The sequence below is a fragment of the Ranitomeya imitator genome, chromosome 2 (genome assembly GCF_032444005.1).
Source record: "Ranitomeya imitator isolate aRanImi1 chromosome 2, aRanImi1.pri, whole genome shotgun sequence".
NCBI lineage: Eukaryota > Metazoa > Chordata > Amphibia > Anura > Dendrobatidae > Ranitomeya > Ranitomeya imitator.
In genome coordinates, this window is record NC_091283.1 from 630,219,529 (window position 1) to 630,291,617 (window position 72,089).

Sequence of the window (72,089 nt, forward strand, 5' to 3'; positions counted from 1 at the left end):
CCGCCCTAGGCACGTGCCCTCGCGTGCCTAGTGGCAAAAACGGCCCTGATCATTCCTTACCGCCATGATTTTCTAATCATGACTCCCATTGCATCTTTGCTTAGAGAACACCTACAAATAACTCTGCAAATCCTGACATCTCTAGGATAGGTGATAAATTTTAAGAAATCTGACATGATCCCTCCCCCCAGGAAAATCTTTCTGGGGTTCTTTTAGATTCTGAGAAGCACATATATTTTTTTTTATCAGATCACAACCAAATACTACAGATAAGATCTAGAATCGCCTCCTTAATAAATGTGGTTTTTCTGTTTTTATTTGAGTAAATCATTGGCATTTCCTTTAATAAAGCCATATTTTTAATAGTTCTTTGCCGTGTATGTTTTTCTTCTTTTTTGGTCCCTGTTATATTGCTTTGCTTTTACCTCCTTAATAAATCAGAGGATTCCACCCACGGCTGTTAGTGGCGCATGTCAGCTGATGTAAAGTTGCTGGCTCATTGCCGGAGCCCGCATGAAACAGGGCGAAGAGACCTATGAGGTACATATAGGTAGGTCATAAAGAGGTTAATCATTGTGGCCCAAGTGATCTATTTTAACCTCATCGGTCCACAGGACTTGTTTCCAAAAAACAGCAAGCTTGTTTAGATGTTCTTTTGCATACTTCTGACACTGAATTTAGGCCATGTTCAGTATGTGGTCAGTATTTTACATCGGTATTTGTAAGCCAAAACCAGGAGTGGAACAATCAGAGGAAAAGTATAATAGAGAAAACGTCACCACTTTTGTATTTATCACCCACTCCTGAATTTGGCTTACAAATACTAGTGTCAAAAACTGACAAAATACTGAACAAGTGAGCTGTGGCCTTAGGCCGGCGTCACACTCGGCGTATAAAAATACGGTCCGTAATTTACGGCCGTAATACGCAGAAAAGTCCCCAAAATAGTGGTCCATATCTCATCCGTAGGCAGGGTGTGTCAGCGTATTTTGCGCATGGCATCCTCCGTATGTAATCCGTATGGCATCCGTACTGTGAGATTTTCTCGCAGGCTTGCAAAACCGACATAAAGACATACAATGGATCCATGTGCTCCCAAAAACATAAAAACATATGTACTGTGTATGTATATTTTAATATTTCATCCAGTGCGAGATAGCTTAAAGGGACACTGTCACCTGAATTTGGAGGGAACAATCATCAGCCATAGGGGTGGGGTTTTGGGGTGTTTGATTCACCCTTTCCTTACCCGCTGGCTGCATGCTGGCTGCAATATTGGATTGAAGTTCAGTCTCTGTCCTCCGTAGTACATGCCTGCACATGGCAATCTTGCCTTGCACAGGCGTGTACTATGGAGGACAGAGAATGAACTTCAATCCAATATTGCAGCCAGCATGCAGCCAGCGGGTAAGTAAAGGGTGAATCAAACACCCAAAAACCCCGCCTCCATGGCTAAAGATTGTTCCCTCCAAATTCAGGTGATAGTGTCCCTTTAAAAGCCGGTAATTCAATCTCATACTATGTGAGGCTGGGCAATATACTATGTGAGGCTGGGCAATATACTATGTGGCTGGGCAATATAGTACGTGACTGGGCAATATACTACATGACTCTGCTATATACTATGTGGCTGGGCAATATACTACATGGCTGGGCAATATACCGTACTACGTGGCTCTGCTATATACTTTGTGGCTGGGCAATATACTCCGTCACTGGGCAATATACTACGTGGACATGCATATTCTAGAATACCCAATGCGTTAGAATCGGGCCACCATCTAGTAATGAAATAAACACACACACAGGTTGTTGTAATATTTTATTCCACTCTCAATCCAATGACACCTATCCATTATTAATCCAATAGCATGAAATGGTTAAAAAAACACACACACACAATATTGCAAAGTATTTTAATGAAATAAACACACAGGTTGTTGTAATATTTTATTCCACTCTCAATCCACCTGAAGACCCTCGACCTGTAACAAATTAAAAATAATAAACCAACAATATCTCATACCTTCCGTCGATATGTCTGTCTGTCTGTCTGTCCTGGAAATCCCGCGTCTCTGATTGGTCGAGGCCGCCAGGCACAGCATGGCGACAGGCACAGCATGGCGACGATGATGTCATAAAGGTTGCCTCGACCAATCAGCGACGGGCACAGTCTGTCGTGAATTCTGGAATCATCATTGTCCATATACTACGGGGACAAGCATATTCTAGAATACCCGATCGGGTCACAATCTAGTGTGTATGTATGTATGTATGTATGTATATATATATATATATATATATATATATATATATATATATATATATATATATTATACTCAAAAAAAAGGAAAAGCAGCACAAAATAATTGAAAAAAATTGGACTTTAAGGGCTTGTTTCCACATGCGAGAAACACGTCCGTGTCTCGCATGTGGAAACGAAGTTCTGGCGCCGGCACTCCGGAGCGGCGCGTGCGGCTCCATGTGTTGCTATGCGGCCGCACGCTTCGCTCCGGAGTGCCGGCACCAGAGCTTCGTTTCCACATGCGAGACACGGACGTGTTCCTCGCAAGTGAAAACAAGCCCTAATGCCTAAACGGCGTGGCAACGTTTCGGATGTGTAAGGGTATGTGTCCACGTTCAGGATTGCATCAGGATTTGGTCAGGATTTTATGTCAGTATTTGTAGGCCAAAACCAGGAGTGGGTGATAAATACAGAAGTGGTGCATATGTTTCTATTATACTTTTCCTCTAATTGTTCCACTCCTGGTTTTGGCTTACAAATACTGACATAAAATCCTGACCAAATCCTGATGCAATCCTGAACGTGGACACATACCCTTATCCTTTGTCAAGCAATGAATGCAAGACTGGGACCACATTTTATATCCAACACATACATATCATTAGAAAATCATTAAATATAATAAAGTCAATAGTATTAAACAGTGTTATTGTGCATCATCAGTGTAACAGTGCAATTGTGCAAGTTACTCAGCCCATCAAACCACAGCTATTGACGGGTATTATGAATAACATACTGCGTGAAAATAATTAAAAATAGCTTAATGGCCAATTGTTATTAAAAGCAAATCAGGTGTCCTTACTAACGATATTATAATCCAAGTACACTTACATACACAGCTCAGTAATGGCAGCCATGATCACGGTGTTCCCAAGCGCCTACTGCACATGTCCGTGACATCACAGTCAGGGACCCACAATGCTCTGCCCTGCAGCTGTACAGAGCCTTCCGAGGACCATGGCGCCATGTTAGCTAGGGGCGGCTTTGCCCACACGGAGGACGGAGCCACATAACTATTGCAATAGCAATATAAAAGATACAGTAGCGATCCTAGTGATCCCGAACTCTGCATTACTCAGGAATTACTGTACAGAATGTGAAAAAAAAAAAAAAATTATGTACAAAATTAAACTGCTCCATACGCGGTCATATGTATAAGAATAGTCTTCTCTACTCGGGAACATACTCGATGTGCCGCCGTATTTAAAGGGACCCAGACATAAGTCTGTAATACGTCACCAAGGTCCAGGAAGCCCCCCTTATTAAAGTGGGGCATCCTGACCCTGAGTAAGGAAACGGAGACCTTTGGGGGCGGATACCCCCGCGTTTCTCCAAACCCCTACAGTATGACACACATTACCCAATCTTTGGCTACATCTTCAACATCCCTAGAGAAACATAAAAAACCAAATGACCAAAGCAGGGGAGCTTCCTATGTTTATAAATTCAAGCTTTTATTCTCTGTAATTATATATCCAAAATAATCAAAATATCAAGAGAGATGCAGAGATCAAGGAAAAAGGAAAGCGAAATAATTCACATTATAGAGTAAATCAGTACGGATCCATCGTCCATTGTTCAAAGTCGTAGCCACCATATAGTATCTCGGTATGTAAGATAGGACACCTGAAATAGGACAAAAAACTCCATAAGTTTCTTTTAAAACACAAAAAATATATAAAATATACACTTAGGAGAGAATATATCACATTTACATAATTGAATTAAGTTTGAAATCCACATTAAGACCATCAGGTTTTAACCCCTTAGCGACCGCCGATACGCCTTTTAACGGCGGCCGCTAAGGGTACTTAAACCACAGCGCCGTTAATTAACGGCGCTGTGGAAAAAGTAAATAGCGCCCCCCAGAGTCGGATTTTCTCCGGGGTCTCGGCTGCCGAGGGTAGCCGAGACCCCAGAGAACATAATTCGGTTTTTTTTTTACCCACCCCGCTTTTGTGATCGCCGGTAATTAACCGTTTACCGGCGATCGCAAAAAAAAAAAAAAAAAAACGCGATTTCTTTTTAATTTCTCTGTCCTCCGATGTGATCGCACATCAGAGGACAGAGAAAAGGGGAGAAAAGGGGTCCCAGATAGCCCCCCGATACTCACCTGTCTCCCCCGATGCTCCTCGTGGCTCCCGGTGGGCGCCGCCATCTTCAAAATGGCAGGCGCATGCGCAGTGCGCCCGCCGGCCGGCCCCGGGAGAATCTTTGGGGTCTCGGCTACCGGGGGTAGCCGAGACCCCAAAGAGCATGATCGGGGTCGGTTTTACCGACCCCTGTTTTGCGATTGCCGGTAATTAACTGTTTACCGGCGATCGCAAAAAAAAAAAAAAAAAAAAGCTAAGTGTAATTCTCTGTCCTCTGATGTGATCGCACATCAGAGGACAGAGAAATATGGGGATTCGGGGACCCTATCATACTTACCGGTGTCCCTGGGTCCTCCTGCTGCTCCTCCTGGCCGCCGGCGTCTTCTGGGGAAAAGAAAATGGCGGGCGCATGCGCAGTGCGCCCGCCATCTGTCTCCATCTGCCGGCCGGCAGGAGAAGAGCAGTTGGGGCTAAAATTAGGGTTAGGGGTAGGGGTAGGGTTAGGGCTAGGGGTAGGGTTAGGGGTAGGGCTAGGGTTAGGGCTAGGGGTAGGGTTAGGGCTAGGATTAGGGTTAGGGCTAAATTTAGGGTTAGGGTTGGGGCTAAATTTAGGGTTAGGGTTGGGGCTAAATTTAGAGTTCGGGTTGGCGCTAAATTTAGGGTTAGGCTCCTTTCACACTTACGTCGGTACGGGGCCGTCGCAATGCATCGGCCCGACATACCGACGCACGTTGTGAAAATTGTGCACAACGTGGGCAGCGGATGTAGTTTTTCAACGCATCCGCTGCCCAATCTATGTCCTGGGGAGGAGGGGGCGGAGTTACGGCCACGCATGCGCGGTCAGAAATAGCGGATGCGACGTACAAAAAAATGTTACATTGAACTTTTTTTGTGCTGACGGTCCGCCAAAACACTGATCCAGTGCACGACGGACGCGACGTGTGGCCATCCGTCACGATCTGTCGGCGGGTACATTTGCAGGATCCGTTTCTTGTCCAAAACGACAGATTGCGACGGATGCCAAACGACGCTAGTGTGAAAGTAGCCTTAGGGCTAGGGTTAGGGTTGGGGCTAAAGTTAGGGCTAGGGTTGGGGCTAAAGTTAGGGTTTGGATTAGGGTTGGTATTAGGGTTAGGGTTGGCATTAGGGTTACGCTTGGGATTAGGGTTAGGTTTGGATTAGGGTTGGTATTAGGGTTAGGGTTGGCATTAGGGTTACGCTTGGGATTAGGGTTAGGTTTGGGATTAGGGTTAAGGTTAGGGTTGTGATTAGGGGTGTATTGGGATTAGGGTTAGGTTTGAGGTTAGGGTTGAGATTAGGATTAGGGGTGTGTTGGATTTAGGGTTTTGATTAGGGTTATGGTTAGGGTTGACATTAGGGTTGTTTTGGGGTAAGGGTTGTGATTATGGTTAGGGTTAGTGATTAGGATTATGGATCAGGTTGGGATTAAGGTTAGGGGTGTGTTGGGGTTAGGGTTGGAGCTAGAATTGGGGGGTTTCCACTGTTTAGGTACATCAGGGGGTCTCCAAACACGACAGCCAATTTTGCGCTCAAAAAGTCAAATGGTGCTCCCTCCCTTCTGAGCTCTGCCGTGCGCCCAAACAGTGGGTTACCCCCACATATGGGGCATCAGCATACTCAGGATAAATTGGACAACAACTTTAGTGGTCCAATTTCTCCTGTTACCCTTGTGAAAATAGAAACTTGGGGGCTACAATATCTTTTTTGTGAAAAAAAAAATATTTTTTATTTTCACGACTCTGCATTCTAAACTTCTGTGAAGCACTTGGGAATTCAAAGTTCTCACCACACATCTAGATAAGTTCCTTGGGGGGTCTAGTTTCCAAAATGGGGTCACTTGTGGGGGGTTACTACAGTTTAGGTACATCAGGGGCTCTGCAATCGCAACATAATGCCCACAGACCATTCTATCAAAGTCTGCATTCCAAAAAGGCGCTCCTTCCCTTCCGAGCTCTGCCGTGCGCCCAAACAGTGGTTTACCCCCACATATGGGGTACCAGCATACTCAGGACAAATTGGACAACAACTTTTGGGGTCCAATTTCTCTTGTTACCCTTGTGAAAATAAAAACTTGGGGGCTAAAAAATCTTTTTTGTGGAAAAAAAAATATTTTTTATTTTCACGACTCTGCATTATAAACTTCTGTGAAGCACTTGGGCATTCAAAGTTCTCACCACACATCTAGATAAGTTCCATGGGGGGTCTAGTTTTCAAAATGGGGTCACTTGTGGGGGATCTCTACTGTTTAGGCACATCAGGGGCTCTGCAAACGCGACATGGCGTCCGATCTCAATTCCAGACAATTCTACATTGAAAAAGTAAAACGGCACTCCTTCTCTTCCAAGCTCTGCGGTGCGCCCAAACAGTGGTTTACCCCCATATATTGGGTATCGACGTACTCAGGAGAAATCGCACAACAACTTTTGTGGTCTAATTTCTCCTGTTACCCTTGTGAAAATAAGAATTTGTGGGCGAAAAGATCATTTTTGTGTAAACAAAAGCGATTTTTTATTTTCACGGCTCTACGTTATAAACTTCTGTGAAGCACTTGGGGGTTCAAAGTGTTCACCACACATCTAGATAAGTTCCTTAAGGGGTCTAGTTTCCAAAATGGTGTCACTTGTGGGGAGTTTCCACTGTTTAGGCACATCAGGGGCTCTCTAAATGTGACATGGCGTCCGATCTCAATTCCAGCCAATTCTGCATTGAAAAAGTCAAACGGCGCTCCTTCACTTCTAAGTTCTGCGGTGCGCCCAAAAAGTGGTTTACCCCCACATATGGGGTATTGGCGTATTCAGGAGAAATTGCATAACAAAATTTATGGTTACATTTCTGTTTTTACACTTGTGAAAATAAAAAAAAATGGTTCTGAATTAAGATGTTTGAAAAAAAAAGTTAAATGTTCATTTTTTCCTTCCACATTGTTTCAGTTCCTGTGAAGCACGTAAAGGGTTAATAAACTTCTTGAATATGGTTTTGAGAACTTTCAGGGGTGTAGTTTTTAGAATGGTGTCACACTTCATTATTTTCTATCATATAGACCCCTCAAAATGACTTCAAATGTGATGTGGTCCCTAAAAAAAAAATGGTGTTGTAAAAATGAGAAATTGCTGGTCAACTTTTAACCCTTATAACTCCCTAACAAAAAAAAATTTTGTTTCCAAAATTGTGCTGATGTAAAGTAGACATGTGGGAAATGTTATTTATTAACTATTTTTCGTGACATATCTCTCTGATTTAAGGGCATAAAAATACAAAGTTTGAAAATTGCTAAATTTTAAAAATTTTCCCATATTTCCGTTTTTGTCATAAATAATCGCAAGTAATATCGAAGAAATGTTACCACTAACATGAAGTACAGTATGTCACGAAAAAACAGCGTGGATCAGAATCAGCGGGATCCGTTGAAGCGTTCCAGAGTTATAACCTCATAAAGTGACAGTGGTCAGAATTGCAAAAATTGGCTCGGTCATTAAGTACCAAATTGGCTCTGTCACTAAGGGGTTAAAGTATTGAGTTTTTTTATCCATTCCAAAGCTTTCTTTTTAAGTAACCGTATACGGTCACCTCCCTTTCTCTGAGCCGGTACCATATCAATAATACGGAAGCGCAGTTGTTTTTCAGTATAACATTTCTCCGTGAAATGTTTAGACACTGGTAGATCCAAACGTTTCTTCCTTATGGTGTGTCGGTGTTGATTGATTCTAGTCTTAAAATCACACATAGTTTCACCGACATACCATAAGGAACAAGGACACTGAAGTAAATATACAACAAACTTTGAGTCGCATGTCAAATAATGCTGTATCCTATATTCCTCATTCGTGATGGGATGAAAAAAGTTAGACCCCTTGAGCATCAAATTACAGTTAAAAGCATGGAAAACAACCTTTCCTACTGTTGCCAGTAAATGTGGCCTGACCCTGTTTTTTGAATGACCCTATATCGGACTTCACCAGAGTAGACGCAATAGTTCGGCTACGTTTATATGAGAAAATTGGTGGTTTAGAGAACTCCTTCACTTCGGGAGAACATTTATATAGCATTCCCCAATGTTTGCATATAATGTCAGCAATTTTGCCACTCTCCTCACAATACGATGTTACAAAAGGAATACGATCAAATTCTTTCAATTAAGGTTTTTTCTGTAGTACCGTATATACTCGAGTATAAGCCGAAGCGAGTATAAGCCGACCCCCCTAATTTTGCCACAAAAAACTGGGAAAACTTATTGACTTGAGTATAAGCCTAGGGTGGAAATGCAGCATTTACCGGTGAATTTCAAAAATAAAAATAGATCATTATTTCCCCATAGCTGTGCCATATAGTGCTCTGCACCGTTCATATTTCCCCATAGCTGTGCCCCATACAGTGCTCTGCACCGTTCATTTTGTCCCATAGCTGTGCCCCATATACAATGCTCTGCACCGTTCATTTTGTCCCATAGCTCTGCCCCATACAGTGCTCTGCACCGTTCATTATTGTCCCATATCTGTGCCCCATATATGCTCTGCACCGTTCATTATTGCCCCATATCTGTGCCCCATATACAATGCTCTACACCGTTCATACTGCCCCATAGCTGTGCCCCATACTGTGCTCGGCACCGTTCATTATTGTCCCATATCTGTGCCCCATATCTGCTCTGCACCGTTCATTTTGTCCCATAGATGCTCCACATAAATCTGTGCCATGGCTGCTGCTGCTGCAATAAAAAAAAACCAAAACACATACTCACCTTTCTTGCTTGCACCTCCCGGAGTCCGGTCCCGGTGCCTCCATCTTCCCGGCGTCTCTCTCCGCTCTGACTGATCAGGCAGAGGGCGCCGCGCACACTATATGCGTCATCGCGCCCTCTGACCTGAACAGTCAGAGCGCAGATGCCGGGAAGATGGAGCGACGCCCTGCGGCTGGAACGCGGACAGGTGAATATAAAATACTTACCTAGTCCCAGCGATCCTGACGCTCACTCTGCCTGTCACAGCTGTCTTCGGTGCCGCAGCCTCTTTCTCTATCTCTTTCTCCGTGGGCAGCACGGTGGCGCAGTGGTTAGCACAGCAGCCTTGCAGCGCTGGAGTCCTGGGTTCAAACCCCACTAAGGACATCATCTGCAAAGAGTTTGTATGTTCTCTCCGTGTTTGCGTGGGTTTCCTCCGGGTACTCCGGTTTCCTCCCACATTCCAAAGACATACTGATAAGGAATTTAGATTGTGAGCCCCAACAGGGACAGCGATGATAATGTGTGCAACCTGTAAAGCGCTGCGGAATATGTTAGCGCTATATAAAAATAAAGATTATTATTATTATTATTATCAGCGGTCACCGGCACCGCTGATTAGAGAAATGAATACGCGGCTCCACCCCTATGGGAGGTGGAGCCGCCTATTCATTTTTCTAATGAGCGGTCCCACGTGACCGCTGAAGAGGGGAAGAACTGCAGCACCGAAGACCGTGGGACGGCAGGGACAGCGCCAGGATCGCTGGGACTAGGTAAGTATACCTCAGCGCCCTCTCCCCCTCACCCGCCGCCCCTGCCGCCCACCTTGACTCGAGTATAAGCCGAGAGGGGCACTTTCAGCCCAAAAATTTGGGCTGAAAATCTCGGCTTATACTCGAGTATATACGGTAATTCTTTTCTCGGTAATAAATCAACCTTATTCTTCTGTATTTGCAACAATTTTTTTGGATAACCTCTTTCAGAGAATATCCTACATGTCCCTTCCATAGATTTTTTCAAAGAATCTTCATTACTTTCAATTCTTTTGACCCGCAAAAGCTGACTGTACGGGATTGACTCTTTAGTTTTTCTGGGGTGTTGACTATTGAAAAGCAATAAATCATTTTTATCTGTGGCTTTAGTAAACAATTGAGTAGTAAATTTACCATTCTCAATTTGAACATTAACATCCAAAAATTGTATGTTAGTACATGAGTGTACAAGGGTGAATTTAATTGTTTCATCAATTGTATTCAGGTAGTCATGAAATTTAAGTAAGGACTCTACTGTACCCGTCCATACGAGGAAGACATCGTCTATGTATCTCCACCACGCGGCCACTTGGCCGAAGTGGTGGGACACATAGACGAAGTCCTCCTCGATGACACTCATAACTATATTTGCATACGCGGGCGCCATGTTCGCGCCCATGGCGTTCCCGCGTAATTGCAAATAAAAAGTGTCTCCAAATAAAAAATAGTTTCTAGTCAACACCAGTTCCAAAAGCTGTATTACAAAACCCCTGGCCTTGCTAGAATGGTGGGTAGCTAGTAACTTTTTATTCACTGCGGCGAGCCCCCGAGCGTGGTCAATCGAGGTATATAGCGAAGTGACATCGAACGGTGTCAAAACCACTTCGCCAAACACCTCAATCCCACTTATTTTTTCTAAAAAATCAGTGGTGTCTCTAACAAACGATTCCGCGCAACCAGCAATTGGGTTAAGGATTTTATCCAGAAAAATCCCAATATTTGAAAAAAAATAGAGCCGCATCCTGACACTATTGGTCTACCCGGGGGGTGCACGAGAGATTTGTGGATCTTTGGTAGCGTGTATATTACCGGTGTCACTGGAAATTTAATGGTCAGAAAATCATATAAATCCTGGTCAATAATTTGTTTATGTACAGGATTCTCTCAGATTGTCTTGATTTCTCTTGCTATATCAAACTTAGGATCATGAGACAATCTCTCGTACACCCCCGGGTCCTCCAATTGTCTCTTAATTTCCTCAATATATTCAGTTCTATCTAAGACAACCACTGCACCTCCCTTATCCGCCTTTTTTTTGTAATTATTTCTTCATTTTGTGCTAGCTCACGTAAGGCTTCCATTTCCCCCACTGTCATATTAGGATGCTCGAATATTTTTGGACACCCATTTTTCAACTTCTCAATATCATCGCTCACAGCAGATATAAATGCTTCTATAACTGGAAAATATTCAGAAAAGTTCCCACGCTCGAGGTCATATGAGGACATCCAGCAGAGGGCGCATCACCGCGAATGAAGGTAACTACAGGTCATTGACCTACATTCCATTCATTCGCTGGGGTTTTACTGGTGTGAGCACAGCTGCATTAGCAGAGCTCCTGCCTGTAAAATAATTTAACCCCTTCAGATGGATTTACATCGTGGGACATATCGACGGAAGGTATGAGATATTGTTGGTTTATTATTTTTAATTTGTTACAGGTCGATGGTCTTCAGGTGGATTGAGAGTGGAGTAAAATATTACAACATCCTGTGTGTTTATTTCATTAAAATACTTTGCAATATTGTGTGTGTTTTTTTTTAACCATTTCATGCTATTGGATTAATAATGGATAGGTGTTATAATTGACGCCTCTCCATTATTAATCTGGCTTAATGTCACCTTACAATAGCAAGGTGACATTAACCCTTCATTACCCCATATCCCACCGCTACACGGGAATGGGAAGAGAGTGGCCAAGTCCAAGTGCCAGAATAGGCGCAGCTTCCAGATATGCCTTTTCTGGGGTGGCTGGGGGCAGATGTTTTTAGCCGGGGGGGGGGGGGGGGGGGGGGCAATAACCATGGACCCTCTCCAGGTTATTAATATCTGCCCTCAGTCACTGGCTTTACTACTCTGGCGGAGAAAATTGCGCGGGAGCCCACGCCAATTTTTTCCGCCATTTAACCCTTTAATTTAATAGCTAGACAGCCCAAATTTTGCACATACACACTACTAACATTAGTAGTGTGGATTATGCAAAAAAAATGGGGATATGAGACGGTTTACTGTATGTAAACCATGTCTCATATCATGTTGGGTTTAGGAAGGAGATAGCAAAGCCGGCAATTGAATTACCGGATTTTAAGCGATCGCGCGCTGGATGAAAAAAAAAAAAAAAAAAATATATATATATATATACATATACCTATTCTATGTGTACACATTTATTCTACCTATTCTATTGTAAGCTGTCAGTGTGATTTTACTGTACACCGCACTGAATTGCCGGCTTTTCTCTCTAACACCGCTGCATATTTCTCGCAAGTCACATGCATGGTCCGTGTGTAATCCGTATTTTTCTTGCCCCCATAGACTTTCATTGGCGTATATTTTGCGCAATACGGTGACAAACGCAGCATGCTGCGATTTTCTACGGCCGTAGAAGACCGTATAATACGTATCAGTAAAATACGGCTGATAGGAGCTGGGGCATAGAGAAGCATTGTACCGTATGCAATCCGTATTTTCAGCACCTCTCTTACGTCCGTAAAACACGGTAGTGTGGTAGTGTAGCTGGCCTTATGGTGAGGATGCAAGAGACGTTTTCTTCTGATGACTCTTCCATCAAGGTCATATTTGTGCAGGTGTCTCTGAACTGTACAAAAATGTACTACAACACCTGAGTCTGCTAGATCTTTTTAAGGCTGTGTGCACACGTAGCAGTTTTTTCGCGTTTTTTTTCGCGTTTTTTCGCTATAAAAACGCTCACATTAAGCATCCTATTTAATAGAATGCAATTCGCATTTTTTGTGCACATGCTGAATTTTTTTCCTGTGCGGATTCGCATTCCAGAAAAAAACGCAGCATGTTCATTAAATTTGCGGAATTGCGGGGATTCCGAACACCTAGGAATGCATTGATCTGCTTACTTCCCGCATGGGGCTATGCCCACCATGCGGGAAGTAAGCAAATCATGTGCGGTTGGTACCCAGGGTGGAGGAGAGGAGACTCTCCTCCACGGACTGGGCACCATATAATTGTTAAAAAAAAAAGAAAAAAGAAAATAAAAAAATCGTGATATACTCACCGTCGATGGCCCCCCGGAGTCTTCCTGCCTCTCAGCGCTGCACGCGGCCGCTTCCGTTCCTGTAGATGGTGTGTGTGAAGGACCTGCGATGACTTCGCGGTCATGTGACCGCGATGACGTCGCGGTCACGTGACCGTGACGTCATCGTAGGTCCTGCACACACACCATCTATAGGAACGGAAGCCGCTGAGATCGGCTGTTTGCGGTAGGTGAGTATAACAATTTTTTTTATTTTTTAAAAAATTATTTTTAACATTCTATCTTTTACTATTGATGCGGCATAGGCTGCATCAATAGTAAAAAGTTGGTCACACTTGTCAAACACTGTTTGACAAGTGTGACCAACCTGTCAATCAGTTTTCCAAGCGATGCTACAGATTGCTTGGAAAACGCTAGCATTCTGCAAGCTAATTATGCTTGCAAAACGCTAGTTTTCTGCGGGAATATGCATGCCAATTCCGCATGCGATATACCTGCGGCAGGAGGCGCAGAATTGCCGTGGAAATTTCCGCGGCAATTCTGCAACGTGTGCGCTTAGCCTTAGGGTATGTGTCCACGTTCAGGATTGCATCAGGATTTGGCCAGGATTTTATGCAGGTCAAATCCTGACCAAATCTGCACCTGAGGTCACTGGCAGGTCACCTGCGCTGTCCTTGCATTGTTTCTGCAATGTAAGGACATGCTGCATTCTTAAAAGACGCACCGCATGTCCTTTTCCGTGGGTATGCCACATGCGTCTTTTAATGCATAGTGGAGACGGGATTTCATGAAATCCCCTCCACTATGCTGTAACATCTAGACGCTGCCTTTTTGACGCTGCGGCTCAACGCAGCATCAAAAACGCAGCGTTTCCTGAACGTGGAAACATACCCTTAAAGGGCCACTGTCACCCCCTCCAGCCGTTATAAACTAAAAGAGCCACCTTGTGCAGCAGTAATGCTGCATTCTAACAAGGTGGCTCTTTTAGTTTTTGGTGCATGTATTCCCAAAATAAAGTGTTTTATAACTTCTCCAAAATACCGGTCTTTCGTCAGGGAGGCAGGTCCTCACCCCCCTGCTTGAACTGCCACACAGCCATCACTCAAATCTTCAGGGGCTCCAGGCGCCGCCCCCTCCGCGCTGTTTTCGCATGAAATCCGGCGCCTGCGCTGTGTAGTACTGTCTCGTGCAGGCGCAGTAAGCTCTGGCCATCTGACGTCCCAGCCAGGCTTGCAGACTGCGCCTGTGCGGCCACCCACCTTGGTAATCCCAACCCCGCAGTGTGTTATGCATTATGCACAGTGCGGGGCTGGGATTCTTGGGCATGCGCACTGCGTGTGTCAGCGGGGGACCTGGGTGAGTGGCTGACACGCAGTGCGCATGCCCAGATATCCCAGCCCCGTATTGTACATAATGCATAACACACAGCGGGGCTGGGATTACCAAGGTGAGTACACAGAACTGCAGAGGTGTGCTTCACCTGTATAACCTTACACAGAACTGCAGAGGGTCCGCTCCAGCTGTATAACCTTCACACTCACAAATCCTCGCCCACCCCAGCACACTCCTACCTACTGCACATTCAGAAATCTACATGCCATTAACCCTCATACACTTTCAGACTCCCTACACTCATCATTGTCCCCAATCTCTTCTTTTTCCTGTCCTGATCTCGCTGTACATCACTTCAATGACACTCTCAGAAGCACCCTGGACCAAGTAGCGCCCCTCACCCTCAGAACCTCCAAGCACAGAGTGAAACAGCCCTGGCTCACATCGCAAACCCGATTTCTCCAGCGATGCTCTAGGTGTGCTGAACGCTTATGAAGGAAAACACGCACACCAGAGGACTTCATAAACTTCAAATTTATGATTAGGACCTATAACTCTGCCCTTCACCTCGTCAAACAGACCTACTTCACCACCCTGATCTCCTCACTAGCCAACAACTCCAAGAAACTTTTTGACACCTTTCACTCCCTCCTCAGGCCAAAAGCACAAGCCCCTATCACAGACATCTGTGCTGATGACCTGGCCTCCCACTTTATAGAGAAAATAGACAATATCCGTCAGGAAATCCGCTCCCAATCACCAAGTTCAGTGACTCCCATCCCTCCCTGCATTTCCCCTGGCTCACTCTCTACATTTGATCCCATCACAGAAGAAGTCGTCTCCAGGCTCCTCTCTTCTTCTCGTCCGACTACATGCACCACCGACCCCATTCCCTCACACCTCCTCCAGTCTCTCTCCAGCCATCACAACTCACCTAACTACAATCTTTAATCTCTTCCTCTCCTCTGGCATTTTCCCCTCCTCCTTCAAACACTATCATTACTCCATTACTAAAGACCCATCCTGCCCAAATAACTACAGACCAGTCTCCAATCTCCCCTTCATCTCTAAACTCTTGGAGCACCTGATATACTCCTGCCTTACCCGTTACCTCTCCATTCACCCCTCCTAGACCCTTCAGGGTATGTGCACACATCAGGATTTTTTCCTGACAAAATCCTGAGATTTCTGCCAGAAATCCGCGTTTTTTTTGCGCTGATTTTTTGCGGAATTTTTGCGGAATTTTTTTTCTTTTCGGAATGTTATTTTGGCTTAGAAATCCGCAATAATTCCGGAAAAAGATAGAGCATGTCCGGATTTTTAGCGGTGTTTTTTTTTTGCGGAAAAAAACGCTTACATCTGCACAAAAAATCCGGAATGCATTCTAAATGATAGGATGCATAATTTTAGCGTTTTTAATGCGGAATTATAGCGTTTTTATAGCGAAATTCCGCAAAAAAAACGCTAAAAATCCTGACACACATCAGGATTTTTAGCATTTTTTTTGCGGAATTTCACTATAAAATCGCTATAAACCCGCATAAAAAACGCTAAAATTATGCATCCTATCATTTAGAATGCATTCCGCATTTTTTGTGCAGATGTATGCGTTTTTTCCCGCAAAAAAAACGCATACCGCAAAAAATCCGGACATGCTCTATCTTTTTGTGGATTTTTTGCGGATTTCTAAGCAAAAAGGACATTCTGGAAAAAAAAAAATCTGCAAAAATTCCGCGCAAAAAACGCGCAAATTCCGCGAGAAATCTGTGCAAAAAAAACCGCGGATTTCTGGCAGAATTCTCAGGATTTGGTCAGGAAAAAATCCTGACGTGTGCACATACCCTTACAGTCCGGTTTCCGCCCCCTCATTCGACAGAAACTGCATTCCTCGAAGTGACCATTGGCCTTCTGACAGCAAAACGTAACGGTGAGGGCTGGCTGGATCCTGTCTGACTGCTCCTCCATTACACGCAGGCACCGCACACACACGACCTTCCTCGGGCTTCTGTCTTCTCTGCATTGACGGATTAAACCAGCGCCGCTGACCCGGTTCTCGCCCGTGCCTCCATTCGGGCTTATGGCAAGAGTCGCCAGTTGGATTTCTACCTTGTGTTCCCACACCAATCTTTAAAAATTCCGCCTAAAAAAAGAAGACGATTTCCCAAATCCTTCGGGCCGTTACATCACGGCGGATTTTCAGTCCAAGCATACAACTATCCAGAGGGACTAGGAAAAGCGCTCTATAGAGAGCCGTTCGACTTCAACGCAGAGCCGCCTTGGCAGCCTAGCTGATGATAGGAGGTTCCATCTCCTAACTTGTCCATTTTGTTGCATATATTCAGGACCCAAAAAGACTTGCAGACCCCTTTTTTTAACGTTTCTTGGTTTATGATTATCGGCTTTGCGGAATACGGCTGAGATGAAAGGATTTAATGAAGATGCAAATTACTCTGTTGGCCTACTGGATGACGCAGCAACTCCTACAGATGTCATTAATAACTATATCTATGAGCATACCCCGACAGGAAAAAATGCTTTCTTTGTTGCTGACCTGGGGAAGATTGTCAAGAAGCACATTGAATGGCAAAATACCATGGGGCACATAAAGCCATTTTACACTGTGAAGTGTAACTCCTCCCCAGCTGTTCTGGAGATATTATTATCAGCCCTTGGGATTGGATTTATTTGTGCCAATAAACATGAAATGACAATGGTCTATGACTTGGGCATCTCTATGGAAAATGTAATATATACTAATCCATGCAAACAAATTGCTCAAATCAAACATGCAGCCAAGCTTGGAGTAAATATCATGACTTGTGACAACGAAGCAGAATTGAAGAAAATAGCACGCAGCCATCCTGATGCCAGGCTCTTGCTTCATGTTGCAACAGAGGGCATCAGTGGAGATGAAGAGATGAACATAGTGTTTGGCAGCACGCTGAAGAACTGCAGACACCTCCTGGAATGTGCTAAGGAAAACGGTGTCCAAGTAATTGGTGTAAAGTTCCATGTGTCCAGCTCTTCCAGAGACCCACAAGCATATAGTCATGCTTTATCTGATGCCCGCTGTGTATGCGATATGGGAGGGGAGCTTGGTTTTGGGATGAGTATACTGGATATTGGTGGAGGCTTTTCGAGTGTATTTCAGTTAGAAGAGGTTTGTCGTGCGGTCAGCCCTCTGCTGGACGCTTATTTTCCTGAGGAATCTGGCGTTAGAGTCATAGCAGAGCCTGGAAGCTATTACGTTTCATCTGCATTTACTCTCGCAGTGAATATCATTGCAAAGAAAGTTGTTGAATACGATCAACATCTTCCTGGAGGAAAGCAAACAAGTAACGGACCAGCTTTTATTTATTGCATGAATGATGGAGTTTATGGTTCTTTTGCAAGTAAACTATCTGAAAGCTTGAATACTGCCCCCAGAGTACATAAGACATGTAAGGAAGACGAGCCTGTGTTTGCCTGCAGCCTCCTGGGTCCATCTTACGATGAACTTGACATAATTGTGGACCATTGTCTCCTGCCAGAGCTGCATGTCGGAGACTGGATTGTGTTTGAGAACATGGGATCTGGTACAATGAATGAACAGTCAGCGTTTTCAGATGTTGAAAGGCCGTCCTTGTACAACTTCATGTCATTCAGTGACTGGTATGAAATCCAAGACGCTGGGATAACATCAGACACCTTGCTGAGGAGCCTGTGTGTGCCTTGTTTTCAGTATGGTGATGACCACTTCTCCACAGCAGCTTAGTAATAAATGGACTAGAAATCTACAGGTACAAGTCTTCAGCTTTGCCAGGTCAACATTCCAGACTGGAAAAGACAACTCGTCGCGAATTAACCTCAATTCAAAACTTGAAGTTCAAGAACATGAAAAAAATGGGACCAGGCAAAAGCAGCTTAAATGATGACACTGGGGCGAGCATTAGTTATGTCTTCATATACATGTGCCAGCTTTCTCCATCCCCTGCACAGTCTAAATAAAATATGCAACAAGATGGATGACTTAGTTGAGATGGAAGCCATGACCTTGGGTTCCTTGGAAGTTTACATAAGTACACAGTTTTTATACTAAGGATTCCTGTTAGTCTTGTAAATTTATTGTCTCCTCCAGTGAAACCTGTCGGTGAAAGACCAGTGTGTGACATAGATCCTGTCTAGTGTGTAGAATGTGTAAATTTGTGCTTTGACCATTAGTTTAATAAATGTAAATCACATCGTATTTTTATTTCATTTTTTTGTTTTTCAACGTTGACCGTAACATGATCGCAATAAACTTTTGTGTAGAACTAAAAAAAAAAAAAACGTAACGGTGACCACTCTCTGCTCATTCTTCTCGACCTTTCTGCAGCTTTTGATACTGTTGACCATCCTCTCCTACTTTCTAGGCTCCAGTCACTAGGCATTAAGGACACTGCTCTCTCCTGGTTCTCTTCCTATCTTTCTGACCGCTCCTTCAGTGTTCTGTTCTCTGGCTCCACTTCCTCTCCTCTTCCTCTCACTGTCGGGTACCCCAGGGCTCAGTCCTTGGCCCCCTTCTCTTCTCCCTCTACACAGCCCCAATTGGACAGACCATCAGCAGATTTGGCTTTCAGTATCATGTTTATGCTGATGACACACAACTATACACCAGGGGTGTCAAACTGCATTCCTCGAGGGCTACAAACAGGTCATGTTTTCAGGATTTCCTTGTACTGCACAGGTGATAATTTAATCACCTACACAAATAATGAGTTGGTGATTAAATTATCACCTGTGCAGTACAAGGAAATCCTGAAAACATGACCTGTTTGCAGCCCTCAAGGAATGCAGTTTGACACCCCTGCTATACACGTCATCCCCTGGCCTTACCCCAGCTGTACTATAGAACACCACTGACTGTCTGTCTGCAGTCTCCAACATCATGTCCGCTCTCTATTTGAAACTCAACCTCTCCAAAACTGAACTTTTTCTGCTCCCGCCATCTACTAACCTCCCTAAATCTGACATTTCCCTCTCTGTGGGTGGCACTGTAATAACACCCCGGCAGCAGGTGCGCTGTCTGGGCTGGGTGTTATGTTTGACTCCGATCTCTCCTTCATGTCCCATATACAATCTCTTGCCCACTCGTGCCGCTTACACCTAAAGAACATCTCTAGAATACGCCCTTTTCTCACCATGGAAACAACAAAAACCCTCACTGTCGCCCTGATCCGCTCCCGTCTGGACTACTGTAACGCTCTATTAATTGGCCTCCCCCTCACTCGACTTTCCCCTCTCCAGTCCATCCTTAATGCAGCAGCCAGGGTCGTCCATCTGGCTAATCGTTACTCGGACGCGTCCGCTCTTCGCCAGTCATTACACTGGCTGCCCATTCATTACAGGATACAATTCAAAGTACTTGTTCTCACCCACAAAGCTCTCCACAGTGCGGCACCCCCTTACATCTCCTCCCTCATTTCTGTCTATCGGCCTTACCGACCGCTGCACTCTGCAAATGATATTCGACTAACCTCTGCGTTAATCCGTACCTCCCACTCCCAACTCCAAGACTTCTCCCGTGCTGCACCAATCCTCTGGAATGCTCTACCCCAAGATATTAGGACCATCCACAATTTGCATAGTTTTAGGCGCTCGCTTAAAACACATTTGTTCAGAGCGGTCTATGACGGTCACTAATCAACCTCATTTTATGTCTGTCTGTGTGTGTGTGTAGCCCATTCACTATCCCCCACCCTCTGAAGATGGCTGGACCATCATTGTAAATACATCATTGTAAATACACACCTGTGCTTTTTATCTCCCCCTCCTAATTGTAGATTGTAAGCTCTCACGAGCAGGGTCGTTTTATTTTGCTTTAATTATTGTATTGTTAACGTTGTTACTTATGTCTGTTGTGTTTGATACTGTTAAACTGTAAAGCGCTGCAGACTATGTTGGCGCTAGATAAAGATTATTATTATAACCGTACACAGAACCGCAGAGGTCCGCACCACCTGTATAACCGTACACAGAACCGCAGAGGTCCGCTCCACCTGTATAACCGTACACAGAACCGCAGAGGTCTGCTCCACCTGTATAACCGTACACAGAACCGCAGAGGTCCGCTCCTCCTGTATAACCGTACACAGAACCGCAGAGGTCTGCTCCACCTGTATAACCGTACACAGAACCGCAGAGGTCCGCTCCTCCTGTATAACCGTACACAGAACCGCAGAGGTCTGCTCCACCTGTATAACCGTACACAGAACCGCAGAGGTCCACTCCACCTGTATAACCGTACACAGAACCGCAGAGGTCCGCTCCTCCTGTATAACCGTACACAGAACCGCAGAGGTCCGCTCCTCCTGTATAACCGTACACAGAACCGCAGAGGTCCGCTCCACCTGTATAACCGTACACAGAACCGCAGAGGTCCACTCCACCTGTATAACCGTACACAGAACCGCAGAGGTCCGCTCCTCCTGTATAACCGTACACAGAACCGCAGAAGTCCGCTCCACCTGCATTAGATAACACTACAACGCCATATCAGCAGTGTCGAGCCCTCCTCACACAGGACCCCCACCAATATCTGCCCTTTCAGCCACGCACATAAACTCTGACTGACACGCAATTAGCTCCACCCCCTTTCCCCAGGAAGCTTGAGCTTCTTCTCATCTCCGCCGGTTTCTGCGTTCCAAACCTCTTTTATCCCATTCCTCGACTACAGAGCCTCTATCTGCAGTTTATTACTGCGTCCATTTTCTTGTAGTCCACAAAGCTGCCATTTCTTATTCAATATTCAACACTGCTTTTCCCTATTTTTTCCCTGGTAAACATTAAGGGTCGCGTTGTTCACCGTTATATTTCTATATAGGCTTATAAACTGAAGAGAACGCCCAGAACCGGAGTACGGCGGCCATTTTGTTGTGGTCCTTTGTTGATTGGCTACAGACACATAGGTCTGTTCTGGGTTATATCCTCCGTTTTGCTTCCAGTTCCGTTCTGAGAGCCCGGTGCCTGCAGCTAGAGGTAATTCACTAATGATGTTGCTGCTGTTTTACATAGAGGCTGCATTAGCCACAGACTAGTATAGAAGAAGCAGCTGCTGCCTGCAACACTGCACCGCATCCCCTGCTGTCTCCTGCCTACTGTTTTGCAGGCACGGGACATAATGGAGCAGACTATATCAAGTGGGAGTCTTGCTGGACAGAGCCGGCGTCCCCAGCTGTTGTCAAACGTTCCTGGCAATGCTTTTTATGACTTGTTGTTTGCAACATGTTTTTGTTATAAAGTTAATTTTCATAGTGTATTTTAAAGGGAATGTCAGCAGGATCTCACCCCACCAAATTATTTATATGCACATGCGGATCTTTCAAAGGCAAGTCCAGCAATTCCTTTACGTGGCCAGTCCATTACTGGGAAATCGTATATGCAAATGAGGCTTATGTGCTTTCGGTACGTGGGAGCACTTGACATGCGTCTGTCACTCTATTCTTCACCTTGCACCGCCTCCTCTTGCTTGATTGACAGCGCCTTTACCTGAAGACACGCAGTTTCACAGTCAAGCAGGAGGAGGCAGAGAAGAGAGCCGGAGTGACAGGCGCGTGGGAAGTGCTTCCACACACAGAAAGCACTTCGGCCTCAATTGTGCATCGATACAGATCTCTCCGTAATGGAATGTGCCGTCTTTCTAAAGATATTGCTGGATTTGACTTCTCTACAGCTACATGTGGATAGAAATAGTGCCACCACTCCAAGACCCAAAATGCTGGAGTAGCCCTCTACAATGGCTGCATATTAACCCTCTGTGCACTGCAGAGAGGCCAATAGCTGAAGCTTTTTTGCCTGATTGCCATTTCTGTTGGCTGCTCTAATATGTTATCACCTGATACTGTATTTGTATGACTGCATGCTTATTTTGCAGGGTGAGCTTCAGTTTTTATCAGTATTTGTTTCGGTCACATACATCCGTTTGGTTGCATTTTTTTTTTTTACTGGAAGGTAAGATGACCGCAAAACAGCAATTCCGCTCTTTCTATATCTTTTTTTGTGGCGCTTACCATATTGGTTTGCTAATTTTATATTTTGATCTGCATGTTCCCCATGCTATTGGCTGCCGCACAACCCCAAAGCATGATTAATCCACCCCCATTCTTAATGGTTGTCAAGATGTTCTTTTCCTGAAATCCTGCACCCTTTTTTTCTCCACACATTCCTTTGATCATTGTGACCAAAAAGTTCTATTTTAACCTCATCGGTCCACCAGAACTTGTTTCCAAAATGCATCTGGCTTGTTTAGATGTTCTTTTGCATACTTCTAAACTGAATTTTATGGTGAGGACGCAGGAGAGGTTTTCTTCTGATGACTGCTCCTTACAGTCAAGTGAGGGTTCTGATCTGCCTCTCTAGCAATCCTACGAGCAGCTCTCACTGAAATTTTGCTTGGTCTTCCAGACCTTATCTTGACCTCCACTGTTCTTGTTAACTGCTATTCCTTAATTACATTTTGAACTGAAGAGAGGGCAACTTGTAAACACTTTGCTATCTTCTAAGGGTATGTTTCCACGTGCAGGAAACGCTGCGTGTCTGACGCTGCATAGAGCCGCAGCGTCAGACACGCAGCGTCCAGATGTTACAGCATAGTGGAGGGGATTGAATGAAATCACGTCTCCACTATGCGTGGTAACACGCACGCGGCGGCCCTGCGACTCCGGACATGCTGCGCGTCTTTTCAGATCGCAGCATGTCCGTATATCTTGCGGCGCCGCTAGATATAGCACAGGGCCCTATGGTGGGGAGCGATGATCCCGGATGTGTGCAATGAACACATCCGGCATCATCGCGTCCCAGAAAGGCGGCGGGGCTTACCGCAGAGTGGGTTTGCCGCTCCGACGATACCGCCGGCCATCCTGAACGTGGACACGCAGCCTTATACCCTTCTCCTGCTTTGTGGGACGCCACCATTTTCATTTTCAGTAGGCAGCTGCTTAGAAAAACCCATGGCATTTTTTTTTTTTTTTTGGCACAAGGAGGAGGCTGGGTTTTTATAAAGCTGGGAAATTTGCATCAACTAGCCAGTGAAAAAGACATAACCCTACCAGGCTAATTAAGTTCTGAAACATTTACATAGTAACATAGTAACATAGTTAGTAAGGCCGAAAAAAGACATTTGTCCATCCAGTTCAGCCTATATTCCATCATAATAAATCCCCAGATCTATGTCCTTCTACAGAACCTAATAATTGTATGATACAATATTGTTCTGCTCCAGGAAGACATCCAGGCCTCTCTTGAACCCCTCGACTGAGTTCGCCATCACCACCTCCTCAGGCAAGCAATTCCAGATTCTCACTGCCCTAACAGTAAAGAATCCTCTTCTATGTTGGTGGAAAAACCTTCTCTCCTCCAGACGCAAAGAATGCCCCCTTGTGCCCGTCACCTTCCTTGGTATAAACAGATCCTCAGCGAGATATTTGTATTGTCCCCTTATATACTTATACATGGTTATTAGATCGCCCCTCAGTCGTCTTTTTTCTAGACTAAATAATCCTAATTTCGCTAATCTATCTGGGTATTGTAGTTCTCCCATCCCCTTTATTAATTTTGTTGCCCTCCCTTGTACTCTCTCTAGTTCCATTATATCCTTCCTGAGCACCGGTGCCCAAAACTGGACACAGTACTCCATGTGCGGTCTAACTAGGGATTTGTACAGAGGCAGTATAATGCTCTCATCATGTGTATCCAGACCTCTTTTAATGCACCCCATGATCCTGTTTGCCTTGGCAGCTGCTGCCTGGCACTGGCTGCTCCAGGTAAGTTTATCATTAACTAGGATCCCCAAGTCCTTCTCCCTGTCAGATTTACCCAGTGGTTTCCCGTTCAGTGTGTAATGGTGACATTGATTCCTTCTTCCCATGTGTATAACCTTACATTTATCATTGTTAAACCTCATCTGCCACCTTTCAGCCCAAGTTTCCAACTTATCCAGATCCATCTGTAGCAGAATACTATCTTCTCTTGTATTAACTGCTTTACATAGTTTTGTATCATCTGCAAATATCGATATTTTACTGTGTAAACCTTCTACCAGATCATTAATGAATATGTTGAAGAGAACAGGTCCCAATACTGACCCCTGCGGTACCCCACTGGTCACAGCGACCCAGTTAGAGACTATACCATTTATAACCACCCTCTGCTTTCTATCACTAAGCCAGTTACTAACCCATTTACACACATTTTCCCCCAGACCAAGCATTCTCATTTTGTGTACCAACCTCTTGTGTGGCACGGTATCAAACGCTTTGGAAAAATCGAGAAATACCACGTCCAATGACTCACCGTGGTCCAGCCTATAGCTTACCTCTTCATAAAAACTGATTAGATTGGTTTGACAGGAGCGATTTCTCATAAACCCATGCTGATATGGAGTTAAACAGTTATTCTCATTGAGATAATCCAGAATAACATCCCTCAGAAACCCTTCAAATATTTTACCAACAATAGAGGTTAGACTTACTGGCCTATAATTTCCAGGTTCACTTTTAGAGCCCTTTTTGAATATTGGCACCACATTTGCTATGCGCCAATCCTGCGGAACAGACCCTGTCGCTATAGAGTCACTAAAAATAAGAAATAATGGTTTATCTATTACATTACTTAGTTCTCTTAGTACTCGTGGGTGTATGCCATCCGGACCCGGAGATTTATCTATTTTAATCTTATTTAGCCGGTTTCGCACCTCTTCTTGGGTTAGATTGGTGACCCTTAATATAGGGTTTTCATTGTTTCTTGGGATTTCACCTAGCATTTTATTTTCCACCGTGAATACCGTGGAGAAGAAGGTGTTTAATATGTTAGCCTTTTCCTCGTCATCTACAACCATTCTTTCCTCACTATTTTTTAAGGGGCCTACATTTTCAGTTTTTATTCTTTTACTATTGATATAGTTGAAGAACAGTTTGGGATTAGTTTTACTCTCCTTAGCAATGTGCTTCTCTGTTTCCTTTTTGGCAGCTTTAATTAGTTTTTTAGATAAAGTATTTTTCTCCCTATAGTTTTTTAGAGCTTCAATGGTGCCATCCTGCTTTAGTAGTGCAAATGCTTTCTTTTTACTGTTAATTGCCTGTCTTACTTCTTTGTTTAGCCACATTGGGTTTTTCCTATTTCTAGTCCTTTTATTCCCACAAGGTATAAACCGCTTACACTGCCTATTTAGGATGTTCTTAAACATTTCCCATTTATTATCTGTATTCTTATTTCTGAGGCTATTGTCCCAGTCTACCAGATTAAGGGCATCTCTAAGCTGGTCAAACTTTGCCTTCCTAAAGTTCAATGTTTTTGTGACTCCCTGACAAGTCCCCCTAGTGAAAGACAGGTGAAACTGTACAATATTGTGGTCGCTATTTCCTAGATGCCCAACCACCTGCAGATTTGTTATTCTGTCAGGTCTATTAGATAGTATTAGGTCTAAAAGTGCTGCTCCTCTGGTTGGATTCTGCACCAATTGTGAAAGATAATTTTTCTTGGTTATTAGCAGAAACCTGTTGCCTTTATGGGTTTCACAGGTTTCTGTTTCCCAGTTAATATCCGGGTAGTTAAAGTCCCCCATAACCAGGACCTCATTATGGGTTGCAGCTTCATCTATCTGCTTTAGAAGTAGACTTTCCATGGTTTCTGTTATATTTGGGGGTTTGTAACAGACCCCAATGAGAATTTTGTTACCATTTTTCCCTCCATGAATTTCGACCCATATGGACTCGACATCCTCATTTCCTTCGCTAATATCCTCCCTTAAAGTGGACTTTAGACAAGACTTTACATAGAGACAAACCCCTCCTCCTCTCCGATTTTTACGATCCTTTCTAAACAGACTGTAACCCTGTAAGTTAACTGCCCAGTCATAGCTTTCATCTAACCATGTCTCGGTTATTCCCACTATGTCAAAGTTACCTGTAGATATTTCTGCTTCTAGTTCTTCCATCTTGTTTGTCAGGCTTCTGGCGTTTGCGAGCATGCAGTTTAGAGGATTTTGTTTTGTTCCAATCTCCTCGCTGTGGATTGTTTTAGAAATGTTCTTACCTCCCTTCTGAGTATGTTTTCCTGTCAAAGATCTATATATATCTCTGTAAAAAGGTGTGGGGAAAATAAGTATTTGATACACTGCCGATTTTCAAAGTTTTGTCACGTGCAAAAAATGGAGAGGTCTGTAATTTTTATCATAGGTACACTTTTACTGTGAGAGACAGAATCTAAAAATAAAAACCAGAAAATTACATTGTTTGATTTTTACATAACTAATTTGCATTTTATTGCATGAAATAAGTATTTGGTACAATAGAAAAACAGAACTTAATATTTGAAATAGAAACATTTGATTGCAATTACAGAGGTCAGACGTTTCCTGTAGTTCTTGACCAAGTTTGTACACACTGCAGCAGGGATTTTGGCCCACTCCTCCATACAGATCTTCTCCAGATCTTTCAGGTTTCGGGACTTTTCTATTGGATTCAGGTCTGGGGACTGGCTAGGCCACTCCAGTACCTTGAAATGCTTCTTACGGAGCCATTGATTAGTTGTCCTTGCTGTGTGTGTGTTTTTTTTTTTTTGTTTTTTTTTTAGTCGTCATGCTGGAAGACCCAGACACGACCCATCTTCAATGCTTTTACTGAGGGAAGAAGGTTCTTGGCCAAAGTCTTTTGGTACATGACCCCATCCATTCTCCCTTCAATGCAGTGCAGCCGTCCAGTCCCCTTGGCAGAAAGGAACCACCAAAGTATAATGTTTCCCCACCATGCTTTACAGTTGGGATGGTTTTCTTGGGGTTGTACTCATCCTTTTTCTTCATCTAAACACGGTGAATGGCGTTGATACCAAAAAATTCAATTTTAGTCCCACCTGACTACATGACCTTCTCCCATACCCCCTCTGGATCATCCAGATGGTCAGTGGCTTCCTTCAAATGGGCTTGGACATGTGCTGGCGTAAGCTGGGGGACCTTGCGTGCCCTGCAGGATTGTAATCCATGATAGCATAGGGTGTTACTAATGACAATGTTTGAGACTGTGGTGCCAGCTCTCTTCAAGTCATTGACTAGATCCTCCCATGCAATTTTGGGCTGATTCTTGACCTTTCTCACAAACTTCCTTAGTCAACGAGGCAAGATCTTGCATGACGCCCCAGACCGAGGAAGATTGACAGTCATCTTATGTTTCTTCCATTTTCTAATTGTGCCAACAGTTGTTGCCTTCTCACCAACCTGCTTTCCTATTGTCCTGTAGCCCATCCCAGCCTTGTGCAGGTCTACAATTTTGTCCCTGATGTCCTTAGACAGCTCTTTGGTCTTGACCATGGTGGGGAGGTTGGAGTGTGATTGATTGTGTGTGGACAGGTGTCTTTTATACAAGTAACAAGTTCAAGCAGGTGCAATTAATACAGTTAATAAGTGCAGAGTGGGAGGGCTTCTTAAAAAAAAAAAAAAAGATTAACAAGTCTGCGAAAGCCAGAATTCTTGCTGGTTGGTAGGTGATCACATACTTATTTCATGCAGTAAAATGAAATTTAACCCCTTTCTGACATGGGACGTACTATCCCGTCGAGGTGGGGTGGGCCCCCATGACCACGGACGGGATAGTACGTCCAGCGCGATCGGCGGCGCTCACGGGGGGAGCGCCGCCGATCACGGCCGGGTGTCAGCTGTTTATCGCAGCTGACATCCGGAACTATGTGCCAGGAGCGGTCACGGACCGCCCCCGGCACATTAACCCCTGGCACACCGCGATCAAAGATGATCGCGATGTGCCGGCGGTATAGGGAAGCTTCCCGCAGGGAGGGGGCTCCCTGCGGGCTTCCCTGAGCCCCCCGCAGCAACGCGATGTGATCGCGTTGCTGCGAGGGTCTCACCTCCCTCCCTGCTTCCTCCAGCCCCGGATCCAAGATGGCCACGGATCCGGGTCCTGCAGGGAGGGAGGTGGCTTCACAGAGCCTGCTCAGAGCAGGCACTGTGAAGGCTGCAGCGCTGCATGTCAGATCAGTGATCTGACAGAGTGCTGTGCACACTGTCAGATCACTGATCTGTGATGTCCCCCCCTGGGACAATGTAAAAAAGTAAAAAAAAATTTTTCAAAATGTGTAAAAATAAAAAATAAAAAAAAATATTCCTAAATAATGAAAAAAAAAAAAAAATTATTCCCCTAAATACATTTCTTTATCTAAATAAAAAAAAACAATAAAAGTACACATATTTAGTATCGCCGCATCCGTAACGACCCGACCTATAAAACTGGCCCACTAGTTAACCCCTTCAGTAAACACCGTAAGAAAAAAAAAAAAAAAACGAGGCAAAAAACAACGCTTTATTATCATACCGCCGAACAAAAAGTGGAATAACACGCGATCAAAAAGACAGATATAAATAACCATGATACCGCTGAAAGCATCATCTTGTCCCGCAAAAAACGAGCCGCCATACAGTATCATCAGCAAAAAAAAAAAAAGTTATAGTCCTGAGAATAAAGCGATGCAAAAATAATTATTTTTTCTATAAAAGTTTTTATCGTATAAAAGCGCCATAACATAAAAAAATGATATAAATGAGGTGTCGCTGTAATCGTACTGACCGGAAGAATAAAACTGCTTTATCAATTTTACCAAACGCGGAACGGTATAAACGCCTCCCCCAAAAGAAATTCATGAATAGCTGGTTTTTGGTCATTCTGCCTCGCAAAAATCGGAATAAAAAGCGATCAAAAAATGTAACGTGCCCGAAAATGTTACCAATAAAAACGTCAACTCGTCCCGCAAAAAACAAGACCTCACATGACTCTGTGAACCAAAATATGGAAAAATTATAGCTCTCAAAATGTGGTAACGCAAAAAATATTTTTTGCAATAAAAAGCGTCTTTCAGTGTGTGACGGCTGCCAATCATAAAAATCCGCTAAAAAACCCGCTATAAAAGTAAATCAAACCCCCCTTCATCACCCCCTTAGTTAGAGAAAAATTAAAAAAATGTATTTATTTCCATTTTTCCATTAGGGTTAGGGCTAGGGTTAGGGTTAGGGTTTGGGCTAGGGTTAGGGCTAGGATTAGGGTTTGGGCTAGGGCTAGGGTTAGGGCTAGGGTTAGGGCTAGGGTTAAGGCTACAGTTAGGGTTGGGGCTAAAGTTAGGGTTAGGGCTATGGTTAGGGTTAGGGCTACAGTTTGGGTTGGGGCTAAAGTTAGGGTTGGGGCTAGGGTTAAGGCTACAGTTAGGGTTGGGGCTAAAGTTACGGTTAGGGTTTAGATTACATTTACAGTTGGGAATAGGGTTGGGATTAGGGTTAGGTGTGTGTCAGGGTTAGAGGTGTGGTTAGGGTTACTGTTGGGATTAGGGTTAGGGGTGTGTTTGGATTAGGGTTTCAGTTATAATTGGGGGGTTTCCACTGTTTAGGCAAATCAGGGGCTCTCCAAACGCGACATGGCGTCCGATCTCAATTCCAGCCAATTCTGCGTTGAAAAAGTAAAACAGTGCTCCTTCCCTTCCGAGCTCTCCCGTGTGCCCAAACAGGGGTTTACCCCAACATATGGGGTATCAGCGTACTCAGGACAAATAGGACAACAACTTTTGGGGTCCAATTTCTCCTGTTACCCTTGGGAAAATACAAAACTGGGGGCTAAAAAATATTTTTTGTGGGAAAAAAAAAGATTTATTTTTTTTCACGGCTCTGCGTTATAAACTGTAGTGAAACACTTGGGGGTTCAAAGTTCTCACAACACATCTAGATAAGTTCCATGGGGGTCTAGTTTCCAATATGGGGTCACTTGTGGGGGATTTCTACTGTTTAGGTACATTAGGGGTTCTGCAAACGCAATGTGACGCCTGCAGACCATTCCATCTAAGTCTGCATTCCAAATGGCACTCCTTCCCTTCCGAGCCCTCCCATGCGCCCAAACGGTGGTTCCCCCCAACATATGGGGTATCAGCGTACTCAGGACAAATTGGACAACAACTTTTGGGGTCAAATTTCTCCTCTTACCCTCGGGAAAATACAAAACTGGGGGCTAAAAAATAATTTTTGGGGGAAAGATTTTTTTTTCAATTTTCACGGCTCTGCGTTACAAACTGTAGTGAAACACTTGGGGGTTCAAAGCTCTCACAACACATCTAGATGAGTTCCTTAGGGGGTCTAGTTTCCAAAATGATGTCACTTGTGGGGGGTTTCTACTGTTTCGGTACATTAGGGGCTCTGCAAATGCAATGTGACACCTGCAGACCATTCCATCTAAGCCTGCATTCCAAATGGAGCTCCTTCCCTTCCGAGCCCTCCCATGCGCCCAAATAGTGGTTCCCCCCCACATATGGGGTATCAGCGCACTCAGAACAAATTGGACAACAAATTTTGGGGTCCAATTTCTCCTGTTACCCTCGGGAAAATACAAAACTGGGGGCTAAAAAATAATTTTTGTGGGAAAAAATTTTTGTTTTATTTTTTACGGCTCTCCATTATAAACTTCTGTGAAGCCCTTGGTGGGTCAAAGTGCTCACCACACATGTAGATAAGTTCCTTAGGGGGTCTACTTTCCAAAATGGTGTCACTTGTGGGGGGTTTCTACTGTTTAGGTACATTAGGGGCTCTGCAAACGCAATGTGACACCTGCAGACCATTCCATCTAAGTCTGCATTCAAATGGCACTCCTTCCCTTCCGAACCCTCCCATGCGTCCAAACAGTGGTTCCCCCCACATATGGTGTATCATCGCACTCAGGACAAATTGGGCAACAAATTTTGGGGTCCACTTTCTCCTGTTACCCTCGGGAAAATACAAAACTGGGGGTTAAAAAAATAATTTTTGTGGGAAAAATGTTTTGTTTTATTTTTACGGCTCTGCATTATAAACTTCTGTGAAGCACTTGGTGGGTCAAAGTGCTCACCACACATCTAGATAAGTTCCTTAAGGGGTCTGCTTTCCAAAATGGTGTCACTTGTGGGGGGTTTCAATGTTTAGGCACATCAGGGGCTCTCCAAACGCAACATGGCATCCCATCTCAATTCCTGTCAATTTTGCATTGAAAAGTCAAGCGGCGCTCCTTCCCTTCCGAGCTCTTCCATCCGCCCAAACAGTGGTTTACCACCACATATGGGGTATCAGCGTACTCAGGACAAATTGTATAACAACTTTTGGGGTCCAATTTCTTCTCTTACCCTTGGGAAAATAAAAAATTGGGGGCGGAAAGTTAATTTTTATGAAAAAATATGATTTTTTATTTTTACGGTTCTACATTATAAACTTCTGTGAAGCACTTGGTGGGTCAAAGTGCTCACCACACATCTAGATAAGTTCCTTAAGGGGTCTACTTTCCAAAATGGTGTCACTTGTTGGGGGTTTCAATGTTTAGGCACATCAGGGGCTCTCCAAACGAAACATGGCGTCCCATCTCAATTCCAGTCAAGTTTGCATTGAAAAGTCAAATGGCGCTCCTTCGCTTCCGAGCTCTGCCATGCGGCCAAACAGTGGTTTACCCCCACATGTGGGGTATTGTCGTGCTCAGGACAAATTGTACAACAATGTTTGGGGTCTATTTTCTCCTGTTACCCTTGGTAAAATTAAACAAATTGGAGCTGAATTAAATTTTTTGTGAAAAAAAGTTAAATGTTCATTTTTATTTAAACATTCAAAAAATTCCTGTGAAGCACCAGAAGGGTTAATAAACTTCTTGAATATGGGTTTGAGCACCTTGAGGGGTGTAGTTTTTAGAATGGTGTCACACTTGGGTATTTTCTATCATATAGACCCCTCAAAAAGACTTCAAATGAGATGTGGTCCCTAAAATAAAATGGTGTTGTAGAAATGAGAAATTGCTGGTCAACTTTTAACCCTTATAACTCCCTAACAAAAAAAAATTTTGGTTCCAAAATTGTGCTGATGTAAAGTAGACATGTGGGAAATGTTACTTATTAAGTATTTTGTGTGACATATCTCTGTGATTTAATTGCATAAAAATTCAAAGTTGGAAAATTGCGAAATTTTCAAAATTTTCGCCATATTTCCGTTTTTTTCACAAATAAACGCAGGTAATATCAAAGAAATTTTACCATTGTCATGAAGTACAATATGTCACGAGAAAACAATGTCAGAATCACTGGGATCCGTTGAAGCGTTCCAGAGTTATAACCTCACAAAGGGACAGTGGTCAGAATTGTAAAAATTGGCCCGGTCATTAACGTGCAAACCACCCTTGGGGGTAAAGGGGTTAATTATTTAAAAATCATGCAATGTGATTTTTTTTTTTTTTTTTTTTTTTAGATTCTGTCTTTCACAGTTGAAGTGTACCTGCGATAAAAATTACAGACCTCCCCATTCTTTGTAGGTGGGAAAACTTGTAAAATTGGCAGTGTATCAAATACTTCTTTTCCAAACTGTACCTGCTGGAGAAAGCATTCACTATCAAGGGTTGGACCTCACACACAGAGTAATGTTCACTGACCTGCTATCTACCGAGAACCATCCTGGACTCTCCTGGGGCCTTAGTGGTGGGAATATGACTCTCCTGATCAGTGCTGTGGAATTAATGGCGCCTTATAATCAAGTAAAATAAATTGTAAGAGTGCATAGGAGCTGCATTGGGATTAGACACTTACTGTACGTCTCATGAATGTTATGTCACCATTCACATTCAGTGATTATGCTTTTTATTATAAGTTATGGATCACCTAATTATTATTTGTTTTTTTTTGCTATCCAGAACCTTTCCTGGTGAGGTCTTGTTCTCTGCTTCCTCCTCATAACAATGAGGATGGACACGGATGGGCATAGGACGAACGATAGGATATTGAACCTCACCCTGGAGATAATCTGTCTGCTAATTGGAGAGGTGAGACATTTTGAGAATGTCAGATGCCTTGCCTATTTTTGTCAGTAGGAAACAGATTTTCTTTTCTTTCTTTTTTTTTTTATACTTTCTATTGTTATAGCCTTATGAGGAGTTGTTTTCTGTGGCACTAGTTATCTTTGTTGGTAGTACCTACCGTATATATCATTTATAACCTTTTTGGGCGGAGAAACTAGAAATATAAAACTATGAACTTTTCTTTTTTCTGCTACTGCTTAACTAATTACCGTATTTTATTTTTCTTTAAAGAGAAAATGTCAGTAAGACATCCCCCCCTGAACACAGGAAAGCTACATCCATGGACACCTTTTTATATTTTCTATGTGTTGCTGCGTTCCAGAGAAATTAGCGTTTTCATTTATATGCAAATGAGGCTTCAAGTGCTCAAGGTGTGACAGAGCACTTTAACAAGCTTCTGCCTTCCTAGGTGGTTTTTCCACCCCCAACCTATTTAGCTTGATTGATAGCTCATTATGTGACTTCAGCCACTAGACAAAGACACAGACAATGAGCTTTCAAAAGGAAAAGTACATTTTAGAGGCAGAGACTCAGAGCACTTAAAGGTGATGTCCAGTTTTGACACCAATATCTGCAGTCACTGTGTGACGACAGACTTGAGAATCCTCACTGCCTGCGTTTTCGGGATTCTCTGTTGCCAGGAGAGGACGTTCATGTGGCTGCAAGTATGTGATATGCATAACATTGCGGGTTATAACTAGATTAGTGACAAAATGCACAATTGGTGGAGAAAGGCTGAACTTGATGGACCTAGGCCTACGTTACTATGCATACTCTCAGCCACATTCAAACTAGAAGTGCATAGTTTCACTCAATACAAGTGAATTGAGTGATGCTGTGCACGTCTAGTTGGAGAGTGGCCAGAAATATACAAATCACAGACTTTGGATCACATGAATGCCCAGTCTCTCCACCAGTATAGGAGAACCCTGACGGTGCGCACTTTGAGGACTCACAAGTCTGCTGTCATGTAATGGCTGAGAGTTTTGTGTCAAACCTTTTTTTTTCGGTCCCATATGGAGCTAGTATTTATCCAGGGCCTGATAAGCAGACACAGGGTTCTTGTTGGGCTGTGTTAGGTTGTTTGCAGGGACACCAATGTGGTGACAGATCCTTCCATCTTCTCACAGCTTACATGCTACGATCTCTATCATCGGTGACTTCTAAGGGCTAAGTTGCATCTGGCACCCACTGGTAATGATGGTAGCCCAGTTCATTTGCACAATTATATTGTAAAGTGTTAATAATCATTAAAACATGGGGGCGTTGCCAAGCTGTGTATGTGGTGAAACATGCTTTCCCTGAGCACCCACGGCACTCATCCTGAACGATCCATTAGAGGCAGAAGAACAGATCAGGGCTTGACTCACTTCCTCAAAGTGCCTGAATGATGGGAAGCTGATCTCTGGGCCGTGGCGGTGTCATGATGCACTCCAAAAAGCAAGAGTAAGATGAAGATGCGGTGCCGACTGAAATCCAAGATGCCACCCCGCACTGTTGCTCAAGATGTCAGTGTCTCCCCCACAGGGGAACATCTGGTGAAGGGCCCCGAATTATGGCATTATCTGTGGAGGAGACTGAGTTCCGTGAGCTAGAGGCAATGCCTCAAAAGGTATAATGGATCTACTGCAGCTCCAAAAGGTAAAAGCAGTACACGTGAAGAGTCTTCCCAGGGGGTCCCACTTTCCTGGCAGTCCTCAATGCATTTAATAAATGCAACTTTACTCTCAATACACTGAAGAAACATGGTGACAATATGCAAGAATCTATTTCTATAATACGTCATGATGTGCAGAAAGGGGCCGAACGCACCACAGTAGTGGAAAGCAGAGTTAGTGAGAGTTGGATGATGCTCTCCCGCCAGTCCGTTGAGTTATACAGAGTCATGCGCAAGCAGTCACAGCACTGATTGCTAAGGCTGATGATCTGGAAAATTGTCAGAGACGCAATAATATTAGGCTGGTGGGGGTTCCTGAAAAGTCTGAAGGGAATGACTCAGATGTTTTCTTAAAAAATAGAGAGGGGTGGTTTAACACCAAATCTACTGCAATATTATAGACATTACATAGTTTTTACCAATTAGTATTCGTATCAGGCAAGCTACTCAGGAGAAGCGCTACCAGATTACCTAACTGGAATTAAACTTCCCGTTTTGGAAGAAGGCAATAGAGATTTTTTTTTTTTTAGGGAATTGCTGATTTTCCTGGAGAAGAGTCAACGAGCGGTAGGTGAAATGTCAAATGATAAAGCCCTTGGGTCTGATGACCTTCCAGTAGTAATATTTTAGGTGGAGGTTATTATTTGGAAATGGTTAATAATGCATTTGCCAAGGGGACAATGCCAAGAATTGCTATAATTGTTGTCTTACCCAAGGATGGGAAAGATGAGGAATTACCAGAATCATACAAACCTAATGTCTGAAGTCACGATTCTGGCTAAAATCCTGGCAAATAGGTTGAGCTCTGTAATAACGTTGGTAATACACCCGGATCAAGCTGGCTTCATGCCATCTAAGTTAACTGCCATTAACTTGATCCCAAGAATAATGCTGTTCTCTTCTTGGATGCCACAAAGGCTTTTGATGCTGTGGAGTGGAAATATATGTGGGCAGTGCTAAGGGAAATGGGATTTTGTTCTAACTTTATCAAATGGGTAATGCTAGTGTATAAGACCCCGACAGCTAGAATAAGAGTTAACAGAGATATGTTGGTGAGTTTTGATCTTTTAGGGAAACAATACAAGGCTGTCTTCTATCTCCCCTGATTTTTGCTATTGCAATAAAACCTGTAGCAAGTATAATTAGACCACACCCAGGTATTAGGGGTTTTAAATATGGTGTGAAAAGAGGAAGAGATCACCTTGCAGAATATTTGTTGATAACTTTTAATATTTCTCTCCCTTTAAAGGGACTCTGTCACCTGAATTTGGCGGGACTGGTTTTGGGTCATATGGGCGGAGTTTTCAGGTGTTTGATTCACCCTTTCCTTACCCGTTGGCTGCATGCTGGCTGCAATATTGGATTGAAGTTCATTCTCTGTCCTCCATAGTACACGCCTGCGCAAAGCAATCTTGCCTTGTGCAGGCGTGTACTATGGAGGACAGAGAATGAACTTCAATCCAATATTGCAGCCAGCATGCAGCCAGCGGGTAAGGAAAGGGTGAATCAAACACCCGAAAATTCCGCCCATATGACCCAAAACCAGTCCCGCCAAATTCAGGTGACAGGTTCCCTTTAACAATAGATACCATTTAAAAATTTGGGGCCTTTTGTGGCCTAAATATTAATTGGTTGAAGTAATTTTTTTTTCTCCACTTGGATGATAATATACATCTTCGACCAAATGAGTCTTTAGCAATCCCGATGGTGCAAAAGCTCAAATACCTGGGCATGTATGTTACCAGCGAGGTTAATGACTACATCCCTTAAAACCTGAATCTTCTGGTAGTTAAGTCAAGAAATAAAGTTAGAGCATGGGGTTAACTGCCCCTCTCTGCCCTTGGCAGAACACACCATTCTCTTGTTTCGATCCCAAAGTACTGGTTTAAAAAGATGCATAATATATTCCAGGACCTGCTCTGGAAAAGGGCGTCCCTAGAATAAAGCTGCCCAAGGATCAGGGCGGTTTAACCCTTCTTAATGCATGGTGGTATTTCCTGGCCTCTCATCTCCAACATTTCAAGGGTTGGGCATTGGAGAAGACTGTGGAGGCAGGGGCTGTGGTACTTAATACCTGGGGGAGGGGATGATATTTTGGAACTCCTAGAGTCAAATATACTCAAAGCCAAATCCAGTAATGCCCCGACCCTTGCTCTTATACATAAAGTGTTGTGGACCTGAAAAAATCTGTGGGATATATGGGCCTATTCTAAATATACTCCAATATGGGATAATCCAGGCTTGAGGGAGCTCTGTCATCTGGAAGGATTTGGAGAATGGAAGAAATGAGGGCTGAAATATGTATACCAGTTATATTTGGATGGACACTTCCATACATTTGATCACCTAAAACGGACGTTCCAGTTACGACTCTGACTCCAACAAATATCTATAGTTAAGGCAAGGATAAGGGTCCAGGAAAGTATGTCCGATCTCACTATTTCTTCCAACGGGCTTCTGGACTATATTGTACAAGCAAAAGAAAATAGAGGCTTGATTTCAATAATGTACAAATCTTTGCTATCCAACACTTTAAGGGATTCCTATGGCTTTGAGCAGGTCAAGATGGGAAAGGGATATAGGGCACATTTCCCCTGAAGAATGGGAATGTATTTTGAAATGCCTTGGAAAGGTGTCTATTAATGTGGCTCAGGGATGGTAAGAAATATTTCTTATTCATAGTTTATTTAGAACTCCAAATATTATGCTAAAAATGAACAGTGTCCAACATGTAGTGACGAAGGGGCAGATTTGGTTCATATCTTCTGGTCATGCCTCAGACTTGTGGGACAATGTGGGTAGGCTGGTTAGAGAGGTACAAGTGCTTCTCACTAAATTAGAATATCATCAAAAACTGAATTTATTTAAGTTCTTTAATACTCGTATTATATAGAGTCATTACAAACAGTGATCTATTTCAAGTGTTTATTTCTGTTAATGTTGATGATTATGTCTTACAGCCAATGAAAACCCAAAAGTCATTATCTAGCTGTAAATTAGAATAATTAACAAAAAACACCTGCAAAGGCTTCCTAAGCGTTTAAAAAGGTCTGTTTCAGTAGGCTCCACAATCATGGGGAAGATTGCGTACTCGACAGATGTCCAAAAGGAGGGTAAGCTACAAAAGGTCATTGCTAAAGAAGCTGGCTGTTCAGAGTGCTGTATCCAAGCATATTAATGGAAAGTTGAGTGGAAGAAAAAAGTGTGGTAGAAAAAGGTGCACAAGCAACCTGGATAACCGCATTCCTCACATGTATTCAGCGTATCTGGCAGCCATAAATCATGCTGCTGAGGTGATGAAAACTATATCTCCGAGCAATAACAAATACTCGGAGATCACCCGAGCGTGCTCGGGAAAACCCGTGCAACGAGTATACTCGCTCATCACTACTGACAAGCTTTTGGAGATGAAAATTTCATTTTCCAGCAGGACTTGGCACCTGTCCACACTGCCAAAAGTACTAATACCTGGTTTAAAAACAGTATCACTGTGCTTGATTGGCCCGCAAACTCGCCTGACCTTAACCCCATAGATTCTCTATGGGGTATTGTCAAGAGGAAGTTGAGAGACACCAGACCCAACAATGCAGATGAGCTAAAGATTGCTATCAAAGCAACCTGGGCTTCCATAACATCTCAGCAGTGCCACAGACTGATCGCCTCCATGCCATGCCGCAGTAATTGATGCAAAAGGAGCCCGACCAAGTATTGAGTGCATTTACTGAACATACATTTCAGTAGTCTAACATTTCAGATTTTACAATCATTTTTCCAAGCTGCCATTAGAAAGTATTCTAATTTACTGAGATAATTACTTTTGGGTTTTCATTGGCTGTAAGCCATAATCATCAACATTAACAGAAATAAACACTTGAAATAGATCACTCTGTTTCTCTATATAATATGAGTTTAACGTTTTGTATTGAAGAACTGAAATAAATTAACTTTTAGATGATATTCTAATTTAGTGAGAAGCACTCTCGTATGTAACATTTCACTGCCACTGAATCAGAGCTGTGAAGTCGAGGTCCATTTTCATGGAGTTGGCGTCAGTATAAAATGGATCTACTCCTAAAATATATACTGGTAATACATTGGGTACAGTATCACTATGTAGTATGTGCCGTAAATTTTTTGTCATAATAATTTGGGAAAGTTCTGAAATGCCCTATAATTGTCTGTTCTGTTCCTGATTTAAGCATCTCGGCTGTTAGGTGAGATGAATCTGTGCTACACTTTATGTACATCCTCAGTCCTGAGGCAGTGCTATGGAGTCGGAGGAGTTGGAGGTTTGGCTTACCAACTCCACAGCCCTACTCTGAATTTTAGGGATGCAGTGTGGAGACTGGATTACATGGTATCTGAAATACTTGCTAGGAATGTGATCTGTAATCTGTTTATTCTCGGATAATCCTTACATCTTTATTGTTGAGCATTGAACAATTGGACCTTATTTGTGTGTGCTTAAATTGGTTTGCATTGTAAACAAGGGTGGGGTAAGGAGTTGTTCTCATGTATATCCAATATTTGAAGTAAATGCTTTTCTTTTCCTATGCTGTTTGCTAATCTCTCTTTTTTTTTTTTTTTTTTACATTTTGTGAATACCACTATACTCATGTGATCTGGAACACCCCTATATTATGTTTTTACCTCAATAAAACTGTTTTTGATTAAAAAAAATCATTAAAACATTACAAACATGGCTGTAGTGGTCAAGGGTTTTTGAAAATGTAGATGATGTTAGTTAATCAGATTCTACCTCCATGCACAGAGTTGCACAGTAGTAAAGAAGAAATCCGGAGAGAAGGTTACCCCAAACAACAATCATGTTGTCTCAGAAGGATGGCGCAGGACCCACAGCCCCATCGTGGAGCCTCACTCACTAATTCTTGGGAAATACAGTGACCGGAAGATCCTGGACCTCACCAGCAAGATCATTGAGCTGCTGACTGGAGAGGTGAGCGCTGCTGGGAATACAATGAGTAAGGGGCTGATTAATGAAGACTGAGGTAGCGCATGTGCTGAATTAAGAAGCACACACCCGAACATAACTTTTGGGCCTCTTCTTAGTGGCGTGCGTCGCATCATAAGTGCTACTCCAGTTTGGGACTGCGATTGGTTTTCTGGCATAAAAAATGGCCACCAATTTTCTTGAATCCTTCGGCCGTGACCATACCCCGTCTGTTGTGAATTCCGCTCTTGGGCTCCCTCCGGTGGTTTTAAGTGGAATGGCTGCTCCTTGGATTTAGCTGTCAGCAGCTGCTTCCACTGATTGTCTATTCTGCTCGGCTATTTAGCCTGGCTCTTTCCTTCAGCTTGTGCCACTTGTCAATGGTTCCTGGTTGGATTCACATCTCTTTGGATTTCCCTGTTATCCTGACCAGTTCAGCAAAGCTAAGTTCTTGCTTGCTCTTTTCTGTCCACAGGTTGTGGACTTATCCGTTCTGTGCTTTCTATGTTTGTCCAGCTTGTCAGTATGAATTAATTCAGTGATGCTGGAAGCTCTGGGAAGCAGATTTACTCTCCACACCTTTAGTCAGGTGTGGAGATTTTTGTTAACTCTGTGTGGATTTTTTTGTAGTGTTTTATACTGACCGCACAGTATTCCATCCTGTCCTATCTATCTAGCTAGACTGGCCTCCTGTGCTCATCCTGGTTTCATTTTGTGTATGTCTTTTCCCTCTCCACTCACAGTCATTACTTGTGGGGGGGCTATCTATCCTTTGGGGATTTTCTCTGAGGCAAGATAGTTTTCCTGTTTCTATCTTTAGGGGTAGTTAGTTCTCAGGCTGTGACGAGGTGCCTAGGGAGTGTTAGGAGCATCCCACGGCTACTTCTAGTGTTGTGTTGAGCTTAGGGACTGCGGTCAGTACAGGTACCACTTCCTTCAGAGCTCGTCCCATGTTGCTCCTAAACCACCAGATCATAACACCCGTCCCACTCTGGTTTCTCCCAACTCCGCCCATTTGGGCAGAGCTGATTTAAAGTGTTGGGCAATTTTGCGCCAAAAATGTGTTACTTTTAAAAGCTTTTACGCCACTTTTGTAGTGTAAAAGCCTTGAAGATTTGGTCCCATAGTGGCTGGATGATGACTGTATCATTGTGTGTCAGGTTCCTATAAGGTGTCAGGATGTCACTGTCCATTTCTCCATGGAGGAGTGGGAGTATTTAGAAGGACACAAGGATCTGTACAAGGACGTCATAATGGAGGACCACCAGCCTCCAACATCTCCAGGTAAGAGGAGACGATAATAGTGAAGGAGAAATCGACATTCATCATGCGATCATTTCATAGAAACAATACGAGATAGTTATCATTGAGTTTGCTCTCAAACTTTTGCACAATTTGCAACATTTCTTTTTCAGAAATGCATGCACCAATTTTAACTAAGTCTTACACGATTTAAAATCCATGTATCAACACTAAAACTTAAAATTAATGAGAAAAGGAGGTGGGGAACAAATTTGTTAAAACCTTAATTTTTAACCATCCGTAAGAATTGTCACTTTGTGCAAAATTCAACATTAACATGCAACATCTGACACATTGGTCTCACTCTTTTCCAATAGTTAGAAATGTATTAAACCAAAATGTATTCACTCACTGTGTTTGTGTTTCCTACAGATAACTCCAGTGAGATAACTTTTTCAGAGGAATGCCCTAGTCCTATGAATTTCCAGGACTGTTTGCAGCAGAATCACTCTGTTCCTCAGGATCTTCAAGTAGATGATGCCAAGGTCTAACTCAATAATATCATTAACACAGAGCCAATAGACTGAAGCTTTTTTTTTTTTTAATGATTTAGTCTTATCCTTCTGCGTTCCCAGGATATTCTAGAAGAGGATGACGACAGTGACCTACAGGATGACAGTGACCTTCAGGATGACAGTGACCCACAGGATCATAAGGTAGATCAAATGACAATGGCGGTAAATATATACTCCATTTTTAGCGTTTTAGATTTTATATCCCTTTTTCTTGTATTCAAATATGGAAACCAGTGTTTCTTCGTTTTTTCTTTCTTGCATATTTAGGTAGAAAATATGGTTCATGTTAAAGTTGAAGTGGTTGATGAAGAACAAGTGGAGGAGATGTATCTGAAACTTGGCCAAATAAAAGAAGAGGAAATTCCTATTGATATTGACCCAGGTGAGTTACATATTCTTCTAATTACAGTAATTCTGAACCAGCATATCTTATTTTATCTCCTCTTTTGTTCCACCAGGTTTTTTTTTTATATATTTGGGTGTATAAATGTCATAGAATATCATCGAGAGCAGTCGCCCCCTCGGATTGTCTTGTATGAGCTACAACAGTTATCTACTAAATAATTCTTCTGTTCTGGAGAGGCTGGCCATTCATTTCAATAACCAACATTTAGTTCAATTGATAAAAATACCCAAAGTTCCTAAAATGGCTGCCTCAACATACTTTGTATCAATCAGTTGGTCTTTTTCTACAATTATGAGCCACTTCTGCTCCTCCCTTCTGAACTCGTGTGCTTAGCAATAAAAATTAAATCAGTCTTGTCTAAAGAGAAGCTATCATCAGAAAACGACCTATTGTTTAACCCCTTTCTGGCATTGGACGTACTATTTCATTCATGTGACCTGGGACTTAATTCCCATGGACGGAATAGTACGTCACATGCGATCAGCCGCGCTCACGGGTGAACTCCGCTGATCACGGCCGTGTTTCAGCTGATTCTCACAGCTGACATCCAGCACTATGCGCCAGGAGCGGTCACGGACCCCCGAAACACTGTGATTAAACAAGATTGCAGCGTTCCGGTGGCATAGAGAAGCATCGCGCAGAGAGGGGGCTCCCTATGTGCTTCCCTGAGACCCTCAGAACAACGCGATGTGATCACATTGTTCCAAGGGTCTCCTCCGCTCTCCTCCCTGCAGGCCCCCGGATCCAAGATGGCCGCGGGGTCCTTCCTGGCCCTGCAGGGAGGTGGCTTGTCAGTGCCTGCTGAGAGAAGGCGTCGGCAAGCCTCCTTCACAGCCTGTCAGATCGCTGATCTGACACAGTGCTGTGCAAAGTGTTAGATCAGCGATCTGACAATATATAGTGATGTCCCACCCTGGGACAAAGTAAAAAAGTTTAAAAAAAATTAATGTGTAAAAATATATTTTTAAAAATTCCTAAATAAAGAAAAAAAAATTGTTCCAATAAATACATTTAAATACATTTTTGCGTAAAAACAAAAACCCAAAAATAAAAGTACACATATTTAGTATCACCGCTTCCGTAACGACCCGACCTATAAAACGGTCCCTCGAGTTAACCCCTTTAGTGAACACCATAAAAAAAAGAGGCAAAAAACAATGCTTTATCATCATACCGCCGAACAAAAAGTTGAATAACACGCGATCAAAAAGACTGATATAAATAACCATGGTACCGCTGAAAACGTCGTCTTGTCCCGCAAAAAAACGAGCCACCATACAGCATCATCAGCGAAAAAATAAAGTTATAGCTCTCAGAATAATGCGATGCAAAAACAATTATTTTTTTATATAAAATAGTTTTTATTGTATAAAAGCGCCAAAACATAAAAAAAATGATATAAATGAGGTATCGCTGCAATCGTACTGCCCCAAAGAATAAAACTGCCTTATCAATTTTACCACACGCAGAACAGTATAATCGCCCCCTCCCACCCCCCCCCCCCCAAAAAAAAAGAAATTCACAAATTGCTGGTTTTTGTACATTCTGCCTCCCATGAATCGTAATAAAAAGCGATCAAAAAATGTCATGTGCCTGAAAATGGTACCAATAAAAACATCAACTTGTCCCCCCAAAAGCAATACCTCACAAGACTCTGTGGGCCAAAATATGGAAAAATTATAGCTCTCAAAATGTGGTGATGCAAAAACTATTTTTTGCAATAAAAAGCATCTTTTAGCGTGTGACAGCTGACAAACATAAAAACCCGCTATAAATAGTAAATCAAACCCCCCTTTATCACCCACTTACTTAGGGAAAAATAATACAATTAAAAAAATGTATTTATTTCCATTTTCCCATTTGGATTCAGGTTAGGGCTAAAGTTAGGGTTAGAGTTGGGGCTAAAGTTAGGGTTGGGGCTAGAGTTGGGGTTAGGATTACGTTTACGATTAGGATTATGGTTAGGGGTGTGTCAGGTTTAGAGGTGTGATTAGGGTTATGTTTAGGGTTGGGATTAGGGTTAGGGTTGTGATTAGGGTTAGGGGTGTGTTCAGGTTAGGGCTGTTTTGGCACATCATGGGCTCTCCAAATGCGACATGGCGCCCGATCTCAATTCCACCCAATTCTGCGTTGAAAAAGTAAAATGGTGCTCCTTCCATTCCGAGCTTTGTAGTGCGCCGAAACAGTGGTTTTCCCCCACATATGGGGTATTATTATTATTATTTATTATTATAGCACCATTTATTCCATGGCGCTTTACATGTGAGGACGGGTATGCATAGTAAAAAGAAGTACAATAATCTTATCAAAAGTCACGACGGGTACAGTAGGAGAGCGGACTCTGCCCGCAAGGGCTCACAATCTACAAGGGTATTAGCGTACTCAGGACAAATTGGCAACAACTTTTGCGGTCCAATTTCTCCTGTTACCCTTGGGAAAATAAAAATTTTGGGGCTAAAAAATCATTTTTGTGGATAAAACATGATTTTTAATTTTCACGGCTCTGTGTTATAAACTTTAGTGAAACACTTGGGATTCAAAGTTCTCACAACACATCTAGATAAGTTCCTTAGGGGGTCTACTTTCCAAAATGGTGTCACTTGTGGGGGGTTTCCACTGTTTAGGCATATCAGGGGCTCTCCAAACGCAACATGGCGTCCCATCTCAATTCCAGCCACTTTTGCATTGAAAAGTCAAACTGCGCTCCTTCCCGAGCTCTGCCTTGCGCCCACACAGTGGTTTACCCCCACATATGCGGTATCAGCATACTCAGGACAAATTGCACAACAACTTTTGGGGTCAAATTTCTCCTGTTCCCCTTGGGAAAATAAAAAATTTGGAGCGAAAAGATTTTTTTTTGTAAAAAAAAAAAAAAATATATGATTTTTTATTTTTACGGATCATTAGCTTAATTTAAAGAAAAATAATAATATTTCTATTTTCACACTGGTCACTGGGGCTTTGTTAGACTCATATGTCTATTTGGGAGGAGTTTACAGGAGTTTTCTTAACATTAGAGGCAGGATTACAATTGCAGGTATCACCACTATTGAAAGCTAATAACACATTATCCACTATTCACAATAGGTGTTGTCCCAGCTAACCCTGCTCCACCTCCCTTCACAATGACTTTGTACAGGCTCATTAAACACGTCAATACAATAAATAGAGTTGGGGATTTTACCATTGTGGCTATGTGCAGGTGTTGTTCCCTGAAACAAAAGGAGGTAAAGGTACCGTCACACTAGACGATATCGCTAGCGATCTGTGACGTTGCAGCGTCCTGGCTAGCGATATCGTCCAGTTTGACACGCAGCAGCGATCAGGCCCCTGCTGTGATGTCGCTGGTCGGGGAAGAAAGGCCAGAACTTTATTTCGTCGCTGGCTCTCCCGCTGACATCGCTGAATCGGTGTGTGACACCGATTCAGCGATGTCTTCGCTGGTAACCAGGGTAAACATCGGGTTACTAAGCGCAGGGCCGCTCTTAGTAACCCGATGTTTACCCCGGTTACCATCGTTAAAGTAAAAAAACAAACGCTACATACTTACCTACCGCTGTCTGTCCCCGGCGCTCTGCTTCTCTGCTCTGGCTGTGAGCGCCGGGCAGCCAGAAAGCAGAGCGGTGACGTCACCGCTCTGCTTTCCGGCCGCTGTGCTCACAGCCAGACCAGAGAAGCAGAGCGCCGAGGACAGACAGCGGTAGGTAAGTATGTAGCGTTTGTTTTTTTACTTTAACAATGGTAACCAGGGTAAACATCGGGTTACTAAGCGCGGCCCTGCGCTTAGTAACCCGATGTTTACCCTGGTTACCAGCGTAGTTGGTCGCTGGAGAGCTGTCTGTGTGACAGCTCTCCAGCGACCAAACAGCGACGCTGCAGCGATCCGGATCGTTGTCGGTATCGCTGCAGCGTCGCTTAGTGTGACGGTACCTTTAGTCTAAAAAAGCCCCAAATGCAAGATTTCTATTTTTAGTGTTGTATTTTAAAGTGCTTAACCTTTAGACAGTAGGAAAGCAAATGAAATGAAAATATGAGGGCTCAAGACATAATAAACGATAACATATTAGACCGCAACAATTAATTCAGACTAAATAAAAAAATGAAGGGGTTCACAGGAACACTAATGATAAAAATGGGAAATAGTAAGGAAGAAACTCCAATGGGATACAATTATTTTACAAAATTAAAGTGCTGACTTCATTACTAAACATGATTTTATTACTGCAACATAACACAATTGATACATTTATAAAAATAAATTAAAAATTATACTCTGGTAAGCAAAGATAATAATCAAATCAAAGGACAGAGTTGACCAAGGGCAATCACTTTGAATAGACCAGCAATAATCTGCCATCACGTGGGTATCCCAGTGTCCTCAGTAACTTTCTTCTATAGTTCTTAAATCTTGGTGGAATTGTTCACCCTGCTCTTCACTTAGGTCACCAGGGAAACAATCCAAGTGGCTGTGAAGATAATGCATGGTTACATCATACAGCCAAGGTGATGGAAAGAAGATGGCATTATTTCTACTAGTTCAGTGTATGGCTCCCAGTAAATTTTTGTGCAACCATAGTGGAAGAAGACCATGTATGCATCTGCCTCAGCATCGTTCAATGAGTCTTTGAAGTGTGGATGTTTCATGAGCCCTCTGATTTGAGGACCAGCAAAAACTTTTCTGGAGAAGTAGTCAAAGCATATCCCCTCTTTGTTTAGAGTCTTTACAAACTGCTTCATTAATCCTAATGTGATGTGCAGTGGTGGTAAAATGATCTTATTCCTGTCAACCAATGGTTCTGCAATTACCGATACATTACTTTCTCATACTACCATGTGTTATCTGAGGCCACTGTTTTCTCACCCCTAGCTCATTGTTTGATCTACAGCAAGGAACAAGTTCTGTCTTATCCAAGCTGCATAATGACTTATGATGTTGAGATCCTTTGCAATATTAGTAAATACACAGGGGATATAAAAAAAAGTCTACACACCCCTGTTAAAATGCCAGGATTTTGTGTCAAACATAAAGATCATACTAAGAAGAATCATTTTATAACTTTTTTCCACCTTTAATGTCACCGATAATCTGCACAATTCAAATGACAAATAAATTGAAATGTTTTCAGGTAGCTAAAGAAAAGTAAAGAACCAAAATAATGTGGTTGCATAAATATGCACTCCGTTATATTAATACTTTTGTTGAATTTATGACAGAGTTCAGCCTTTATGGGTAGGAGTCTGTCAGCTTGGCACATCTGGAATTGGTAATCTTTGCCCACTCCTTCTTGCAGCAACACTCTATATCTCAGATTGCGAGGGTATCACCTGTGTACAACACCCTTTTCAGGTCAACCCATAGATTTTCAATTCAGGCTGGGTCTGTTCAAAATTTTGATCTTTTGACGCAGAAATTCTTTTGTTGATTTGGAGGTTTGCTTAGGGTTGTTGTGCTGAAAAGGGAAATTCCTCTCCATGATCAGCCTTTAAAAAAAGAAATCGAGCAAACTTTCATTGAAGCAACTGACAATACTACAGTAACTTCATAACAGTGCAAAAGTTACATTAGTAATACATTCCTTGATCACTAAAACAATATTGATGTACATAACCACTGCTAATGAAACTGAATCCCCCCCCCATTAACCACAATCCCCCCACCTAGATTCGTGAAAAGTTTTCGTAGACAAATCCGAACTGTGAATCCAAACTTATCCAAAATTAACATATTAAATATTACATCCAATGCTACCGCCTCTGAGACTACTGAATTACATCTTATAAAATCACCCCATTGAGTTCCAAATTTGCCAATTGCTCCCCTTTTTAATATACACCTTTTCTCCATTTAGAATTGTATTATTTAAGCATTGAATAACTTCTCTCAAGGGTGACCTCTATCCAGCCAATGTTTGGCAATGGTTTTTCTAGTATGATACAACACTTTAGCTATAGTGAAAAGTAAAGTAGAGAAACCTCCAACATCCCCCTCATCGTCAGCTTTTTAGCAAAAGTCTGACAGTTTTGTTGCAAAATTGATATTTGGAACTGTTCATAATTCCCTAAAACTTTACTAAAATCCCAATTATAGCTTCTGAAAAATAATCACAAAGCATAATGCTGCTTCCACTATGCTTTACTGTGGGTATGGTGTTCTTTTGGTGATGCTTAGTGTTGGCTTTACACCAAACATACTTTTTGCAATTTTGGACAGAAAATTCAACCTTAGTCTCATCAGACTATAGCACGTTTTTACCATATGCTTTTGGTAGACTTGATGTTGTCTTTGGCAAAACCTAGCCAAGCAGGGATGTTTTTCTCAATGTTGCTGTAGGCCTATTGGCAGCCTTCTGGACCAATTTACTTGTCAATGATCATTATATAACACTGTGTACTTACAATTGCTTATTTTGCCTTTCTACCAGGGCTGTGGAGTCGGTAAGCCAAACCTCCGACTCCTCAATTTCCATGACACCGATGCGGACACCACCAAAATAGGCTCCGACTCCACTGCCGAACTTTCTACCTAGTAAATTCTTCTGTTTTCTTTGCTCTATATAGAAACAAAAAGTTTATTTTTCCTGGAAAAATCATTCCCCTCTTCAACTCCTGACCTAGCTGCTGTGCTCCTCCCCCTGCCTAGGACTTTTGCAGAGACTCATACGGGGAAAATTGACTTCCTGTTTCTACATAGAACATAGAAGGATTCAGCTTGTCAGTTTTTTTTATCACGTGATGTCATAGACCTAATGGAAAAGAGAAGTATTAGCACAATAGAAGGCCAAAATTAGCAATTGTTAGTACACAGTGCTATATAATATGATGATTGCAATATATATAGAGGATGGAAACATTGATGGGAGTGCTTCTTTAAAGGAACAAGGGAAGATTTCCTAAAGTTATTAAAGTAGTATTGACTAAAAGGTGGATATCTACTGGGAGGTGAGAGGGCTGAGCACCAGCTCCAAAATTGTAAAGGTAGGCAAGTGCCATGGTCTTGTACCCATCTGTTTTCCTACCTTTAACTTAACAAGTTTCCTATTCATTTGCTTTCAAAGAAATTTTAATATTCATATGTTTTAATGTCAAACCTCTTGAACAGTGTGAACATCTTAATCACGTATCTTTTTTTTTATCAACAGATTTTAAAATGGAAGACAATGACCTCATTCAGGGTTCTGCAGAAGAGAATTCCAGTGCTCTAAATATGTTCCCTGTATCTTCAAATGCTTGGGAAAACTCTTTAAATAATTTATATACTAATACACAGAATGAAGATTACATACAGAGGAAAGTATATCCGTGTTTAGATTGTGGAAAATGTTATTATAAAAAAGGAAGTCTCCTGATACATCAGCGAATTCACACAGGGGAGAAGCTGCACACTTGCAGCCAATGTGGGAGGAACTTTGTGTATAAAGCCAATCTGATTGAACATGAGAGATTGCACGGTGGGGAAAAACCATTTTCTTGTAGTGATTGTGGGAAATGTTTTAAACAAAAATCTCATTATTTCAAACACCGGAGAAGTCATATAGGAGTGAAGAAACGGTTTTCTTGCTCAGAGTGTGGTAATCTATTTAAGGACCGATGGACTCTAGATCGCCATGAAAGAACTCATACAGGAGAAAAGCCATTCTCATGTCCTGAGTGTGGAAAAAGTTTCACTCAGAAATATAGTTTTCTTGAACATCAGAAAATTCATACAGGGGAGAAGCCGTTTCCATGCTCTAAGTGTGGATTACGATTTACACGAAAATCAAAGCTCGCTCGCCACGAAAGAGTTCATACAGGCGAAAAGCCATTTTCATGTACTGAGTGTGGGAAATGTTTTGCTTTGAAAACTACACTTGCTAAACATCAGAGAGTTCACACTGGGGAGAAGCCCTTTCCATGTTCCGAGTGTGGGAAATGCTTCACTCAGAAATATGATGTGGTAGAACATCAGAAAATTCACACTGGGGAGAAGCCATATTCATGCATCAAGTGTGGAAAAGGATTTATACGCAAATCAAAACTGATTCAGCATGAGCGAGTTCACACAGGCGAGAAACCTTATTCATGTACCGAATGTGGGAAATGTTTTACGCAGAAAGCCGGCCTTGTTCAACATCAGAAAATTCATATTAAATAGAAGAAAATGTTAAATTATTTCTATCCTTTATCAAAAAAACTTTTTACACTAAATTCGGGACACAAACTCTGTATTTATGCATTTCCAGGTCAAAGCTGTCTTTATAATCCAGGCTGATATATAAGGGTACCCTAAGTATGTACTTTTCCATATTTCAGTCTTTTTTTTATTATTTCAATCAAGTTTCCTAGAATGAATACTGTCTTCATAGTCTTTAGCAGGATCTACACCAACATTAACCCCTTTACCTCCAAGGGTGGTTTGCACGTTAATGACCGGGCCAATTTTTACAATTCTGACCACTGTCCCTTTATGAGGTTATAACTCTGGAATGCTTCAACGGATCCCAGTGATTCTGACATTGTTTTCTCCTGACATATTGTACTTCATGATAGTGGTAAAAATTCTTTGATAGTACCTGCGTTTATTTGTGAAAAAAACGGAAATTTGGCGAAAATTATGAAAATTTCGCAATTTTCCAACTTTGAATTTTTATGCAATTAAATCAGAGATATGTCACACAAAATACTTAATAAGTAACATTTCTCACATGTCTACTTTACATCAGCACAATTTTGGAACCAAATTTTTTTTTGTTAGGGAGTTATAAGGGTTAAAAGTTGACCAGCAATTTCTCATTTTTACAACACCATTTTATTTTAGGGACCACATCTCATTTGAAGTCATTTTGAGGGGTCTATATGATAGAAAATACCCAAGTGTGACACCATTCTAAAAACTGCACCCCTCATGGTGCTCAAAACCATATTCAAGAAGTTTATTAACCCTTCTGGTGCTTCACAGGAAATTTTTGGAATGTTTAAATAAAAATGAACATTTAACTTTTTTTCACAAAAAATTTACTTCAGCTCCAATTTGTTTAATTTTACCAAGGGTAACAGGAGAAAATGGACCCCAAAAGTTGTACAATTTGTCCTGAGTACACCGATACCCCATATGTGGGGGTAAACCACTGTTTGGGCGCATGACAGAGCTCGGAAGCGAAGGAGCGCCATTTGACTTTTCAATGCAAAATTGACTGGAATCGAGATGGGACACCATGTTGCGTTTGGAGAGCCCCTGATGTGCCTAAACATTGAAACCCCCCACAAGTGACACCATTTTGGAAAGTAGACCCCCTAAGGAACTTATCTAGAGGTGTGGTGATCACTTTGACCCACAGAGTGCTTCACAGAAGTTTATAATGCAGAACTGTAAAAATAAAACAAAAATTTTTTCCCACAAAAATTATTTTTTTAGCCCCCAGTTTTGTATTTTCCCGGGGGTAACAGGAGAAATTGGACCCCAAAATTTGTTGCCCAATTTGTCCTGAGTGCAATTATACACTATGTGGGGGGAACCACTGTTTGGGCGCATGGGAGGGCTCGGAAGGGAAGGAGCGCCATTTGGAATGCAGACTTAGATGGAATGATCTGCAGGTGTCACATTGCGTTTGCAGAGCCCCTAATGTACCTAAACAGTAGAAACCCCCCACAAGTGACACCATTTTGGAAAGTAGACCCCCTAAGGAACTCATCTAGATGTGTTGTTAGAGCTTTAAACCCCCAAGTGTTTCACTACAGTTTGTAACGCAGAGCCGTGAAAAAAAAAAAAAAAAAACTTTCCCCCCAAAATTATTTTTTAGCCCCCAGTTTTGTATTTTCCTGAGGGTAAGAGGAGAAATTCGACCCCAAAAGTTGTTGTCCTATTTGTCCTGAGTACGCTGATACCCCATATGTTGGGGTAAACCCCTGTTTGGGCACACGGGAGAGCTCGGAAGGGAAGGAGCACTATTTTACTTTTTCAACGCAGAATTGGCTGGAATTGAGATCGGACGCCATGTCGTGTTTGGAGAGCCCCTGATGTGCCTAAACAGTGGAAACCCCCCAATTATAACTGAAACCCTAATCCAAACACACCCCTAACCCTAATTCCAACGGTAACCCTAACCACACCTCTAACCCTGATACACCCCTAACCCTAATCCCAACCCTGTTCCCAACTGTACATGTAATCTAAACCCTAACCCTAACTTTAGGGTCAGTACGATTACAGCGATACCTCATTTATATAATTTTTTTATGTTTTGGCGCTTTCATACGATAAAAACTATTTTACAGAAAAAATAATTATAACTTTTATTTTTTTGCTGATGATGCTGTATGGCGGCTGGTTTTTTGCGGGACAAGATGACGTTTTCAGCGGTACCATGGTTATTTATATCTGTCTTTTTGATCGCGTGTTATTCCACTTTTTGTTCGGCGGTATGATAATAAAGCGTTGGTTTTTGCCTCGTTTTTTTTTTTTCTTATGGGGTTAACTAGTGAGCCAGTTTTATAGGTCGGGTCGTTACTAAATATGTGTACTTTTATTGTTTTGTTTTTTTTATTTAGATGAAGAAATGTATTTATGGGAATAATATTTTTTTTTTTTTTCATTATTTAGGAATATTTTTTTTTTATTTTTTTTACACATTTGGAAAAAATTTTTTAAACTTTTTTATTTTGTCTCAGGGGGGGACATCACAGATCAATGATCTGACAGTTTGCACAGCACTCTGTCAGATCACCGATCTCACTTACAGTGCTGCAGGCTTCACAGTGCCTGCTCTGAGCAGGCTCTGTGAAGCCACCTCCCTCCCTGCAGGACCCGGATCCGCGGCCATCTTGGATCCGGATCTGGAGCAGGGAGGGAGGTGAGCAGACCCTCGCAGCACTGCGGGGGGCTCAGGGAAGCCCGCAGGGAGCCCCCTCCCTGCGCGATGCTTCCCTGTACCGCCGGCACCTCGCGGTCATCTTTGATCGCGGTGTGCCGGGGATTAATGTGCCAGGGGCGGTCCGTGACCGCTCCTGGCACATAGTGCCGGATGTCAGCTGCGATAAACAGCTGACACCCGGCCGCGATCGGCGGCGCTCCCCCCGTGAGCGCTGCCGATCGCATATGACGTACTATCCCATCGGTGGTCATAGGGGCTCACCTCGACGGGATAGTACGTCTAATGTCAGAAAGGGGTTAAGTTTACTAAGACTTGTTTAAGTCCTTTGTAATCCTTCTTGCCCCTTCTATACTTTCCAGACAGAGACTGTTTACCAGAGGTGTGGCAGCTGTAGTTTTTGGACTGTTTATCCATATTCTGTTAAATTACTTAATTTGACATTTTCCTTGGAGAATATTACATGCTAAATAAATAAATTTCATAACATAAATAATGAAAAATATTTATTTGTGAGATAACATTTGAAGATTTCTTCAAATTTTGTGTATACAAAAGTCAAAGTATATCCTCTAGTTTAATACATAGGGCTGGAACCTTGCCCTAAAGCAAGTATTTATGGGTCATATGCAGGTATGTAGTGTCTGATTTGTAGACATGTCTGGGGAAAAAAATGGATATGCCTGCCATACACGAAGAAAAACCAACTTTTGGTTTACCAATCCCACCAGTTTATCGGAATATGGCATGGATGACTCTTGCCTGTAAACCCGTTGTCCAAATAGACATTTAATTTTGGCATTTACTCTCACAACAGAAATCTACTTTGCAGACAGGAGTACATTTATTTTGTAGTATTTTTTTTACTAAATCATTGGAGTCTAAGGGATAAGGTTGCTCCTTGTGGAGAGTGACATACCGGTGTAAGGAGACTTTATAGGCTGTGTACAGTAGTTATCCTACGGGAGCATTTGGCAATACCCCGAAACAGTGTCTAATTGAGATTCTGTTTTATCCTGAGTCATGTGGCAATGCTCGATAAAGGGTCAGCAGTGACTTTTAGGATTGCTAGTTCCAATAGGTGGCGCTAGAGTTCAAGTTTTCTTCCTCTCCGAAGAAGCAATTTGTTTATAAAAGCATTGAAGTTAGTCTAACTTCTAAAGTTTAAAGACTAATAATGGAAACACAAATACTTGTCATCTAGTGTCAAAAGTAAAAAGTGCAGGTAAAATCTGCACAAGCATGGACAGAAGGCTCTAAGGCTGGAGTCACACTCGGCGTCAGACAATATGGTCCGTATATTACGGCCGTAATACGCTGAAAAGTCCTCAAAATAGTGGTCCGTAGCTCCTCCGTAGGCAGGGTGTATCAGCATATTTTGCGCATGGCATCCTCCGTATGGCATCCGTACTGCGTGTTTTTCTCACAGGCTTGCAAAACCGACATACGGCTATACAAGGGATCCATGTTTTTAAAAAAAAAAAAAAATATATATATATATATACTGTATGTGTGTCTATATATATATATATATATATATATATATATATATATGTCAGTAGACACATATATGTATATATATCATTACTTCATACAGCGCTAGATAGCTTTAAAGCCGGTAATTCAATTGCCGGCTTTTCCTATCTCCTTCCTAAACCCGACATGATATGAGACCTGGTTTACATACAGTAAACCATCTCATATCACTTTTTTTTGCATATTCCACACTACTAATGTTAGTAGTGTGTATATGCAAAATTTGGCCGTTCTAGCTATTAAATTAAAGGGTTAAATGGCGGAAAAAAATTGGCGTGGTCTCCCGTGCAATTTTCTCCGCCAGAGTAGTAAAGCCAGTGACTGAGGGCAGATATCAATAGTCTGGAGAGGGTCCACGGTTATTGCCCCCCCCCCGGCTAAAAACATCTGCCCCCAGCCACCCCAGAAAAGGCACATCTGGAAGATGCGCCTATTCTGGCACTTGGCCACTCTCTTCCCATTCCCATGTAGCGGTGGGATATGGGGTAATGAAGGGTTAATGTCACCTTGCTATTGTAAGGTGACATTAAGCCAAATTAATAATGGAGAGGCGTCAATTATGACACCTATCCATTATTAATCCAATAGTAGTAAAGGGTTAAAAAAAACACAAACACATTATTAAAAATTATTTTAATGAAAAAATCACAAAAGTTGTAATATTTTATTCTACGCTCAATCCACTCACTGAAGACCCTCGATCTGTAACAAAAAAAAAAAAAAACAATATCCATACCTTCCGAAGATCTGTAACGTCCAACGATGTAAATCCATCTGAAGGGGTTAAAATATTTTGCAGCCACGAGCTCTGCTAATGCAACATTGTTCGTGGCTGCAAAACCTCGGGGAATGAAGGTAAAGTAGGTCAATGACCTATATTTACCTTCATTCGCGGTGAGGCGCCCTCTGCTGGTTGTCCCTAGATCGTGGGAACTTTCCTAGAAAGCTCCCAGGCTCGAGTTCATATGAGGACAACCAGCAGAGTGCGCCTCACCGTGAATGAAGGTAAATATAGGTCATTGACCTACTTTGAAAACCTTGGCATTATGAGCTATTTTATCTCATTATGGGTCTCATACTACCACTAAGAAAGCAGTCTCTATCTGTGATTGTAATTTCGAAGAATTTCTGTAAGGCTACTTTCACACTAGCGTCGGAATCTCCCCGTCGCAATGCGTCGGGCAGAGATTCCGACGCTAGTGTTTGACGCACTGCACAACGGGTGCAGCGGATGCATTTCTCCGGCGCATCCGCTGCCCCATTGTGAGGTGCGGGGAGGTGGGGGCGGAGTTCCGGCCGCGCATGCGCGGTCGGAAAAAGCGGTCCTTCATGAGCAAAAAACGTTACATTTAACGTTTTTTGCTCCCGGCGGTCCGCCACAACACGGCGCAACCGTCGCACAACGGTTGCGACGTGTGGCAAAGCGTCGCAATGCGTCGCCAATGTTAATCTATGGGGCAAAAACGCATCCTGCAAACAACTTTGCAGGATGCGTTTTTTGCCATAAACGACGCATTTCGACGTCTGGCAAAAAACGCCAGTGTGAAAGTAGCCTAAAGTGAGCAGATAAAGGGAATATGTCCCAAAGTTTTCACCACTTATCCCGAGAGCAGCGTAATGTAGAGACGAGGACCTTGACTCCAGCGATTTTGTCACTTACTGGACTGCTTGCTGAAGTTTTGATAAAATCGCAGAAGATTATAACTATAGGGCTAGTAATCCTGCTGCCATATTGTCCTCCATATTCATGACCTCTGTATATGCAGAATGACTACAAGAAGCTATCAGGGTCTCTGCCCCTACATCATGCTGAGGGGAGCAAACAACTGAAGAGAGATTCCCTTTAAGAACAGGAAGAGACAGTTTATTTAATGTTCGCTAGTGACCAGCATGACAACTACAATATTTTGGAATTTTTTTTAATAATAACCTAAAAATAAAACTTAAAAGGCTTGTCCACTATTCTATCCTTAGTATTGTCCATCAATAGCAGATCGTTAGGGGCCCTGATCTGTCTTTCTAGCGCTCCGCTCTTTGCATTGCCCACAACTTACAAGCGAGCACTCCAGTCTGTTTATGCCTTAGGTTATGCACTATTTCATACTGCACACAGTACGTTTTTTAAATGTCTTGTGACATTCATTTGACTTGAACCCCCTGGAAAAGTATACAAAGATTTTACAAAAATAAAATGGTTTATTAAAATACTTTGACTTTTTTTTTTTGGGGGGGGGGGATTTGCAAAGTTCTTTACTTTAGCTATTGACAGCAAACCGCTTGAAAAAAGGATTTAACGTTAGAAAGAATGAACATAAGTACTGCAGTGTAAAGGGTAACAGGAGAAAATAGACCCCAAAATTTGTTGTGGAATTTCTCTTGAATACGCCGATACCTTATTTGTCTGGGAAATCTACTGTTTGGGCGCACAGCGGGGCTCAGAGGGGAAGGAGCACCATTTGACTTCTTGAATGTAAAATTTGTTGGAATTAGCAGACACCATGTCACGTTTGGAGAGCCCCTGATGTGCCTAAACAGTGGAAACCCCCACAAGTGACCCCATTTTGGAAACCACATGCCTCAAGGATTTTATCCAGGGGTATAGTGAGGCTTTTGAACCTACAGGTAGGACATTGAATTGGGTAACATTAGATTGTCATATTGAAATGTCTTCATTAGTGTTGAGCACAAGTACTCGCTACTGCAGTTTGCATTGGGTGCCCGGCGTACATCAAATATCTTGGATGGTAGAGTCTCGCCCCGCATGTTTTTAGTGGCTGTCAGACAGTCCAAAAAAACATGTGGGGATCTGCCATACTCTGTGCATACCCGAGCACTCGATGCAAACTTGATTAGCGAGCATTTGCTCTTAACACTAGCCGTCATATCGTCGTTTTTTTTTTTTTTTTCAAAAGTTAAAAAAAAAATTCTAACCCTAAACCCAGCTACAAAGAATGGAAAAAAAATTAAAAAAAATACCTTATTTTTATCTAAGGGGGGTTTGATTTACTTTTTATTTTGACCACTGTGACAAGGTCTATCACAGTGATCAAAAGGAATCAATAGGAAACATTTCCTATTGTTGCCAGGTACCGCTCATGCGCCTGCCATTTTTTTCCCTTTGAAGATGACACTGGCCCAGGGGACTGATCAAGGCGGACCTGGTATGGTGAGGTACCAGGGAGTCTCAAGGGGAGGGGGGGGTTGGAATCACTTCTCTCTCATCTGACATGTATATAATGTCTGAAGAGAGAGAAATGATTGTAATACCCGAAACACTTTTTTTTTTTTTTGTGATCGCCGTTATTCACTGAATAACAGCAATCATGTGATCGGACATTGGAAAATCCAGCTCTGATCATGTTCTCCAAGGCTTCAGCCCGCAGAGATTTTCCAACTCTGGGGGGTGCTATAGCTTTGTTCCCGATCGCCGTTTTAAAACGGCAATGAGGGAATAAGTACGCTTAGCAGCCTGCGTGTTAATGTGTATCGGCGGTCACTAAGGGGTTAAGTAGGGGTTGTTCTAGTAGTGGACAACCCCTTTAATATAATACAAGTAAAAAAAAAAAAACGCTGGTGTCAAAGCCACCTCCCAACTTAATTGCCGAAAAAGACGCTTCAAATTAAACACCACCGGAATTTTTTCCCTAACCTGCCTCTGCTTGAATATCTTAGCGGGTACATTGGCATCTAAAATACGGAGTGCACACTATAAGAGTAAAATTATCGATCAATGATGTCTTCTATGTACTCAATGTGAGACAATTTTGAAGATGCTGCAGGCGACACATGTAGACCATGCAGGCTTCTTACAGTAGAAAGAGCAATATGCGATCCAGAATTGGGGAGTAGAAAACGGTCCCTAGGACTCTGGAGAAATGGTTTCCAAACTGCAAAGACAAACAGCAAAAGAGGGGGAGAAGCCAGCGCTGCCTAAGGTTAAAACGCAATACATAAAGTGCAAATGCACATATTAATTTCTAACTGTATTTTCAAAATGAGACATTTAGCAAACAATTGATCAATTCTTTGAGCCACCCCGCCACTTCACGGCGTTCTCATAATGGGGCAGTCCTACTCTACGTTTTTTATATTCGCTGTGCCATAAAGGCCTCCTAAATGTATTAAAAGCAAGACAACATTAAATGCAGGCTGTACCTGGAGCATTACTGAGTCACTCCCATGGCGCCAGAGGGGCAAGCGAGGATAAAGCTTGACCAGGTCCAGGCATAAACATTTCAGGTCCAACCTCCACACTGCCCATCCAGCACCACAGATAGAATGTGAGACAGGCTGAGACACAGGTGCATAATTAAACAAAGCCTAGGGCAGGGCAGGGCTGCTGCCCCATTACGAGAATGCAGTGGTGGGGTGGCTCAAAGAATTGATCAATTGTTTGCTAAATGTCTCATTTTGAAAATACAGTTAGAAATTAATATGTGCATTTGCACTTTATGTATTGTGTTTTAACCTTAGGCAGCGCTGGCTTCTCCCCTCTTTTGCTTTGATATTGGTACGTGGCTGACCACCACTGTTGCCGTGCGCCGCGCCGGGTTATGTGCGCCATTATTTCTGTGCTTCTGTGATGGATAGGCTGCTGTACACACACACACACACACACACAGCAGCCTTGGGCTTTGTTTAATTATGCACCTGTGTCTCAGCCTGTCTCACTCTTTATCTGTGGTGCTGGATGGGCAGTGTGGAGGTTGGACCTGAAATGTCTATGCCTGGACCTGGTCAACCTTTATCCTCGCTTGCCCCTCTGGTGCCATGGGAGTGACTCAGTAATGCTCCAGGTACAGCTTGCATTTAATGTGGTCTTGCTTTTAATTCATTTAGGAGGCCTTTATGGCACAGCGAATATAAAAAACGTAGAGTAGGACTGCCCCATTATGAGAATGCCGTGACGTGGCGGGGTAGCTCAAAGAATTGATCAATTGTTTGCTAAATGTCTCATTTTGAAAATACAGTTAGAAATTAATATGTGCATTTGCACTTTATGTATTGCGTTTTAACCTTAGGCAGCGCTGGCTTCTCCCCTCTTTTGCTATGCAAAGACACACAGGTTAGAAAAAAGTGCAGTGTGCGACAAAAGAGGAATAGTAAATGACACTATTTGGCAATGTGACATCTGCCTCAAAAACTTGGCATATGCTTCAAATAATGGTTCAAAGTGTACACCATGTCGATGGATTTCTAAAAACTTCTGGTCTACCATTATTGCAATACTATTTTGGACCCCGATGTACTCTACAACTTGCATATGCCACCACATCCTAATTTTAAATTCCTATATCATTTTCTTGAGGGGTGTAATTTCCAAAAGGGGGTCACGTGTGAGGTTTCTGATATTATTGCACAGCACTAGCCCTGGAAGTGTTACATGGTCTACGCCACTAATGGGCAATTAATTTTCCCAAGGGTCCACACGTGAGACCGAGACTGTTGTAGAGGGCAAAAGCAATTGACTGAAATTAGGTCTGTTCAATATTATTAACATATTAATTATGTTGTTAAATTAATAATTGTATCACTTAATATTGAGCAGTATCAAGTATGCTGACATTTCCCTTTATACCATATGACCCCACACACAGCCCCTTAAGACCGTAAGAGCCATCATAAAGCCCCTTATATACCATATGAGCCCACACACAGCCCTCTATATATCATGAGCCCCCACACGGCCCTTTATATATCATATGGCCCCCACAGTCAACTATATACAGCATGAGCCTCCTATATACAGCCATGAGCCCCACCTAGCCTCCCATGTACAGCATGAGCCTCCACATAGCCTCCCATATATAGCATGAGCCTCCACATAGCCTCCCTATATACAGCATGAGCCTCACCTAGCCTACCATGTACAGCATGAGCCCCCACAACCTCCCCATATACTGCATGAGCCCCACCTAGCCTTCCATGTACATCATGAGCACCCACATAGCCTCACTATATACAGCGTGAGCCCCACACAGCCTCCCCATATACTGTATGAGCCCCACCTAGCCTCCCATGTACAGCATGAGCACCCACACAGCCTCCCCATATATAATGAGCCCCACAGAGCTTCCCCATATACAGCATGAGCCCCCACATAGCCTCCAATATACAACATGAGCCCCCACACAGCCTCTCCATATGCTGTATGAGCCCCACCTAGCCTCCATGTACAGCATGAGCACCCACACAGCCTCCCCATATATAGCATGAGCCCCACAGAGCTTCCCCATATACAGCATGAGCCCCCATATAGCCTCCAATATACAAAATGAGCCACATATAGCCTCCTATATACAGCATGAGCCCCATATAGTCATGGTGATGCTCTATGGCCATTTTAGGATGGCATGGCCGTGACATATACAGAAACAGTCCATATAAGAGGACCGTGAGGCTTTATTTTCAGCCAAAGTGTTGCAAACAATAAAATAAGCTGTAATCCCTGTTTACATTTGCAGGGGCTAGTTTTTCAAGATCATATTGTAAATAACATGGGAAAACAACTTGTTAAAACGTAACTTTTACTAAATCAATAAAATAGTGGGAAAATTGGCAACCAACCCAGACAGGTTCACACGTGTTATACATATACCGACCAAAGCATAGGATGCCTTAAACCACATATAGTAGATATATACCAAAATCATATAAATATCACAGGAGATGCTGGGGCATATACGCATCACAGGAGGGGCTGAGGGCATATACACCATGTTCCAAATTATTGTGCAAATGATATTTTTCTCAGATTTTCCTAAATGGTCGGTGCAAATGAGTCAGTCTAATAAAAGTCATCACCCGTTAGAGTATACATCAAATTTTATTGAAGAAACCTCCCAATGATAACAGTATAATCTCCAAAATGAATAAAAACTTAAAAAAATGCACTGTTCCAAACTATTAGGCACAGTAGAATTTCGAAACATTTGATATGTTTTAAAGACCTGAAAATGCTCATTTGTGGAATTTGCAGCATTAGGAGGTCACATTCACTGAACAAAAAAGCTATTTAACTCCAAACCATCCTAACAGGCGACGTTACATCTTAATATAGGAACCCTTCTTTGATATCACCTTCACAATTCTTGCATCCATTGAACTTGTGGGTTTTTGGAGAGTTTCTGCTTGTATTTCTTTGCATGAAGTCAGAATAGCCTCCCAGAGCTGCTGTTTTGATGTGAACTGCCTCCCACCCTCATAGATCTTTTGCTTGATGATACCCCAAAGGTTCTCTATAGGGTTGAGCTCGGGGAGATGGTGGCCACACCATGAGTTTATCTCCTTTTATGCCCATAACAGCCAATGACTCTTTGGCTATTCTTTGCAGCATGAGATGGTGCATTGTCAGCATGAAGATGATTTTGCTCCTTAAGGAACGTTTCTGCTTTTTATACCATGGATGAAAGTTGTCAGTCTGAAACTCTATATACTTTGCAGAGGTCATTTTCACACCTTCAGGAACCTTAAAGGGCCCTACCAGCTGTTTCCCCATGATTCCGGCCCAAAACATGACTCCTCCACCTCCTTGCTGACGTCGCAGCCTTGTTGGGACATGGTGGCCATCCACCAACCATCCACTACTCCATCCATCTGGACCATCCAGGGTTGCTCGACACTCATCAGTAAACAAGACTGTTTGAAAATTAGTCTTCATGTATGTCTGGGCCCACTGCAACCGTTTCTGCTTGTGAACAGTTTAGGGGTGGCCGAAAAGTAGGTTTATGCACCACAGCCAGCCTTTGTTTTCGTGAAATATCTAATGTTTTCATCCCTTGACCAAGGCATTGCACTATTTAACGCTTTTCAGCAGCAGAGAGATCCCTTTTATTTCTCATATTACTTGAAACCTGTGGCCTGCTTAATAATGTGGAACATTTTAAGTAGTTTTCCTTTAATTAGAATCACCTGGAAAACTAATTATCACGTGTTTAAGATTGATTTCAGTGAACCATTGAGCCCTGAGACACAATACCATCCACGAGTTTATTTGAAAAACATAACAATTAAATCTTTATGACACTTAAATCCAATTTGCATAATAATTTGGAACACGGTGTGGACATCACAGGACGGGCTGAGGGCATCTCATACAGCATTGTTTTATGAAGTAATGTAGAGGCAGGTAGAAATATACTATAAATCTTTATTTTCCAGAAAACATTCATAGTATGTACAACAGCATTAATGAAGTTTTTTTTTTTACATACAATTATCCTTCAAGCATTACATTCTGAATTTTTGTAATATACTTTATTACCTTATATTGCTTCCTTCTCTCACAAACACCATGCTGAAAGTCCTATGTTAAAAGGACGGCATCATCAGAAAATAAACTATTATTTAAATCAGCTTTTGTTTGAAATTAAAAAAAATGGCTTTTCATATCAATCTCTGCAATAAATAAAAAAAAAAATAGAAATATTGCAATTTTCATCCTTGCCCCTGTTGCCACTTTAGACTCTCTTTTTTTCTGGGAAGGCTTTTCAGAAGTCTAATTCATCACAAACAGGATTACAGTGATAAGTAACACATCTGTATCTTCTGCAATATGCATAATTTTCTGCCATAAGCATCAACAGAGCATTATTTACTCTGTCAATGCATCACATCACTGATCCGTCTGCATCAGACCACAAACACAACACTACACTGCATTGTGGAGGCGTGCAGGACAGTTGGGCTTTGCTAGAACCAGCTGCTGATGATGGAAAACCACACACCAGCTATACTGATGTAGATGGCAGAAGATTATATTGATTAGGCAGGGTACTGTAGAGGAGAAGAATTCTCAGAAACATATGGCTGGTCAGGAACATACATGATAGGGAGGGATGGGTCGGTAGCACTGACAACAATCACGTGTTGCTGTAAAATATATTTTGAAAATAAGAATTGGACCTCTCATTTTGCTATGTGAAGCTGGATGCATTAAGTTGAAAATAAAGATGAAAAAAGGTACAAGAAAGAAACTTTATGTTGGTCTTAGTCTGTATATTAACAATAAGTATGCATTTACTGTACTTTTTGAAAAATGTGATTCTGGGAATAACCCTTTAAGGAAATTTGTCACCAGGTTTTTGCCACCTAATCTGAGCAGAATCGCATGAAAACAGAGACCCCGAGTCCAGTGATGTGTCACTTACTTAGTTGCTTAGGATAGTTTTGATAAAATATGTTTCAGGTCAGCAGGAGACGATCATTAAAGAACTAGTTAACCTTATGCCGCATAGTCAAGCATATTCATGAGCTCCCCACCACTGATTGGCAGATTTCTGTGCACATCGTACATGGGAAAATGCTGTCAATCAGGGTGTGGGCAGAGTTATATAGAGCTCAACATTCAGAGAACCGCTAGACCTGCAGCAGATAAAACAGGGATTTTATTAAAATGACAACAAGCAGCTAAGGCTGGTTTCACACTTGCGTTTTAAAACGCAGCGTTTTAAGCGCAAACGCATTTGGTGCAAAAACGCGTTTAAACGCAGCATTTAAGCGCATGCGTTTTTTGCGTTTAAACGCGTTTAGACGCGTTTAAATGCGTTTTTTCCTGCGTTTGCGTTTTTGAAACGCATGATGAGAAGTGTGTGACAGCTGCCAATCATCAAAATCAACTACAAAACCCACTATAAACATAAATACTTAGGGTTAGGGTAACCCTAGGGATCCTAACCCTAACCCAAACTCTAACCCTAGGGATCCTAACCCTAACACAAACCCTAACCCTAGGGATCCTAACCCTAACACAAACCCTAACCCTAGAGATCCTAACCCTAACACAAACTCTAACCCTAACACAAACTCTAACACAAACCCTAACCCTAGGGATCCTAACCCTAACACAAACCCTAACCCTAGGGATCCTAACCCTAACACAAACTCTAACCCTAACACAAACTCTAACACAAACCCTAACCCTAGGGATCCTAACCCTAGGGATCCTAACCCTAGGGATCCTAACCCTAACACAAACTCTAACCCTAGGGATCCTAACCCTAACACAAACCCTAACCCTAGGGATCCTAACCCTAACACAAACCCTAACCATAACCCTAGGGATCCTAACCCTAACACAAACCCTAACCCTAGAGATCCTAACACAAACTCTAACCCTAACACAAACCCTAACCCTAGGGATCCTAACCCTAACACAAACCCTAACCCTAGGGATCCTAACCCTAACACAAACCCTAACCCTAGGGATCCTAACCCTAACACAAACTCTAACCCTAACCCTAGGGATCCTAACCCTAACACAAACCCTAACCCTAGGGATCCTAACCCTAACACAAACTCTAACTCTAGGGATCCTAACCCTAACACAAACCCTAACCCTAGGGATCCTAACCCTAACACAAACCCTAACCATAACCCTAGGGATCCTAACCCTAACACAAACCCTAACCCTAGGGATCCTAACCCTAACACAAACCCTAACCATAACCCTAGGGATCCTAACCCTAACACAAACCCTAACCCTAGGGATCCTAACCCTAACACAAACTCTAACCCTAACCCTAGGGATCCTAACACAAACCCTAACCCTAGGGATCCTAACCCTAACACAAACTCTAACCCTAGGGATCCTAACCCTAACACAAACCCTAACCCTAGGGATCCTAACCCTAACACAAACCCTAACCATAACCCTAGGGATCCTAACCCTAACACAAACCCTAACCCTAGAGATCCTAACACAAACCCTAACCCTAGGGATCCTAACCCTAACACAAACCCTAACCCTAGGGATCCTAACCCTAACACAAACTCTAACCCTAACCCTAGGGATCCTAACACAAACCCTAACCCTAGGGATCCTAACACAAACCCTAACCCTAGGGATCCTAACCCTAACAAACTAACCCTAACACAAACCCTAACCCTAGGGATCCTAACCCTAACACAAACCCTAAGCCTAACCCTAGGGATCCTAACCCTAACACAAACCCTAACCCTAGGGATCCTAACACAAACCCTAACACTAACTCTGACCCTAACCCTAAAACACAAACTCTAACCCTAGGGATCCTAACCCTAACACAAACCCTAACTCTAACCGTAACCCTAAGGGATCCTAACCCTAAGGGTTAGGGTTAGGAGCCCTAGGGTTAGGATCCCTAGGGTTAGGGCTAAGGTTAGAGCTAGGGTTAGGGTTACAGTTTGGGTTAGGGTTTGTGTTACAGTTTGTGTTACAGTTTGTGTTAGAGTTTGTGTTTTAGGGTTAGGGTTTGTGTTAGGGTTAGGATCCCTAGGGTTAAGGTTAGAGTTTGTGTTAGAGTTTGTGTTACAGTTTGTGTTTTAGGGTTAGGGTTAGGGCTAGGGTTTGTGTTAGAGTTTGTGTTACAGTTTGTGTTTTAGGGTTAGGGTTTGTTAGGGTTAGGATCCCTAGGGTTAGGGTTAGAGTTTGTGTTAGTTTGTGTTACAGTTTGTGTTTTAGGGTTAGGGTTAGTGTTAGGGTTAGGATCCCTAGGGTTAAGGTTAGGGTTAGAGTTTGTGTTACAGTTTGTGTTACAGTTTGTGTTACAGTTTGTGTTACAGTTTGTGTTTTAGGGTTAGGGTTTGTGTTAGGGTTAGGATCCCTAGGGTTAGGGCTAGGGTTAGGATCCCTAGGGTTAGGGTTTGTGTTAGAGTTTGTGTTACAGTTTGTGTTTTAGGGTTAGGGTTTGTGTTAGGGTTAGGATCCCTAGGGTTAGGGTTAGAGTTTGTGTTAGTTTGTGTTACAGTTTGTGTTTTAGGGTTAGGATCCCTAGGGTTAGGGTTTGTGTTAGGATCCCTAGGGTTAGAGTTTGTGTTACAGTTTGTGTTAGAGTTTGTGTGTTAGGGTTAGGATCCCTAGGGTTAGGGTTTGTGTTAGGGTTAGGATCCCTAGGGTTAGGGTTACAGTTTGTGTTAGTTTGTTTTAGAGTTTGTGTTAGAGTTTGTGTTAAGAGTTTGGGTTAGAGTTTGTGTTTTAGGGTTAGGGTTGGGGGATGGCTTATAAGTGTGTATTCTTGTGTTTTTCTACAAAAACGCATGCAAACACATGTGCTTAAAAACGCATGCGGTTACATAGACATCAATGGGTTTTTTTACCGCGAAAAAACGCATGCGGTTTTTTCGTGGCAAAAAAAACGCCGCTAAACTTACTACATGTTGCGTTTCTGCAACAAAACGCATGCAGAGAAAAAACGCATGCATTGCAAAAACGCGTCAAAATGCATGGAAAAAACCGCATGCGTTTTTAATGTTAAGTATAGGGAAAAAAACGCATGCGTTTTTAATGTTAAGTATAGGGAAAAAAACGCATGCGTTTTTAATGTTAAGTATAGGGAAAAAAACGCATGCATTTTTAATGTTAAGTATAGGGAAAAAAACGCATGCGTTTTTTACCACAAAAACGCAAAAAAAAAAAAACGCAAATGTGAAACCACCCTAAGTGACACATGGAATCAGGGCCTCTAGCCCTACATTATGCTGCTCTCACAAGGGGTTGCAAAAACCTGATGACAGATTCCCTTAAAATGTTTAAAAAATGTTATCAAGCAATTTGGCTTAATAAAAAACTGTAGAAAAACAACAAAAAAAAAAACCTTGCTTCCAAACCCCTGCTTTAGTCTACTTGTTTGCCTTTCCTGTACTCTGTTCCTAAGCACTGGGAGGCCGAACTCCGACAGTGGAGGGGGACGCACCTTAGGAGTGTGCTAGCTCCCCTGCAAGGTATTCAAAGTATCTTCCTCCATAACCAGCAATTTAATAAGTAACGGGTGGGGAACCTCTGGCACATGGGTGGATTCCCAGGGACCGCGGTGCTTTGGCTGCAGCCCCATTTTGCTGGCCGTTTAATTCACGGGCAGGGACCCTCAGGCCCTCAATGACCTTTTATCTGGCTCCTGGGCATTTTCCCGGGCACGGTAGTGCTCGAGCTAGAAGCTGCATTTTGATGGCTGCTGGTTCTTTACTTTTTTCTTGCTCTGTGAGCACGTGTATGCAGTGTGCACTACTGAACCCTGAAGCGTGTGCAATGAAAGATTACGTCCCGACACCCATGCCCGGACGCACCTTGTGGGCAGAATTAGAGCGTGATTTGTACGGCCCACGAAAGATATTATAAATATCCAAATGGCTCTTTGCAGAAAAAAGGTTTCCCACCCCTGCTCTAGTTTCTATTTACACTGCGAGCATACAGCATTCACTAATGAACACTGACACATGCAATGAAGGATTATGTCCCGATGTTGGCCAAGACAGGACGTTCTTTGTGGGTGGAGTTAGCACGCTTTGCACTCCCGTCCCTCAGAAGTCCAAGAGTCTCCTATGTGAAGTATATGCTCCTGCCCCATCGTCTATGTGCTGTATATGCTCTTGCCTCAGTGTCTCCTATGTGATGCATAAGCTCCAGTCTCAGATATGTCTTTGAATCTCCTATTTGATGTGTATGGGGCTGTGGGAGAGAATTTTTGTGACAGATTCCACACCACTTGCCTCCCAGGTACTTTTATGGAGAAGATATATCGACGACGTGTTTGCTATATCGCAAGGCAGTGAGAGTGAACTCCTGGCCTTAGTGGATTTATTGAACAACAATACCAGTAACATTAAATTGACTTGTCATTACAGCCGCGAAAGTATTGACTTTTTCTCTTCGCCACGACAGCACCCACTTGAGAGAGGGGATCCGCCCCTAGGAACAGGAAACCCCTATGGAGAGAATAAAAGGGGCGGTCCCCCTCACTCCCACAGTTGGTTTCCTGTTCCTACGGGAGACACCTGGAGAGAAGAGGATACCCAGCCTGGATGCCGCTTGCGCAGTTTACCTGTACAGGGACGGCAAGGGCTCCAAAGCTGGAAGCAGCGTCGGGGGTCCTATGACAGCTTCCCCCCTCTGCTGGCAGGTACCGTGAGGCCAGGATCGGGGAGTCGCCTGGCTTACGGAGTTTCATCCAGCACGCCTGCAGGGTCCGGATCGCTGGGGTAAGAACCTGTGTCGCCATCTTCGGGTGGTGCACAGGCAGCGTATGGCCCAGTGTTTGTCCCCCGGAAGTAGTATTGTTACAACTTCCGGGGTGAGGCTGAAGGAGGATGGCGCCTGCGCGCTGGATAGGATGCAGGCGCGCACAGCAGAGCCGCAACCCGGATGTAGTGGTCACTTCCGGGTGCGGCAGGAAGAAGATGGCGGCCCCCATTACAAGAGGACGCCGGCGCGGATTCCCGGCGTCCATCATGGCATCTCCCCAAGACACAGCGTTGCCTTCAGTTGAGGTCACCGCTGTTACTCCTGGAAGCCGGACAAGCAGCAGCCGCAGATCTTCCTCCAAGAGCACCAGAGAAAAGAGATCGGACCGGTCGGTTCTTCCATCTGTGCCTCCGTCTCCTCCTCGTCAGCCGGTATTATGATGACAGCTTCAGGGGTGAGTGTTTGTCTACCCTATTTTAAGCTGATTACACTCCCCTCTTTTATCTAATTCCCTAGGCTAAAAGAACAGGGAAATCCAAACATAAGCAATGTGCCTTATGCTCTCAGCCGCTCCCGGATATCTATTTAAAAAAGCTGTGCCAGTCATGCATCGAATCCACCTTACGTGAGGAGTCGTCAGTAAGGTTGGAAGATATACGTAGCATGATTAGAGAGGAATTACGAGCCTTTCGAAGCTCGGAGAAAGTTCCTGAAAGTAGGAAGAAATATAGCTCTCCTACATCTGAACAATCCTCTGAGGTTGAGGATAAGGATTCGGACGGGTCTCAAGAGGTTATATCCTCGGAGAGTGAGCAGGATTCATGCTTCCCTACAGATAGCATTGACAATTTAGTCAAATCAGTACGTAACACCATGGGTATGGAAGATACTAAAACCCTTAAAACGCCACAGGATGTGGTTTGCGGGCCTGTCCGAAAGAAAAAGACGTTCTTTTCCTGTTATTCCAGCGATAAAGGAATTAGAAAGGAGTGGGAAAGCCAGGGGCAAAAAGGGTTGCCGTCTTCCTCAAAACGTCGCTATCCCTTTAATGACGAGGATTTTTCCAGATGGTCGAAAGCCCCAAAAGTAGATGCGGCAGTGGCGTCCACTTCTAGAAGATCTTTACTGCCTGTTGAAGATACAGGATCTTTGCAAGACCCGCTTGACCGGAAAGCTGATTCCCTTTTAAAAAGAGCTTGGGAATCCTGTACAGCTTTCAGACCGGCTATTTCGGCCACATGCACGGCTAGGTCCATGCTGGTCTGGTTGAATGATCTTGAAGAGGGCCTGAAAGGTGGTCTTTCCCGCAATAAACTAATGTCCTCTATTCCGTTAATTAGAGGAGCTACTGCCTTTTTGGCCGATTCTTCGGCTGATTCCATCCGATTAGCAGCCAAATCAGCAGGTCTAACCAACGCGGCTCGCCGCGCCTTGTGGTTAAAAGGATGGAAAGGGGATCCACAAACGAAATCTAAGTTATGTGGTCTGCCATGCCAGGGTGAGTACCTATGTGGTACTCAGTTGGATGACATTATTACCAAAGCGGGTGAGAGGAAGAAAGGGTTCCCCAATAACACTTATCTTCCATCTTATAGAAGAGCGTTCCGAAAGCCCATGTTCAACAGAAGACGGGACTATAAAAACCAGAACCGTTGGGATAATAAGAACTTTAAGCAAAGAGGAGCCTTCTTCGGAAAACGCCCTTTCAAACCTGAGGATAAACCCCGCTAGGACAGATCTACCTGTTGGTGGTAGGTTGTCCTTCTCTACACAATGGCTGGCAATAACTTCAAATCCATGGGCAACTAGCCTTATAACTACGGGCCTAAAATTAAAATTTCTCCAAGTCCCCCCGGACTCATTTTTTCTGACTTCCTTGGGGTCACCATCACAACAACAGGCCTTGGAACAGGAAATAATAACTCTCCTGTCCAAAGGAGTATTGGTGGAAGTCCCCTTTCATCAAAGAGGAAGGGGATTTTATTCCCCTTTATTTTTGATTTAGAAACCAGACGGATCATATAGAACAATAATTAACCTTAAGAGACTAAACATCTTCTTAGAGAACCAAACTTTTAAAATGGAATCCATTCGGTCAACTATTAAGCTTCTGTTTCCCCATTGCTTCATGGCAGTTCTTGACCTTAATGATGCATATTATCATCTTCCAATCTTAAGTGAGCATCAACAATACCTACGGGTGGCAGTTATGATCAAAGGTCAGGTTCGGCATTATCAATACACAGCAATGCCCTTTGGACTATCAATAGCCCCTAGAGTTTTCACAAAACTAATGTCAGAGGTAATGTCATATTTGAGGTTAAAAGACACCCTCATAATACCATATTTAGATGACCTATTGATAGTCGGGAATTCCCTTTCTCAATGTCATCAACGTATATCCGATTCAATTTCGTCCCTACAGGGGTTGGGGTGGTTAGTAAATTGGGAAAAATCTAGATTGTCCCCTACAACTAATCAAAAATTTTTAGGAATTATTCTAGACTCTACAAATCAGATGTGCTTCCTTCCCGAGTCAAAACAAATAGCAATCATAAACAAAGTACAATCGGTGATTAACTACCCCCTAATTTCCATAAGAGAAGGTATGTCCCTTCTTGGTTCTTTCACATCTTGTATTCCAGCTGTTCCGTGGGCCCAATTCCATAGCAGGAAATTGCAGTATACGATACTTCGTGAGGAAGAAAGACTGCTGGGCCCATTAGATAGTCGTATTTCCTTACCATCAGATGTGGTACAATCTCTCACTTGGTGGTTAGATCCGGATCATTTTACCAGTGGGGTTCCCTGAGTGGTTAAACCTTCAAAAACTATCTTCACTGATGCCAGTCCTAGTGGTTGGGGAGCACACTTAGGAGATCAAATAGTGCAAGGTCTGTGGTCTCTTAGAGAATCGGATGATTCTTCTAATAAAAAAGAACTGAAGGCTATCTATCATGCCTTGTCTAAATTTCTTCCGCAGCTACACGGAACGCATACAAGAATCCTTTCAGACAACATGACAGCAGTAGCATATATAAACCACCAAGGAGGAACAAGATCAGAAGCACTCATGTCTATAGCCGACGACATTCTAGCAGAGGAGCACCTTCTGTCCCTATCAGCGCTACATGTGAGAGGAATCGACAATTCGAGAGCAGATTTCCTCAGTCGCCACACTCTCTACCAAGGAGAATGGGTTCTAAGTCATCGTATCTTTTGCATGATAGTAAAAAAAATGGAGCACTCCCGAGATAGATCTCTTTGCGACAAAACAAAACAGGCAAGTCAAAAAGTTTGCATCTTTGTTCCGATCCGACAATCCAGATATCTTCGACGCCCTACAAGTACCATGGGTATTCAAGAAGGCATATGCCTTTCCCCCGCTGATACTACTTCCGACAGTGATCAGGAAGATAAGGGAGGACAGAGCAAACGTGATCTTAATCGCTCCGTTCTGGCCCAAGAGGCCATGGTTTTCCTGGCTGAGAGCCATGTCAATTTCAGACCCATGGATCCTTCCGGAGGATTGGGATCTTCTTTTCCAGGGCCCCTTCAACCACCCTCATGTGAAGGGTC

At 42.8% G+C, this 72,089-nt stretch overlaps 1 protein-coding gene and 1 pseudogene across 1 annotated transcript; both read left to right on the forward strand.

The window, feature by feature from the left end:
* Window positions 1-16,467: 16,467 nt before the first annotated feature.
* LOC138665270 (antizyme inhibitor 1 pseudogene) lies at window positions 16,468-18,734 on the forward strand (annotated as a pseudogene).
* Window positions 18,735-21,372: 2,638 nt separating this feature from the next.
* On the forward strand, window positions 21,373-56,781 carry LOC138665261 (zinc finger protein 436-like). Its single transcript, XM_069752578.1, has 8 exons — window positions 21,373-21,505; window positions 33,199-33,327; window positions 39,792-39,977; window positions 41,132-41,255; window positions 41,646-41,758; window positions 41,849-41,929; window positions 42,056-42,170; window positions 49,334-56,781. The coding sequence occupies exons 2-8, from the start codon at window positions 33,244-33,246 to the stop codon at window positions 50,323-50,325; spliced, it is 1,695 nt and encodes a 564-aa protein (XP_069608679.1). The 5' UTR covers window positions 21,373-21,505; window positions 33,199-33,243; the 3' UTR covers window positions 50,326-56,781.
* Window positions 56,782-72,089: the final 15,308 nt, after the last annotated feature.

Excerpts from the sequence above, each read along its gene's own strand:
- LOC138665261 (XM_069752578.1), top strand. The coding sequence starts at position 33,244 with ATGAGGATGGACACGGATGGGCATAGGACGAACGATAGGATATTGAAC. Across the intron at positions 39,978-41,131 it reads TTGAGCTGCTGACTGGAGAG|GTTCCTATAAGGTGTCAGGA; the intron begins GTGAGCGCTGCT and ends ATTGTGTGTCAG. Across the intron at positions 41,930-42,055 it reads GTGACCCACAGGATCATAAG|GTAGAAAATATGGTTCATGT; the intron begins GTAGATCAAATG and ends TTGCATATTTAG.